Here is a 72,089-nt window from a genome sequence, read left to right as displayed (position 1 = left end):
CAACATCTCCACTTTTGCAAACCCGCAGTTTAGTAAATGTAGGCCCAAGATTCTAACAATTACACATTTAAGAGGATTTTGACAAAGGATTATAGTTAAAATACTTTATTCAAGAGTGCAAGACTATATGATAAAGCTGTATTTTAATGTTACTGTATATTGGCCTTGGGCGCATGTGATATTATATGTAAAGCAGTAGAGCTGCGATACTCATAGGAATTTAAAACCAAATTTGTATGCCTCACTTCGTCTTTTGGAATAATTGTAAATAATTTAGTTTGAAATTCAACTAATTATGGGGCCAAGTTATCAAGCCTTAAACCATGCAGAAACTGCTTTTTCTACATGGTTTAAGACTGAAACTGCTTTTTCTGCATGTTGTAGGCATTTTTAAGTATAGGCACAATTTTACATAAGCCTAACGCAGGAGATATCAGTGATATCTCCTGCGTTAGGCAAAGTACTGCACAATACAGCAGTCTCCATGATATTCAATGGGGACTGAGATGTGGGAAAGTTTATCAAGCTCCGAAAAGCTTAGCCTTTCATAGCTTGACCTTGATGGCTAATGCCATCTGAAGATAGCATTAGCCATTCAATTCTATGGGGAGAGCATCGCAGGACAGGGATCTTTGGATCGCTCTCAGGCAGCTGCCCTGCTCTGCGTTAATTAACGGATATGAGTTTTCATTATTGCAGAGTCATCACCATTACAGCCTTCTATCTGATGCACTGTCCCGCCATGACTTCAATAGTAAATTGCTCCATTAAGTCATCTGTCGTCGCTGCAGTGATAGATGACATTTATTGAGGCAAAAGTGTGAATTATGGCAAATAGGCCCCTTTGAATGTAGCAGTACCTAATTTGCCATTTCATGACCACTTTTGTTTCTTTGACATTTTTACTCACAGTATTAATGACAGTAAGGAATTTACTGTATGTAGTATAGAATTGGGATTCCACTATTATGGGTGTTAAGAGGGAGGTAAAGCAGGTAAAAAGTTTACTACTATCTGCAATTCCTTTCATTGGACATTTATTTGTTTTCAATTAGATGTCCTTGTCATTGACATACACAGCAACAACAGCTGTCGTGGTATGGTCTGAAGCAGTGTTTCCCAACCAGTGTGTGCGCCATGATACCAGGCCGGATATGTCACTTAAATTTATGCGTAACTTGTAAGATAAGCTGAAGATTAGCAATGAAAGAACTGCATATTAATTGTAAATGGAGCCAATACTGTGTACCTCACCCTGATTATAAAGCATACTCATATTTATTCATGATGGTTTTAGTTAGTGACATATTTTAAGACAGGTGTGTCATGAAAATATTAATAATCTGCCTTCTATGTCACAACACCCAAAATGTTGGCAACCACTAGAGACTGATGAGTAATGAGTTTCAAGTCAAATTGAAAATAGTCTGTGCGAAGTTGTCATGGGATCCCTTCTATAGCCCTCCTACCCCACTCTGTAGCTTCCTGCACTGGAACAACCTTATCAATGCTGAGCTTCTGAAATAAAATGAAAATAATGTCAGCATACTTCATACAGTTAGAAATTAATTAAGTGGACAATTTCCCTTTAAGGTTAAATTATATTTCTAACAATTTTTTTATGGGAGATTGCATGGTAACTATGAGTATCCAGAATTATTTTGAATCATGTAGATAGATCAGTTAGATGAACAGACACAAATGACCTGCCTAGGTGATGTCATTTTTGGTATACACTTCATCAGTCTCATTGCACAATGTGCAGCGGGTGCTTTGTGGCTGTCAGCTCCAAGCAACAGAAATCAATTGAATGAACACACATTTTCAAACGGTCTAGTGCATTAAGTTATTTTTAAATATGATTAGGCTTGCAGTCTGAGTGCTGCAAAACTCCTGAGCATTAAATCCCTGATATTACTTACGGTGTTCTGGTGATTTACAGACTTACTGAGAGTGAATGGAACATATTTTTTGCAATGTAATTAATGAAATATCTAATGGCATTCAAATAAAGCTCTGCTATATTATAGTACACTATCCGTCCATTTATCTACAATACATAAAAGGAGGGAGATGTAACAGGTGTTACCATGAAACAGAGCCCCACACGTGAAAGAATTATATGTAATGTGCACAAGTATGTTTGTGCAACTGTTTTTCTGCCTTACTCCAAACATGAATTATTTTAACAACAATATGTTGAAAAATGTGATATACAATTATGATTTTCTCCTTGAAAAATAAGAAATATGTACTCCTTGCCTCTACCGTAAAAAATAGAAAATAAAACACTCTAGTTAAAAAACTGATAATAAAGCATTTTTTCCTGTGGGTATTCCATCTATTGCTATTCGAAGATAGTCCCGCCACTGTCCATGATAAATACACTTCCCTATCGCCGGATGCCCCCAGGAAATGTTAACACCTACAATAGATGTCATCAGCCAGAGAGTTTTGATAAATAAGAAAAATCCATAAATGTGGTTTTTCGCCGGATCTAGGGGTTTTCTCGAATTTATAAATATGCCCTTTTTGGCTTTACCACAAGCAGCTTGGGTATTCTCGCACATGTTAATAAATGAAATCTGCAGAGAAAAAATTTCTTGGGAGAAGAATTTACATCTTAGTGAACATTTCCGGATAAATAAAGATAAAGTAATTCCTGCTTAGAAATAAATTATAATTCCCTTTAAATGAGAGAGATTGCGTCTGCTGCTTTTCAACAAGTTGGTGGATGTAATTTTCCTTTGTACTCTGCACAAATCTACCATAGAGATTGCAGAAATTTGGGCTGCGGAAATGAAAAAGTGTCACAGATAGAAACTGTTTGACTATATGTTAAGGCATTTTGATTCTTGCAAATCTGCATGAAGACTTATCTCAAAAAATTACAATTCCCCAATTAGTGGGATTTTTCTTCAATTGCGGCCCCAGAATGTAAAAGTGGCATACTGCTGATTCCATACACTGCCAGATGGAGGGGCGTATAAGGAGCATGATTACTGCTGCTGTGAACAAAGGGATTCCACCTATCCCTGACAGTAAATAGAAATTAGACTAAGGATTCAGAGAATTTCACAATTTTTGAAGATGTTAGACTTTTGGGTATTGCAAAATAGTTCACATAAGGAAACACTTGAGTTGCCTTACAAAAATCTTTAGTAAAAATGGGACACTGCTATGTTTTTATTTTTTGTTTGCAAGGCTGCCCATTGTTGTTTCAGTTCCAGTTTGTGTTCTATCAAACGTGGAAGTTTGTACAAACTGTGCCAAATAGTTCTAAATACACAGATACTGCACGTCTCACCATAAAGGAAGTGATGTCAAAAACTGTTCTCAACATTACCTGCATTGTCTTAATAGTTCTTACACCAAATACTGTAACAAATAGAATTAATGGGTCTATTAAACTACTTCACCAAACTAAGTTCTGAAGAGTTTTCTCTTCTCTAGAATTAAAGTTGTATAATTATATCTTTTGTGTCTATTAGATTAATGGTTGGGACAGCTTTCATTTCACACACAGCCAATTATCATTTTATCTGCATAGTGTACAGAACCAACATTCTCTGGTGTCTGAAATATTTATGCTGAGGACTGCGGGAGACAGATTAGACTGTACCAGTTTCTGTGCTCTCTGAGTTTGTTTGTATGTGCTTTTTAAGTAGATTTGCATGCTATTATGTCAACTCTAAATGTTAAAATAAAAATATGTTTAATTGTAAAACAAATGTAAATTAGCAATAAGGCTTGTTGGCTGTGCAGCAGAGGTGTTTGGAGTTCGTTTGTTGCCTTTCTTTCTTACAATTCTTTACCATTCTGGATGGTCCAGTGCTTGAACCTGAACACCCCTGGAACTGACATTCCTTTTTCAACATAGCTACATACAGCAATGACTTAATTTCACTCATGCAAGAACGGAAGGCTTTAATCAAGTTATAATGAATAATAAATAAAATCAAAACAGAAAACAGAAAAGGTGTCCAAATGATGCGTGACTTCCGCCAAATCACATGGGTTTGCAGAGTAACAGTTTGTAAGGGTTAAACAGAAATGTGTTTTTTTATGTGGCTATATACCTTGATGCCATGTGTACTGTAAGGTATTGTTTCTACTTGAATGATGAAAGCATGCTGTGCTAAGCGAATCATATATATGTACATTTGTATTATTACCGTATATGGTCATAGTCAAGGGAGCCATCGTTCAAGATAACATCTATATAAGAATGAGATGTCCAGTCTACTTCTCCCTAAAGAAATCAGGTGTCCGAAATAAGACAGCGAGGCACCTTGATTGTGATCAGTGTTGTAGCTAAGTATATACAATATTAATCACTTAATTGCTGTTTGTTTTCATTGCTAGTAGTTTCTTATAGTCACTGAATAAATCATTGGCATTGGTTGAATATACGGCTTACAAGGAATACAGTTTTACACTGACCAATGTATGGAGGGAATTTTGCAGAGCAGTGCAAAAATGAGATTTTGTACAGTGAAATCATTGAAATGAGATAATAGAAAGAAATTAACTGTGCGTCCTTCGTCACAGCAAGGAACAACCATAAAATGTGTTTTCTTCACTCTGACTTCAAGTTTGCATCAGCTCAAATCTGGCATAAAATGTTTCTTGGCCTAAACTTTTAAAAGAACATATTTAGCACCTTTCAGTTGCATTTCGAGAGAGGGCATTTCCAGGCACAATTAACCCTCCGAAAATCAGCTTTAAACATCCCAAAGACCCCAAGTAAAAAAGGCATTCCTGATCTCCCCCCATTCACTTAAGCCATAAATGAGGCTGATGTTAAGTTTTAGACTTTTGTACAGTGTGCATCTACAGATTTTCCCACATATCTGCAAATCTGCGTTCACTTTTATTTTGCTGAGTTACCTCCAGAGAGCAAATAGTAAGCAACTCCAGAGTGCACTGGGCAAAACCTCCAGATGTACTGGTGCAGAACCAAGGCACTTTCTGGTGGGAATCCAGTGTGGTTAGTAAATGAGGTCCGCTGATTGCAACACAGTAGAAATCACAATCATATCACAAAATCAGGGTGCTGGGCATGTTGAAAATTAAGGTTAATCCTGCTTGGCATGCCCTCTCACCTGTAGTTGCTATATGACTTCAGAAAACGCATTTGTATGATATGTGTTTAAATGCTATGGTTAAGTGTTCTTAAAAGTTGTCACGTGCGTACTGAATGCAGCATTAGATTCACTATCATATTCCCGAAGGGACTTACTATCATTGGAGGCCATAGAGACTGTTGGCGCTAGCGGCTGTCCATGTCCCTGAAAAAGTCTACTAAGGGTTGACTTTGGGCTGGGTCTAGAGAATCGCTATCTAAGAACTGCCTTGTTGAAACTACACCACTGTGAGGACCAGACCGGAATCAAAATGGACTTCACTCGTCAGTTTGTTTGCTACTTCAGGGCCGTATTGACGAAAGTTCACGGATCCTGCTGGAATTTGTTAATTGTAGTGTTTTTAGCCTGTATTTGTAGATACTACAATGAAGTTCCTGTTTGCCTAAGCGATTCCAAACTCAGAAGAGTACAGTTTGCCCTCAATTGGCACATAAAGCTGCCTATGGACAAACCAGCTACTCAAAGCAGCAAAAAGCTAAACAGCTAAATGGGGAGCAGCATAGTGGCTCAGTGGTTAGCATCTCTGCCTGGAGTGTGTATGTTTCCCCCGTGTTTGCGTGGGTTTCCTCCTGGTGCTCCGTTTTCCTCCTTCAAAAACATACTAGTATGTTAATTGGCTGCTATCAAATTGACTCTAGTCTGTGTCTGTGTGTGTGTATATTACGAAATTTAGACTGTAAGCTCCAATGGGGCAGGGACTGATGTGAGTGTACAGCGCTGCAGAATTAGTGGTGTTATATAATAGCTGATGATGACATTGATGAACATAAGCCCAGTATCCTGATAGCTCTCATTCAGTAAAATCAAATATTCAGTGAACATATCTGGTAGCTACTTTTCATAGCATTATGGCATTTTATTTAACAAAAAAAATCCTAAATAAATATTTAATAGCTACTTTACTCTGATGTAAAACTGACTTTTTATTTTTTCTATAGATCTATGTTTTTCGTGTGTCAAGGTACTTTGGATCTTTATTTTATAACATTATCAATTTAAATGAAGTACTTATTTATCCTGGTTTATCTTGACAATCAATAGACAAGTGAAGATATCTTGTTAATGTTACTCATGGTAAGTGGATTAAATTCAAAGGTTTAATAGGCAATGTAATGAGTAGTAAGTGTAGCAGTACATGTATAATTCATATGACTGACAGAATCCTCCAGATCAGGCAATTTGTTGTAGAAATGTCTCCCAGTGTTCAGGTAATTAAAATCTTTTTAAAATAAGAAGGTCTATCTGTAGTCTAAGTGGGTTAGTTCATAAAATAAATACATCCAAATAGTTTCTATGACATAATGCTTTGTATTCCATTGTTTATAGATTATTCTATGCAGAAATAAACTGTGACAAAATGTTAAGGGAGATTAATAAATTGACAGCTCATTTATAACGTGTACCTAACTGAGTTCTCACGGGTAAGGGGGGGGAGGGGATCTTAGACAAGTCAAATGCTAATTCAGTTTACAGCTGCAGTTACATGTACCTGTTCCTTAAACACGTTGAGAAAATAACAGCTGTCCCCTGGTAAACACCTTACATTCCTAACCACATAGAAATATGAAGCCACATCTACTGAACACAGCAAATAATTAATGAGAAAGGATTTCAGCGTCTTTAGCAATATGTGATGCCATTTTGTTATTGATATATCACCCTGTCAGCCATGATTAATGCCTCTAATTTTAACAAACAGAATTTGTGACAATGGGTTTTTATACACTTTGCTATATCTAGCACCAAGGGTTTATGGACTGAGCAAAGTGTGTGTTACTGAGGTGCCTCATTTTGCTTGCCCTCATTTAAAGATAAACGTGAAAAGGTGGCACTTATATGTATGTGTGAATCCCTGCGGCATAACATTTCAGCACAGTTATGAAGAACGTTCGCCTCTACAGAAAAAGATGAGAGCTAGAGGGAGGAAATAGGAATAAAACCAAGATAGCTATACACCAGGTGTCACCTGATCCAACCCTAATTGGATATTTCTGACCCAGAAAATTGGGTTGTAAATGTGGTCGGTGCAGAGATTTTCACATCAGAAAACATTTCTGTCTTGAACAGACTCCGGCAGCAATATGTGCCACTAAAACAGTTTAATTTACCAAATCCTCTACATCAAAAATTAATTTACCCAAATCCTCTGTGTCAGTCCTGCTTTCTACCATTTTTAAGTTTATACACAAATGCATTTATCATAGTCAGCCTAGTCATATTGAGATGTTTGAAATATCAATAATGATATGCAGAACAGTTTAATGTAAAAAGATGTCAAAATGTAATAACTGTGTTCATCTACCTGGTCATAATGTCTCCATGCAATTAAAGGGAGGTCTTGTCAGTAATAATATTTAGTTCTGTGCTTGGCTGTTAATATTTTAGCACAGTTTAAACATTCTATTATGGTTTCACAAATCTGGTCATTCGTGAAAACAGAATGTGTAAAGATTCCTGCATTGGACAACAGCTCTCTGTCAAGGAAAGATGTAATTGTCTTGAAAATGTTATATAGAATGATCAGGATTTTACACGTACTGTCATAGGTATTGGAAACACAGAGCCTGCTGTATTACAAACTGGATCAAAGGTCACAAGCTGAAACCTTCCCCCAACATTACCATTTCAGCAACCACTTTATTTGTGTCAGCTGAGCAGAGCATTACAACAAATTAAATGTAATCAGTAGTGTTATGGTTATTGAAGTTGTTCTACAGTGTTTCCTGCCATAATCTTTTATACACTGGGAAACCAAGTTTATCTGATACTTTAATCATACTTGCCTACTCTCCCAGAATTTACGGGAGGCTTCCGAATTTCGGCAAGTCCTCCCAGACTCCCAGAAGAGCAGGTAAACCTCCCGAATTCTGTGAAATTCTGAATAGCGGGGGTGGGGCTTAACCGTGTCATTAAGCCCCGTCCCCCTCTATTCAATGCCGATAATTTTCTGTATGTTATAGTAGAGGTGGGCTATAGTGACGTAACAACGTCGTCACGCCCCCTCCTACCCTCTGTCACATGATCTGTACTCCGATCCCCCGAAGTACAGATTTAAAAAGTAGGCAAGTATGCCTTACTGTACTCCAAATTGAATATTTTTTGGAGCATTTTTCTAATGAATGTAAAAGAGCAAACACGAAACAGACAAAAAGAATTCCCCCTTGGGAAATTATCTACTTATTCACAGCCCCTTCCCCAGGAATGGAGCTTATAGTAAAGGAGATCTAGTTTAATGTATTGATACATTTTTATGTTTCTCCAGGTTAAAATCTAAAGATTGAACATAATATGGGTGTAATTACAATCCAATTCATACAATAAAAGTGCTGCAATTTACACCCTTGAAGAGTCAGAAATTTAAATGAGGCAATGCCAAGTACTGAGCTGTGCTTCCAAACAACTTGTAAATAAAATACATTTATTGTCTCTGAATTTTGAACACATCATGTTTTTGACACTTTCTGTGACTACACAATGTGTCTCAGACTTAGATCTAACAAATATGAGAACAGATGGTTTTCAACCCTAACAATTACAAAGTAAACTAGTACAATATGAAGATTTTAGTCACTGTATTTAAAAGTGGCACAGAAAGGCAATTGATTGTTTTTTTTGTTAAATATTATTATGATCTTCAGTTTTCATGTCATAAACAAAGGAATCGTTTCAAACTCCAGAGCAACTGCTCATAAGGAGTAAGGTGTATGTTCAGTGTCAAACTGGGGCATGAAGGGCCCACTGGGAAAACCAATGACTGGGGCCCACCTAACGCTGCAAAGCGGGTGAATATATGCCTGCATGCAAATTAAATGTGCTTAAGAAATTAAAAACAGAGGAAATATACTTACAAAGAGCAATACTCACAGGTGGGATACACAAAATTTTAGTATTCCTTCCAAAAATATGTAAAATATTTATTACATTTATTAAATCAAATTTTTAAAAATATAGGCAAATATAGGCAACTCTGCATGATAGAACTATGCACATTTCCTATTTAATCTGGGATAGCATTGGTTTGTCTGCAGTGCGCACATAAATTTTTTTGGAGAGTTCTTTTTCAGTGTAAACAGCTGGACACATTTCAGTGGCAGAAATCAATGTGCAATGTCAAACCACACATATTACTAATGTCCAATGTATGTAATGTGAGTGGGACCAGTCACAGATTTTCCTGTTTAAAACCGACCGTCCCAGTCACTATGTAAAATAGTTTTGCCTGTGGCTAGCACCATGCTCTCAAAAAGCACTCAGAAAATAGCGACTGTTCTCTCGGGTATAGGTTCCTATACTTATTATTCTACACAGTGACAGTGCATACTGTTCTCTAACAGTGGTGTCATCTGAGCAGCAGTCATTTTAGCTGACAATTATTAGAAAACAGCAGCAGCTCAGAGACAGTACTGAAAGCAGCAAAACACAATAAGTGACTGCATTCCCACAGCATACTTCCCACATTCATGATCCCCATGTGTTGCTCGCTAAATATAGATGCCATTCTCTTAATTGACAAGAGTTCTTGCTGTCTACACCAAACACCTAATTTCAATTTCACACATTCCTTTTAAGGCAGAGTGTGCAACCAATCAGATACTGAAGATTATTATAGTATACTGAGTGAATGAGGGTTATGATCCTCACCCTATACCTATTCCTTAGTGTTTCTGCAATGCACAGCTAAGGCACAAGCAGCACTAGAGGCTAGAGTCACATACAGGAAACTTAATCTGGGTTGTGGATGTGACTATATGTGACAACATGCAATTTACGGTACTGCATACTTGCCAACTATCCTGGAATATCCGGGAGACTCCCGAAATCTGGGTCAGTCTCCCGGGCTCCCGGGAGAGAGGGCAATTCTCCCGATTCCCGGGCGGCTGTGGAAAGTAAATGGAGGAGGTGGGGCTTATCTGCGTCACGTCATGGCGCAATTCTTCGAGCCCCCACACACCAACCTAACCGCGACCTCCCGGGACTTAACCTGCCTATGTTTGCAACTATGATTTACTGCACTTGATTTATTGCAGTGTTTTTACTTGTTTTTCATTAAATGGGCGCCACAGAATCTAGTAAAACGAGACAAAGATGTAGCAAGCAACAGTCAACTGCCAGGATAACTAGATCCATATGCCTCCATATGTAACAGAACATACCACTTGTCAGTTGAAACGTTGGTAAATACATGCATGTCTGTACCAGTAGCATATATGTGTCCAGTTTACGCCAGACATATGTCACAATACATTTACGCCCATGTTGATAACCATTTGTTTGGTTTGCAAAATACATTTGCTATTAGGCATCAATAAAACTTTAAAAACCTCTCTAATACAGAAGAATCAAATTGTCATCTCTTTTACATGAAAAAATTATGCAAAGAAGAAAGTACCTAGGGGAGCACTCGCAAATAGCCAGTCGCTATTGTTTTGCTATTACTGGCGACTATCACCATCATCATCCACTATTTCCACCTGTCCTTGCCCACCAGCAAATAATAAAATATAAATAATAAAATAATATAATATAAATAATAGGACTATTTATGCAAATAGAAAACAGAAGTTATACTTTGTTTTAGCTAGCAGCAAATATCTGTTCTTCATAGACAAAATAAAAGTATGTGAAAAAAGACTGATATCCTGTCTGTGGCTGTCTAGTATTATATTTTAGGATGAATGCATTTGTAGCATTGCATATTTTCACCCACCCTGCATTGGATAACAGTACTCTGTCAAGAAAAGCTATATATAGAATGAACTGAACATGATTTTACACCTACTGTCATTGGTATTGGAAACACAGAGCCTGCTGTATTACAAACTGGATCAAAGGTCACAAGTTGAACCCTTCCCCCAACATTATCATTTCAACAAGAGGACCACTGTATTTATGTCAGCTGATTTCTTGAGCACAACAATGCAACATAATAAATGTAATCAATAGTGTCATCCTTATTAAAATTGTTCTACAGTGTTTCCTGTCATAATCTTTTATATGTTTGAGTTAGTTTCATTATTTTTAAGTTTTAAATATATATATTTTGTTCATGTTTTTTTTAAATATGTTAATATATTGAGTTTCTATTTTAATGAAAACAAATGTTTACAATCAGACTATTTATTTTACTAACCTTCATATATTGTCCCTAGAGAACTTGTATGATAGCCTCACAGGTCTCAGGTATGATCAGAGCTTTAGGTGAAATTGATGTGCTGTACTTAAGATCAGTCAGTGTCCTTCCTGTGGCCAAATATTGTAGGGTAGCAACCAGTCTCTTTCTGTAGATATGGGTCTCCTTAAACAGGTGTCCTCCTTCTGGATGAGTGGGGTGACAAGCTGGAGCAGCTCCTGGAATGTGGGTTCATTCATCCGCAGAAAATTCCTGAAGGCACCAGGATTGTTGTCCTGTATCTCCTGTAGCAGGTGCATATGTGAAAAGGAGTCTCTCCTCTGGAACCATTACTGGGTACAACAAGTGCGGTTCTTTCCCTTCTGTTTAGTGTTTGGAGCGTTCTTACGTTGCAAGAAGCAAAAAAGTATGAGCTTTTTATTTATTTGAAGTGAATTATATTATAATAAATCGTAACAAGAGTACAGTTATGAACGGATTTGCCAAAATTACACTACCAACAAACCAGAATAAAGCAATGAATGGCGATGATGGCATTTCCTGTTTATGGATGTATGTCTGTGGGTGTTGTGGATGCTGAGGTTCAGCCCTATATTTAAATTAATTTACCATATTGCTGCCGGTACAGCAGATATTTATAGAGTGTGTACTGAGCCACGATAATCTGAGCAGATGGTTATGACATACAAAAATCACAGATCTGACGGAAAATAGTGTAAAACGGCTATAGTGTGTATGCAGGAATGGACATGCTGATCAGGACTTTCAGTCGCTTGTAAAATCGTTAACGATATCACATCGGGAGAAATATTCTGTAGTGTGTATCCAGCTTAACAAATATGAGAATAGATGGCTTTCATGCCATGCAATAACAACTGGTGCAATGTGAAGATTGTATTCACTGTATTTAAAAGTGGCACAGAAAGGCAATTGTTTGTTTTCTTGTCAAATATTATCATGATCTTCCGTTTTCATGTCGTAAACATGGGTATTGATTCACACTCCAGAGCCACTGCTCATAAGGATTGTGGTGTATGTTGTACCTTATAGATTTGGGAACACAGAAAACACACATGGAAAATCGGAGCCCTACACACACTCTAAAGAGGCTTTTCAAAAATATTTCAAATATTTATTACATTTACTAAAAACTATTTTAAAAAATGTAGGCATGCGTGATAGAACTATGTGCACTGTCTAGTTAAACTGGGATAGCATGGCTTTGTCTGCAATGTGCACATGCATTATTTGAGTTATTTATCAGTGTAAACAGCTGGACACATTTCAGTGGCAGAAATCAATGTGCGATGTCAAACCACATATATTATTAATGTCCAATGTATGTAATGTGAGTGGGGGCGAGTCACAGACTTTCCTGTTTAAATCCAACCTTCCCAGTCACAATGTAAAATAACTGGTGTCATCTGAGCAGCAGTCATTTTAGCTGAAAATCAATAGAAATCAGCAGCAGCAGCTGAGACAGAAATTAAAGCAGCAAAACACAATAAGTGACTGCATTCCCTCAGCATATTCCCCACATTCATGATCCCCATGTGTTGCTCACTAAATATAGATGCCATTCTCTTAATTGACAAGAGTTCATGCTGTCTAAACCAAACACCTCATTTCAATTTCACACGTTCCTTTTAAGGCAGAGTGTGCAACCAATCAGATACTGAAGATTATCATAGTATATTATATGATCTTAGTATAGTATATGTCAGTTTGGATTCTGCTTCTCTCTTTACTCTGAGGGACCCACAAAACATTAAAAACTAGACTGATTGTCCTGGAATAGAAAAGTCTCACTACATTTACAGTGGATTCGGCACTGGATTATACTCATATAACATTCATTTCTGCATTGCACAGCTAAGGCACAGGCAGCACTAGAGACTAGGATCACATGCAGCAAATTTCATCTGATTTTTGTATGTGACTGTCACTCACCGGACCGTGAGTGCCTCTTCCCGGACATTTAGGAACCGTGGCCGTCCTCCATCCTGAGGGTCTGCTCATGCGCAGCCCTTTCCTATACTTCAGTGCATGTCCCTTTAACTCAATTGGCAGATCAGGCAACACTCCCTATATTAAGCACCTGTGGTCAACACCACGTTGCCTGATCTTGGAGTCTCATTCCCTATGAGTCTCTGAAGGTGTTCCTGTATTCCTCGTGTTTTCAGCGCTGCTGATTCCTGTGGTTTCCAAACCACTTCTACCTCTGTGGTTTCCAAACCACTTCTACTACTGTGGTTCCCATACCACTTCTACCATCAACTGTATCATCGTGACTGTTTGCTGATTCCTATCCGCTGCCTCCGTGCACTACAGTCTTCCAAACCACTTCAACGCTATTACATATCATTGTGACTGTTTGCTGATTCCTATCCGCTGCCTCCGTGCACTACAGTCCTCTAATCCACATCACGCTATTATATTTCACTGTGACTGTTTGCTGGTTCCTACCCGCTGCCTCTGTGCACTCCAACCTTTACTTTACATCCACTCACCTGTTCCTCATCAAGTCCGTGAGCTGATTCCTATCCGCTGCTTCCGTGCACTACAGCCTCCAGCCTACAACTCGCCTGTGTTCATCATCGTGACTGTTAGCTGATGTCTATCCGCTGCTTCCGTGCACTACAGCCTCCAGCCTACAACTCGCCTGTGTTCATCATCGTGACTATTAGCTGATGTCTATCCGCTGCTTCCGTGCACTACAGCCTCCAGCCTACAACTCGCCTGTGTTCATCATCGTGACAAGTTAGCTGATTCCTATCCGCTGCCCCTGTGCACTGCAGTCTCTCCTCAGCTCTCCTGTGTTTCCTCGAGACTGCTGCTCTCATTGCCATTCGCTACTCTCCGTGATCAACAGCTCCTGGCCTACTCTGCTCTCCCGTGTTCCATCGCTACTGACACCTATTGGTTGCTACTGGTTACCTCCGTGTACCGCAGAGTCCTGCTGCTGCTGACCGCGCTATCACCCATCTACTGCTGACCCGCTCTCCACGCCTTCACGTGTCCCGCTGGTCTACCCTCCTGTCAGAATTGGATTTATATCTCATCTACTACTCCTCTGCTGGATCATCTCCACTCTCCTGGGTCCTCCTTGAGTCCAGTTCCACGTGTTACTGATTCCTGTGGATTCGTGTCCCTGTTGGTCTACTTATCTGTGCGCTGCACCTACTAGACCGCTGCCTCATCTATCCTGGGACTTCTCATCCAGCCGGCCTCCTGCCGCTCAGGTATCGCTCCACTCCTATCTGACTGCCTGCTTCTGAACCACGGTATGCATACTTCTCATTGACTGTGCTGGTGTATTGCATATCTTGCTGGACTGTGTTGGTTCTCCTCTGGAGTCTGCTATCCACTGAGTCTATTGCCATCATTGACTGTGTTAACTTGTGCTGGACTACTTCAAGAGACTTTCTATATTTGCAGACCTGTTCAGTCATTTATATATATTGTGCATGTTACTGTGGATCGTGTATAAGGTGCCTGTGTACATCCTGTGTTGCAGTCTCTCCCCGTGCACCTCCTCACATATATATTCAGTGGTACAACTTGCTAGTAGCAGACCACTGATCCCTGTTTCCGGTATCACCTGTTCCAGTATCCTCTCACATAGCAGTGGTACCACTTGCTATCCGCAGACCGCTGACTCTCATCACCTCCTCGTTTCTGTTGGACATTCCCCCTCACTATAGCAGTGGTACAACTTGCTATCGCAGACCACTGACTACCTTCACGTGTCCTTGTCCTACAGTTCCTCGTGTACTATTACCTCCATATTACCAGTGCTGCTAGTCATAGACTTTCCTGAGCATCCCATCATCTGCTGTTTCCTGTTCCGTGATCACCCAGCTACCAGAGTACCCTATTACCATCTACATTGCTCTGGTAAGCCTACCACCTGGTGATCCCTGGGTAAAGACTCCTAGTGCCCGTGACAGTGACTATATGCAATTTATTGCACTTGATTTGTTGCAGTGTGAGACAAAGATGCAGCAAGCAACAGCAAGGGGAACTAGATCCATATGGCCCCATGTGTAACAGAACACACCATTTGTCAGATGAAACATTGGTAGATTCTAAGATACACATGAACTTTTGGTCCAGAAACCCTTCCAAAGGTCCTTCAAGGCAGTTACCACCTCCCCCACTTTTCCAGAGGGATTAAAATGTAAGAGGCAGGTGCAGAGTTGGCCCACATTACCCCCAAATCGCAGGCACAAATTGCATTTACAAAGAAAGACAATTGCAGACATATGTAAAGTTTACATGTTTGCAATATACATTCATGTCTGCACCATTAGCATATGTGTTCGGTTTACAACAGTTTTTTGCTGCAAACTAACTCTATATCAGGCTAGTGTTACATTACCTGGGTCTATGGGGCCCACCAAAATCGAAATGGCTTTGCATGATTCCCCGCCAGCGGCAAATACTATGTGCTTGGGTGCACTTAATCCGTACATGCGCATTGCACCTTTAGCAGTCAACAGCAGTGCTAGGCTGCTGGTGAACAATATAAACTGTTCACATAGGAGTTGGGGTCTTTCCTGGGGCCTGGTGTGTATTTAATATATATTTTGGCTGCAGATGAAGAAGCAGCTGCACAGATTAAACAATTTTGCTTATACACTGTGAGCTTATGTGCTTTTGATGTCAGTATGTTGTCATTTTGCTGGTGATCAAGGCTTACTGACTAAAGCCAAGTACATACAGAAAATTACTGCAGATGCGATTTCTGCAATGATTTTACCAACAACTGAAAGTCCCAATGAGCATGCAGATGTATGTGTGCACACCTACACAATCTGCCTTCAGATCTGTGCTCTTCGTTTTTCATAGCCATCTGCTGAAAAGATCGTGACTCTGCACACTCTATAGAGCTCTGCCTACACAGCTGGTCGTGACTGCACACCCACTTCCACGTTTGCCTAACATCGTTCCATTGTTGATAGTGACTTTTAGTTTGTTTATAAAATCAAATCAAACGATGCAATGTGCTTTGGTACAATCATGGGAGCATACACACTAATGTGATATTGAACCTAAGAGTCGTTTATTGTGTGATTGGCACGATAATTGATTGAAAAACCTGTAGTGTGTACCCAGCTTTATACATGATCATCTTAACCAAAATGTTGCCTATAATCCAGACAACAATGTACCAACTCCTCCTTGCTATCATTGTACAACTTCTTAACAAAAATAATCAAGTATGCAAATGCCAATAAGCCACTTCATTTATCTGGAAACTTTAGCAGGAAGGTTATGGTATCATGTAATGTGGAATTACTATCTGCACATGATCTTTTTATACGTGGATACATGCTGATTGGTACAGCAGTAGACCTGTTCATATCACTGTAGCATCTCTATATACACATTGCAAACCAAATCACATTTCTGAGTCAGTGTAATACAAGAGAGCTATTTCTTCAGTTGCTCAAATCTGGTAATTTGGTCTTTGGTAAATATACAAAGATCCATTAAATATTTCTATGCCACAACCATTTATTCACATGAATAAACCATAATGGATGCAGTCTTGTATTCTATTTGCATAAATATACAAATTATTCTTTTGGAAATATGCCTATGGATAGTTTCCTGGATCAATGTTCTTCTGAGCACTGAAAATGCTTAGAGCGTCCGTGTTAATGAAAAATGTTTTCTGCAAAACTAAAATGTATCTTAAAGTGCAATTGTGTCAGCTTAATTGAACATTTAATGATTGATATAAATAACCAAAAATGGAAAAAAATCAGTTAGAGGCATTTATTCAGTAATACAAATAAGTAGAACTACAAAACTAGAGAGGCTAAAATAGGTAATATTCGTACTGCATAGGTTTCCATTAGTAATATTTTGGTGCTATTAGTGCCTTTCCTACTACTTCCTTTCCCTATTCCCGATCCCACTCCCCCTTCCCACTCCCCATTAGTGTAACACATAAAAATAAGGAGACATCTTGTATACTCATTCTTTTGCTTAATATGATGTTTGTATCTTTCATGCTGTTTCCTCTTTAAATAAAAAGAGTTAAAAAGAAACTAAAAATTGGTAATATTTTGAATTGTCTTCCACTTCCTCACTTACATGACCTCTCAATGGAGACAAAGCAGTGCAGCAGTACTTTAAATACCTGTAAGAGACAACAGTGTTGGATTTTGGAGCAGCTATGTTAATGTTTTTGTTTTGGTGCAACAAATATATTCCAGACAATGAATCATTGAAGAAATAAAGATTTTAAAAGCAACAAATGTGGCATCTCAAAATGTCATCAAAAGTTTGCAGACTGCAGAGAGAAAAAACGTGTTTAAATATCAATTCACGGTCATCATAATGGCCTTATTAATGCATTAACATTTTGTTGGTTTGTGAGAAAAAAAAAATCATGTGGCATAGGCTAGCCTGCCTCCAATCTTACACTGTCCAGACTAAGGACCACAAGTTATAGCCACACTGCACACAGAGAGCTAAGGTTGGTACATCTCACACTGGGCTGGGGCTTTAATATTTCAAAAGCAGCTGATATGATATAATAGGTTGATACAAATATCTTCTTGTAGAATGAAGTTTCAAAATATTAATGTCAACCAATAGTGTCCAGTATTAAATATTAACTGCACACAATCTTGATGTGGGTCCATATTAGATAACCAGAAATTAAGGCTTCCTCTGAGAACTTATATAAATGATGATAATAAAATAATAATAATAATAATAACTTTAAGGAAATCATATGTAAGAAAATTTCAAGGGACAACATTAGTTTAGACTGTGCACACTGAAGTCTTGATGCCTCTAAATATGTTTTTCATGAATTAAACCCTCTGTTCCAGTTACTGGCTTTTGCATTGCTAAATTCTTTTTAAAAGCACCAACATTTTCAAAAGCTATTAAATAAAATAATGTGTTGGATTTTGCTAAAGATACTATCGCAGCCCTGTTTATCTATAACAAGTTAAAGATAATATGATCCAAATTTCAGTAAAGCTTCTTTTCTCTCTATTAATGTATCTCTAATTTTGGATTTCTTTCCTTATGTTTCTAAAAGCAATTTCTGGAACAGTTCATTGGTTTGTTTTTACCTTCAACAAATTTCTGTGCATAGCTATTATCCTACACTTATAATTATAATTACAATTTTTTATTGAGGGTGTCCCAGATGGGTCTGCTTTTCCTCATTGTGTGCCATATAATAATGACTTCAATATATTCTATGGGGCGTATTTAATTGTGAGCGTTAACGCTGAAAAACGAGCGCTCAAAAAATATTACCGTTTATACTGTAATATTGCGCATGAAAAGCATTAATACGGTAGTTTACTCGCGGAATTTCAGCTGGCAGCTCAGGGAGCAGCCAGCTGAAATTCCGCGAGTAATTACCGTATTAACGCTAAGATTTTTCGAGCGCTCGTTTGTTAGCGTTAACGCTAACAATTGAATACGCCCCTATATGTGTATAATCCACAAACAGCAAGATAAAACAAGGCCTATTTTTTTTATTATATAATACATGTAATAACACTGCTAAATATATAACAAAAGTGTTTTATGTAAATGTTGTCGCTAATTCACAACTTTTATCAAACTTTACATTATAACAAAGCTACAATAAAATGCCAGGTTTATATCTGAACATTTCAAACTTTGGGATTTAGTGGTCCTTGGAAAAGTTGTATGTGGATGATAGTTTGCCTTTAAAAAGGCGACGACAAGTAAATAGTGGGCAGTAGAGTAATATGAAATGGATTGACCTGCATGGACGAAGATGGCACAAAGCTGAAGACGGATAGGGGTCTATTTACCAATGACCGCATAATATGAATGAAACTTTTCAATCCTCATCGCATAGATGCGGATTGAAAAGTTTCTCATATGTATTAAAAAATCAACACAGGAACAGCCGTTCCGAAAAACGGCTGCTCCTGTGAAGATTAACACTTACCTGTCACTGAAGTCTTCTCTTCTCCTCCCTCTGGGGTGCTGCTCCCCCCTCTTTCTATCCCTGTGCGCATACGCCGACCAGTAAACTCGGGCATGCGCACAGAGATCCCTGTCTGACGGAACCTGAGGCAAGTGTGGAGGGATCACATGATCCCTCCACACATGCGCTGTGCAGCCCTGCTCATCAGAGCAGCGCTGTTTTCAGTGAAACTTTTCAATTATGGTAATGTACGCCAGCTTCAGATGGCGTACATTACCATGATTGAAAACTAATTATCAGTCATTGATACATAGCGTTACTGAGCACTTCCCATACACTGTTATGGGGAGTGCTCAGTAAACCGATGAGAGAAGCAAAGCAGCAGATATCCGAGATATCAGTCAGCAGTTTTCGGGGATTTACCTCTAAATTAGAGGGGAGAGATCTTTGATAAATAGGCCCCATAGAAACATATAACAAGGAGAAAATATGTTGGAAAGACAAGCAAATGGCTTGTGCATACGAGTGCTATTGTTAATGCACTATGTTCTCTTTGGGGCACAAACTGAGCTAATCATAGGTTTAATTGACCCCTATGCTAAAATGGGCAGTCTATGCATAATAGATTTGTAGAAAACAGATCCTGGATCATCAATACCATAAACTACTCTCTGGTTTGCCATCCATTTTCTAACAAAAAATGTACATAGACCATCTGTAGAATATGGACTAAAGATTAAAGATTGAATCATCAATGCTTGTGTACATGGACCCTGGGGCAGACGCAGGATTTCTAGAAGAGGACTTCCATGCCACACCACCAGAATGCATGTAAGGGACATGCCTATTGTTTTAGCAAGTGCTAGGCAGTGTAACTCTTCCCATCCCTTTAAAATACACAGGCAACGGTAGTCAACTGTCCTGAATCTGGCGTGGTAGTCCCATTTTGTGTGACTGTCCTGCTCAGTCAGGACTTTGTCTCAACTGCAAAGATAGTTGGGATGTATGTCCTATTTCATACTGTACTGCTTATTAAGGGCGAGCTACTTGCATCTAACTCTAGTGCATGCAGCTTGCCCTTAACAAACAGTCCTGACTGAGTGGAACAGCCACACAAAACTGGGTCTGTCCCATCAGAATCTGGACAGTTGACAGACTATGCTGTTCTCTACTAGCTGATCTTGAGGCTTTCACTACCTGCGGCTGCTGGTGTCTTAATCTCAGCTGATACTTATCTGGATCCTGGAAGGTTTTGGTCCTGTTAGGAAATAAGGGATATGTACATAAAATATGTAAAGTCTAGCAATCAGTGCTCACTCTAGGCCCCCTTGCCCTCAATCAGCCCAACAGTAAATCAATAACACCCATGCTTAATAATTAGGCCTCCCTACCTGAAACCATATTTCCCTGTAGAGCCGATTAATTTAATTGCATTCAGAATTAATAAATATACCTATTTCTCCCAAACAATCCTGGCATTAAATTAATAGTACTCACATTTAATACACTTATTTCCCCCCAAACTGCCCAAACATTAAAAAATTAGTATTCACATTTAATAAATAGCCCTCCTCACCAAAACTCTGCCCAATGTTCAATTTATAGCCCCTAAATCACCCCACCTTAAATTAATTGACACTATCACAACCCACTACTAAACAGTCCCCCCAGATCAAATAAATTGTCTCCACCAATTAATTATTATTTCCCACCCACTATTAAAATGATGTACACTCAACCTCACCATTAAATGAATGCTCAGCCTCCGACTCACACACAGACTTACTTTTTTTCATCCGGCTCTATAGCTTTCAGAGACAGACTCTTTTGTCTGCCTCATTTCATTCATATGCGCTGTCCCTCAGGTGGGAATGTTGGGCAGTTGGGCGTAGTGGATAGGGACGGAATGGACCTCTAGATACTCTTTAACCTTGTGTTTATTACTATTATTCCTTACCTTTCACATAAATTTCAGGTATTCCTATTCAAACATTGCTTTTTACACATTAAAGTACCTCATCAAAGGTATGTTTGTTTCTTTTGTTTTTATAATACACTAATGCAGCTTCACAGTCTTTTATATTATCAGCACATCAGTGGAGGACAATATATCCCATGGATGCCTTGACACAGCTGTTTTGTCAGGTTAAATACAAATGAAAGCACAATATATAGATCACGATTGTTCTGTACAGTCCAGTAACAGCTTATTAAAATCCTATTACTTCTGATCTCTCTGCCAGAATCTTGAAGAGTGGGATGAAGACAGTAGAAAACTAGAACTCATCAGCAAGTTGGCTGCGAGTCAAAGAACAGAGAGTCATTTATTAAAGTCTGCTACATGCAGGGGAATTAAAATGGATATTTCATCTGGGATGCTCCACCAAATTTACAAAGTAAATAAGAAAATTATTTGCACGCTCCAATTGCATAGTCAGCCGTATTAACACATAATGAGGGTAGAACTAAGAAAGCATAATTAGCAAAAACTAGAAAACACTTACAGGTTATTATTAGCACTTGACGAGAATGAGAAAAGTAACTAATGAAAAAATGGAGGGTGGATTTATTTAAAAAATTTTCTGTATCATGCATTATTTGCTTTTCTCTATTATGGAGAGATTCTGTTGCTGGCTGTGCACATTGCCAGTCATTACGTTAGGGATCTCCGCTCGTGCTTCTGCACACCCTCTGGGATGCAAGGAAAAATGACCGGAGATTCCTACCATATCATTGGCGTGCTATGTCTCCGTGGACGTTGACATCAGAAATGTGAAAGCCTTTGATCAAGTGGCAGGAGTGAAGCAACCCTACTATCCTAGTAAAAACTGTATTTTTTTTTTAAATACATTAAGTCAGAATAGCCAATAATGTACCCCCCAGAAAAATAAAATAGCCAAAGCAAGAGGAATACATACGACTTAACTAAAATAATTAAGTTTTGCAAAACAGACTAATACATTTATTTTATATATAAACTTCAGAAAAATGTTGAAAGGGTACGGATATAGCTATTATTTAGCATTAGACTAAGCTGTGTAAACTAGATGTCCCTGCAGTGAATCATATCAGTTAGCGATTACCAGAAAGTAGATACACAGGGCAAAGTCCATCATTTACTATGCAAAAGAAAACAAATGTGTTATTAAGGTTTATAGAAGATCGCTGGATGAAGGTTTACAATTGCCTCACATAGACGCCAGCTGTTCCTAATTTTCTGGGACATTCTTAGGTTTTAATGGACATGTCCCTGGAAATGTCCCTACAGTAATAACTTCATTGCACAGAGCAACTCTTCTTATTTTATTAATCTATTGTTATTCAAATGACTGATCGTGTAATATTTTTCAAGATAAGCATATGTAATACTAAAGCTATCAAAATGGCAATTTCTAGAGAGTCTGCTGATTACATGCTTGATAACACTTGTCCAGCAGCCCCTCCAGTTCCAGTATCACTGAAATCTATTTTAAAATGTTGGCAACTAGGCATACTGTACTTAGCGTATCGCTAATTTATCTTATTGGGATAGCAAATTGTACCGGAGTGACATATTTGATATCCTATATAGATCACAATACACCATCTATACCCATATTTTTAGTACTAATATACCTTAATATCATATTACACATAACAGTGGAAATCAATTAAAATTCAGTTGCTTGTAGATCAATGGTAAATGAAGCAAAAATTCAGCCATAAAATCAGAATTAATTGTAAAGAAAATGCTGCTACAATGTGTTTCATTATGAACTTATGAATAATTTCACATTCAGTGGTGTGATCTGGCGTCAGCCATTCTTTGTTGTTCTTTTATGTAGATTATTATATTCTTTTTAATTTATATATCGCCAACACTTTGCACAGCATTTTAGTCAGTCACATCTGTCCCTGCTCCAGTGGAGCTTGCTATATAAATTCTCTACCACACAAACACAAGTTAGGGTCAATATGGTCAGAAGCCAATTAACCTATCAGTATGTTTTTGAAAAGAAACTGAAGCACTTGGAGGGAACCTACATAAACATGAGAAGATACACGTGCAACACAGATTGTGGACTGGTCTGAATTGAACCCATAGCCACAATGCTACAAGGCAGTATTGCTAAAGCTAACCTAAGGCAGATAATTGGCCCAAAAGGCGTATAAGCGCCCAGCTCATGGTAGAAAATGTAGTTTAGTACCCTGCAAGCGTTAATCTGAAACTAGATTTGTTTTAGTTGTTAGTCAATAAGAAAGGTTTTGAGCATGATAATCATCACCATTATCATTTATTTCTATCGCATCAGCAACTAGAGCTTTACAATTGGGAGTCATAAATGACATATGGGTGGCAGTGGGGCACTCTCCGTCAAAAGGGAGGCTCATCGTTCGTAATGGGCAAGTTATGGGGCACTGTCTGTGCTGGCGCGTCCCAGCTACTGAGCCAAACGAGGGAGAGGGGGCTCCTCAGTCTAGACGTGTCAGAGGACGGTTTTTGGTTGTTATAATTTGATTGAGGAATGACTGGTAGCTGATTGGTCATGCTTTTTTCTTTGCCACCATTTTAATGTATTTCAATAAATATAGTGACCTTTCTCCACCAAACAAGCCTCCTGTGTCTTTATTTCTTAATTAGATAACACTTGTCAAGGGCTAAGCAGCTCTTTACCCAAACAATAATTTCAAAAGCTTCTGTCTGTATCATTAACGGTAAATTAATTTAATTAAAAAGCACAGATTCAGGTTAACACAGAGGCACTTGATCCTATAAAAACATAGTATTGTAGTATTTTACATAGATTTACTATGTAAAATTCAGACACTCTGGGGGGTATTCAATTGTTTCTTTTAACACGCTAAAACCAAAAAAACGAGCGCTCTAAAAAAACTTCATATTATACGGTAATTTTGCGCGCGTAAACAGTTAATACGGTACTTACTCGCTGCCAGCGGGCTGAATTTCAGCTCGCTGCTCAGGGAGCTGCGAGATGAAATTTAGCGAGTAATTACCGTATTAACGGTAATATTTTTAGAGCGCTCGTTTTTTTTTTGTTTTAGCGCGTTAAAAGAAACAATTGAATACCCCCCTCTCAGTGCTGTTAGATAATTGTAGACTCATTGTTTATATTTCACTTTTTATTTAAGACGCATGTAAGAGCACATTTTACCTCCATACTATACAGCTAATTTTCGAAGAACTAAGCTTATTTCAAAATGTACAGAACCAACACAAGAGGCAGAACTAGTGAGCTGTAGGCCCCAGTGCAGGGAAGCGGGGAGGAGGGAACCGGGGCCCAGAGCTTGCTAGTTCCCTGTGCAGCAGGCCCCCATTACCTCCATGGGCCCTGGTGCACCGTACCTGTTGCACCAATAGTAGTTCCACCACTGCCCAGAACCCAGGGGCGGATTGGGAACTTAAAGTGGCCCTAGAAACAATTCTTGAAGCGGCCTCATGTGGGTGGGACCAAATCAACTGTAAGTGGGGCCAAAACAAAAGTAGGCGGAATTTAGACCTTCATGAATTTGGTTGTAGTAACATTTAGGAAAACCTGGATGTGATGACTTAATACACAGTGGGTCACTGCTAAAGCAATGCAGGGAAAAAGCTGACAGTCATGTGTTATAAAAATACATGAATCATTTTGCATGATCTGCAACTGGTTTATGCCTCTGTATTCAAACTTATTTAGTTGCCTACTAATATATCCTTCCAATATTTTCTTCAAAGAAAGATATCTTACTTTGTTTAATAAGTTTAACTATTACGAAACATATTGGCACAATCGTATTTGATCAGTCTGCCAGTGCAGCATATGAGCACCTCAAGCGCGGTTACATCTTTCCATGACATCATTAGATGCAAACTACCAATCAAATTTCTCTCTTAATATAATGTATAATGTACTGTGTGTTTCAAAAAATGCATTAAAAATAATCCTCATAATAAACGGCTATCCAGTGCGATCACCACAAAGGTGAAATACTTCAACCATCTGCAAGAAAACACTTCTTTTGTAACAATTGTGTATGATCCTTAAATTTGCCCTGTGATTGTGCAAGAAGGGTTTGCAGACCATGGTATAAGTGAAGGGGAGAGTTATTGCAAGAATTTGCTGGTGATATACTAAGTGCAAAAGAGTTAAGATTAATTATATTGTCAGTGTAATGGGGGCTGACCATATTTTCAACAAAGTGATGTGAGAATAGGACCAGTGCTAGGTAGAAGGCAGCCGATGGAACCAATGCAAAAAAACAATAACGTGTCACCAGAGCTGGAATAAGTCTCTGGGTGACCCAGGGCACTTAAGATAGGTGGGGTGTTATCATTTTAGACAAATACACAGGCAAAACTGTGTGCACTACTGTAACGTGCACGCAGCTCTGCCATCACGAGCAGTACAGTGTGAAGCGGGACATACCTCCCAAATGTCCTTGACTGTCCAGACTAAGTGAGACAGTCATCCAAATTCAGGACTGCCCCACTAAATTCAGGACAGTTGTCAGAATGTCCTGCTCTCTCCTACCTGTTCTTGTCACTTTCACCACCTGTGGCTGCTGGTGTCTTTAGCTCAGTTGCTGCTTGTCTGAGTCCTGGAATGTTGGAGACCCTATTTTTTTTTTTTTTTTTTTAAAAAGGGTATATATAATTTAGAAAACTCCAACCAGCCCCAGCATTAAATCAATAGCACCCATTCCTTCATATCCACCCCTTTAATAACATTATATAAGCCCCCTCCGCTCGTCTCTTTCCAATCCGCCCCTGCTAACACCTATAGATGGTTTTTACATAAGAAAATGTCTATAGGGGGGCAATAAATTCAAAAACAACAATATAATGATTCCGATGACCAGCATAATCATTATTCACAATCAGTGTGTGTGTTCTAATTTACACTTAGTATAAAGCCATTGGTAATTCTTCAGAGATGGGGTTGGAAATAGCTGTGCCACTGCCTCAAACATGATCATAGACTTTGTAAGCTATAGGGAGATCGTTAAAACTCAAATAAAAAGAACAGAACAAAAACCAAACAGCAATTTAAAAACCATATTAAAGGATATATTTATGTAAGTGATATAAATGAAACATAGAGTTCTGCTTCTAATAAGCAAATAGAATCTCTGGGCATGACCCATTAAGAAATGCTGATATGTGCCATATTTTGCGGCCAAAAATCTCTGAGCATGCCCACAACAGGGCCATACTCCAGTGAACACAGCAATATTCAATTCACCTTCAAGCGTAAAGGACCCTTACTACAGATTACAATATCATGGATGGAACGGGGAGGAAAGGGGCGTATGCACATGGTCAAGTTATAGTAACTGCGCATCAAACTCGAGCGCACAGAGCAACGTCCGATTTAAGCTTGGGAATCTCAAAGGTACGTGCTTTTCTTTCGCATCACTTGTGCCAGCTACAGGTCTGGTTAATAGGTCTGATTACTAGTGACGACTCTGTGTGTGGAAGCTAAGCTAGAACATGTGTTTGCAATCGGCAACTGTAAAAATAAATTTTATGTACAGTAAACATTCATAACAACCATAAAATGTAAAGAAGCTTTTTTAAAGTTTTGTCATTAATAACTATAATATTAACATGCAACATTAATTGGATTTTTTTTTTCCTGTGTGTTCTTTTGGGATTTTTTGGTCTAACAGACAATACACTGCAAGATACGTCTAATACATATGTAGAATATAGAGTGCCTAGGCCCTAGACCCATAGTCAAAGAGACATTTATTCAGATCCACTCATTGCTGACTATGGACATGCGTGTAAAAACCCCCCACAAAAAACAAAACAAAAACAGTGTTACATTGGTTTGTGTGCCTTAAGGAATCAGGTCCTCTATGCTTAAATCACTGGTGGCCAGGGTGAATAGTTCACATTCCACAGAAGTGATGCTTTTACCCAGACTTCTTGCATATATCTACTATTATCTTCAAAATGACTGCAAGAAAACAAAAATGTAATAAATAATTAGAGATGGGCGGGTCCGGTTCTCCGAGAACCGAACCCACCCGAACTTTGGGTATCCGAGTACCGAGCTGAGCAGCTCGGTACTCTCCCGCCCATTCCGAATGCAAATCGAGGCCGAACGTCATTGTGACGTCGTCGGATCTCGGGGCTCGGTTCTCGCGATACTTCAACTTTATAAATACACGCCTCCACAGCAATCCATCGCCATTTGACAGAGGGAGAGAGCAGGGTGTAGTCATAGGCTAATTAGAGCAGGGACAGAGAATACAATATTGTTCTAACCAAAATCGCTAGTGCAGAGAGGAGGATAGAGGTTTATTATTTTTTCTTCATATTTGGCACTCCCCAGCGCTTTTGGGGTGTCCCCCATAATTGTGCATAAATATTTCTGGCTGTCAAAAGTCATATCTGTCAGCAGTATCTACTAAATAATTTTTAGCACTCCTCAGTGCTTTTGGGGTGTCCTCCCTAATTGTGCATTAATATTTCTGGCTGTCAAAAGTCATATCTGTCAGCAGTATCTACTAAATAATTTTTAGCACTCCTCAGTGCTTTTGGGGTGTCCTCCCTAATTGTGCATTAATATTTCTGGCTGTCAAAAGTCATATCTGTCAGCAGTATCTACTAAATAATTTTTAGCACTCCTCAGTGCTTTTGGGGTGTCCTCCCTAATTGTGCATTAATATTTCTGGCTGTCAAAAGTCATATCTGTCAGCAGTATCTACTAAATAATTTTTAGCACTCCTCAGTGCTTTTGGGGTGTCCTCACTAATTGTGCATTAATATTTCTGGCTGTCAAAAGTCATATCTGTCAGCAGTATCTACCAAATAATTTTTAGCACTCCTTAGTGCTTTTGGGGTGTCCTCCCTAATTGTGCATTAATATTTCTGGCTGTCAAAAGTCATATCTGTCAGCAGTATCTACCAAATAATTTTTAGCACTCCTCAGTGCTTTTGGGGTGTCCTCCCTAATTGTGCATTAATATTTCTGGCTGTCAAAAGTCATTTCTGTCAGCAGTATCTACTAAATAATTTTTAGCACTCCCCAGTGGTTTGCGCTCAGAATGGATTCAAAGCAGTCCACATATGATCTGAATGAGCAACCAGGTTCTGTCACCAGTCCTGATGTTAGTGTTCCCAGTACGTCATCTGGCCAAGGCGATGTCAAACAACAGAGTGTTTTCAAATTAGTGCAAAAAACAAAAACCAAAAAAAAATGTACTGTATTGAAGCGAAAAAGAAGTGTAACTGAGCAAAAGTTAAGTGACGATAAAAAAAAAATTGCAAGCATGCCATTCTACACACACAGTGGCAAAGAGAGAATGAGGCCTTCACCTTTGGCTATTAGTGGCAGATCCCAAAAAGTTACCCAGCCTACAATTGGTGCACAACTACTGTTACGCGTCAAAGCCGAGCTGCAAGATAACAGTGAGGCATTACAGGAGAATATTTGCTCTGATTCACAAATGACAACAATCCCTGTGGAGAGTCCATCCAACAGTGGGATGTCTAATCGTGAGCATTCTGCTGATGTGTGCCTTAATAGCCCGAGTATAGCCGGTGATACCCAAATTGAGGATGCCACTTTGGAATTAGAAGAGGATGAGGAGGAGATTTGTGTAGGCGACGAGGGCGCTAATGAGGATGTTGATGAGGATGAGGTTGTTTGTGTAAGTCCTGCACCAGTGGCAGCAGTTCTGGCACGTGACAAGAAAAAGGCCATTGTCATGCCTGGGCATAAAACAAAAAAATCCACTTCTTATGTGTGGAATTATTTCTACCCAAATCCAGACAACAATTGTATAGCCATTTGTAGTGTATGTGAAGCCACAGTCAGTCGAGGGAGGGACCTTAACCATCTTGGAACCTCGTCTATGTTACGCCATTTAACGAGAGTTCATGGCAAAGTGTTGGGAAATGCTGAAAGTTCTTCCCAAAAGAATACAAGCACTCCCTCATCAGCTAAGACCCTCCGCTCACCGACATACCGACGGCTACAAAATACACCCACCACACCATCCTCATCAATATCCTCAGTAGCGCTCGGAGTTAGCCCGGCATCCCACTTAAGGCTGGATGACTCCGGCACTATTATTGATTCCTCTGAAGAAAGCGTTAGTCCTGCTGCTGCTGTTGCTGCTGCTGGGGGTGAATCGTCATCCCAGAGGCAGGTTAATAAAATGAGCAGTCCTACATTTCAGCAATTAACTGTGAAACAATCATTTGCGAGGGGAAGCAAATATGACAGCAGTCACCCAGTCGCCAAGCGAATCACAGACGCCATGGCTGCAATGTTAGTGTTAGATCTGCGTCCAATCTCCACAATAAACGCAGCTGGTTTTTCACAGTTAATTGAGGTTTTGTGTCCGCGTTACAGAATTCCATCGCGACACCATTTCTCCCGTAAAGCTATTCCACAACTATACCAAAAAGTGTGTAAAAATGTAGAGATTGCGCTGAAAAATGCCATTCTGCCCACTGTCCACTTAACCACAGATATGTGGACAAGTGGAAGTGGCCAAACCTAAGACTATATGACTGTGACAGCCCACTGGGTTGGTCATTCACCTTCACCAGCAGGAACAGCAGCAGCATGTACACCACTACGTAACATTTGTCACAGGCAGGCCACTCTTTGTATCACCGGCTTCACTAACAGGCATACGGCTGACAATTTGTTACGCAAACTGAGAGATGTGATTGATGCATGGCTTATACCACTCGGACTCTCCCCAGGGTATGTCATTTCAGATAACGCCAACAATATAGTGCGAGCATTACAGCTGGGTGATTTCCAACATATTCCCTGTTTTGCTCACACCATCAACTTGGTGGTGCAGAGCTTCCTACGAAATAACCGTGAGGTGCAGGAGATGCTTTCGGTGGCCCGTAAAATTTCAGGCCATTTCAGGCATTCAGCCACAGCATGTAGGAGATTACAGCAGCTCCAAGAGCAGTTTAACTTGCCCTGCCACCAACTTAAGCAAGAGGTGGTAACTCGGTGGAATTCCACCCTGTACATGCTTCAGAGGATGGAGGAACAGCGCAAAGCCATCCAAGCATATTGCACAAGTCATGACATTGGGAAAGGAGGGGGGATGTATTTCGCTCTTGCACAGTGGGGAATCCTTTCAGTGCTGTGCAAGGTGCTGAAACCATTTGAAGTTGTGACGTGTGAGGTCAGTGCAGACTCTGCTAGTTTGAGCCAAGTCATTCCTTTAATTAGACTATTGGAAAAGCAGCTTGAGAAAATGAAGGAGGAGCTGAAAGCAAGCAATTCAGCAAAGTATGTTGGCCTTGTCGATCAAGTACTTAATTCGCTTCACAATGATCCTCGAGTTATTAAGATCTTGAACTCGGATCAGTACGTTTTGGCCACTGTGCTTGATCCAAGGTTTAAAACCTACATTGAGTCTTTACTTGTAAATGAGCGAGATGTGAACTTTTGCAAGGAGCTATTGCTCAGCAAGTTGGCCGCTGAACTGGGCCTCGGCTTGACGACGTGTCCTCCTTCACTTTCTCAAGCTGTTGCTCGTAAAAAATTAAATTTCCAAAAAAGAAGCAGGGAAGACACAGGGGGCAGACCAGAACAATTTAACATCTGGGCTGGTTTGAAGGGTTTTTCAAAAAAATGTGTCACTTTGCCCATAACTCCATCCAATATGAGTATAAACATGCAAAGGATAGTGGAGGATTACTTTCAAGAGGTAGTTGATATGGAAATGTCAGACAGTCCCTTTCCTTACTGGGAAGAAAAGCAGGCCATTTGGAAACCCATGTACAAACTTGCTTTGCAATACCTAAGCTGCCCACCCTCCAGTGTGTACTCTGAACGAGTGTTCAGCACAGCAGGGAACTTAGTCAGTTATCGCCGTAGAAGGTTACTTCCCAAAAATGTGGAGAAAATGATGTTTATAAAAATGAACTACATCTTCTACGAGGAAGGCCTTCACCATCCAAGACATCCAAGCACTGACTGTTCTCTAATGGCGGATTCAAGCGGCGATGAATTGATAGTCTGTGATGATGACGTACACACTGATGAGGGTGAGGATTAAGCTGAAGATGATGCCGATAACATCTTTTTAAAACTTTCTATGTAAGTGTAGGGTGCAATCTACCCCCAAAGAGGAAAGGGACTTGTGGCATTTCCATATCACATACCATCTTGAAAGGCTGCTGTTAGGGCAATTTATCCTTAAGGGTAGGGTGTCATAGACAGAGTGACCCTAAACTGGCTTTGTCCATTTTTCATAATATTGTACAGTCTATAATGGCTGAATTTTTGGGTATTTTATACAAGTGGAGGGGGGCCTAGAGAGACAGAAACCAAACTGGCTTTCTCCATGTCAATTAATATTGTACAGTCTATAATGGCTGAATTTTTTGGTATTTTATACAAGTGGAGGGGGGCCTTGAGAGACAGAAACCAAACTGGCTTTTTCCATTTCTTTACATATTTAACTATAAGTGTAGGTGTAATATACATTCAAAGACGATGGCTGCATTGCCAATATGCATAGATGGAGAGGAAGACAATCTGTTTTGTGTGTAGAATAGGCCTACCAACGAAGAATTAAACTGTTTTTTTGGATGATTTATTACCTCAACAATTAGATTACTTGTCTCTAAAACAGTTGGAGCACTAAATTGGGTTAATTTAGGCCCAAAAACATGGATTTTCCAAAAAAATAGCAAAACAAAACCAAACAAAACCAAAACCAAAACACGCAATGGCGGTTTTGCAAAACCAAAACCAAAACACGACGGTAATCCAGATCCAAAACCGAATCCAAAACCAAAACACGGGGGTCAGTGACCATCTCTATAAATAATACAGCCATACTGTGTACGGTTCCTCCTCTGGGACACTGTAGTACACCTTGGATATTGTTGACAATATTTAACCAAGGATGTTTATTTCCTTAAAAGATTGACTCTGTATCTGGATTAACTTGAATAAACGCAGGATAAGATTTCTGTAATTGCTTAACTGAATATAGCACCCAAAAGAAACAATGAGGTGAGTTTTATAAACTAACATAACGTGATATCACTTATAATAATAAACAATAGAAGTACAGGGGAGATGTATTGAACTGCACAATGAATTTACATTGGAAAGTGTGACTCGTTGACTTTTCCTTGAGAAATATGTTGTTTACAAATTCTGCATACATCATACAGAAAGACTGACCCGAATTTCGGGAGTCTCCCGGGCTTCCGGGAGAGCTGGCAAATCTCTCGCATCTCGCTGCAGCCACCGCTAAATGACACGATTTAGCCAGAATCGCGGCATTTTGGCCCTGCCCCCCGCGACAAAACGCCATTTCCTTCCCGCCCTCCAGTCACGCCCATCTCCCGGAAACAGACTACAGAAAGTAGGTAAGTATGGCATACATGATATATAACAAATGTATATACATAGAAAATGATTCTGTAGATCACCTTTTTTGTGTATTATAAAACTTTTAAAGTTGTGACTGTCGCCATGTAGTTCAACATTCTACCAATCCATTCACAGGTGTTTTCGCATAACATATAGCCAGACCTAGCATGCTTTCTAAATATCGGTTTAAATCTGTTAATGTTAAACATTCTTCAAGTGTTTGTTTGCTCGAGTATTCTGATAAGCAGAGTGGTTCAGAGTGGTTTTTGAAAGGTCTTGAATTTTTTTTTCTACTGAAATTCTACTCTTGACATAATGAGCACTAGTGCTCCAAAGATGTCATTCGTAAAATTGTTAAAAAAAAAAAAAAAAAAGGAGGTAGCATCTTCCCCAAAGTGATCTCTAATGTGTGTTACAGTGCAAGCTAGATAGACAGGGTGACCATAGGAATCAATTATCCCTAGATTACTGCGGGAGATATACAGTCAGTGCATTCAAATTGCAACTGGAAGGCAATGGCTAGAATGTTATCTTCGTGATCTGTTCTAATCAAGGTCACCATGACATGGTAGAGATTTTTACATGAATTTATCAAGTTAGTATATAAGACACAAAGCAAAAAGTCTATTTATTTCTTAACTCATTTTAATTTTCTGATGGTCTCCAATAACATTGATTTGTATATTTAAAGTAAAAGTATTGGGTTACATAAAGTTGAATCTAAAAGTAAGCTGAACACAAATTATTTGGTGAAGGGGAAAGGTGGAATTTTTCCTGGAAACGTCCTGTTTGTCCCTGTTGTAGGCATGTGCTGGTTTTCTGTTGGAAAAAATTGGAGGCATGACCTAGGTGCCCCTTCATAATGTATCGTAGATGGATGAAGTCCTTGCAACAAGTTGTAGTTAAGCAGATTCCAATAAGTGACCTGTAGTCTACGCTAATTAATCGGATCTGCAAAGTAACTGAGAATTAGTGACTAACCTAAGGGCTTGCTAGTTTAATCAAATACTTAATTTTTTTTTTTTCATCAATATTTTTATTGAACATTTTTAAAGATATATGGGGTACAGAAAAAAAAAAAGAGCGGAAGAGAAGAATACAAACAAAGGGGAGCACATAGGGGGTCTCATGCAGGGGGAAAGGAATCACTCGATTAACATAAGGCACACTATATAAACAATGTACATTTAAGATTTAGTGTTAAAAGAAAAAAAAACTGATACAGCAAAACATATCAACCTACATTTAGACCTCCTCAAGATGTTTCTACCATGGAAGGGGTATCGGGGGGTTGGAGCTGCTCGACAGGCTGGGGGGATTCTATGAGGGCCGCTGGAGAGTGAGCTGCTGGGAAGTCGGGAATCTCTTGAGGAGCCCCAGGGCCATCTGTGATGTATTCATGCCACCTAAACCATCTCATGATGGGAGCTGATGCAGATGAGGAATAGGGCGTATCTATTGTTTCCATCTCAAAACTATATTGTATCTTAGAGATGATTCGGGTAGTGGTTGGGGGGCCTGAGACTTCCAGTTTTGTGCTATTGCTGCTCTAGCAGCTATCAATATAGGGCCCAAGAGGTAGCGATCGTGCTTCGGAATGGAAGTCGGGTAGACATGGAGAAGAGCCAGGGCTGGGTCTAGGGCAACCGGAGTCTTTAAGACAGTTGAGATCAGAGCAAATACCTCACCCCACAGCGGCTGAATCACTGGGCAAGCCCAGAAAACATGGAAAATATCAGCTATTTGGGTACATTGGCACCAGCAAAATTTTGATTGACTTGGCCAGAACCTGTGTAACCGCTCCGGGGTAAGGTACAGCTGGTTGAGAAGTTTGACCTGCATCTCTGTATGGTTAATGCATTTGGACATACGGTAGGAAGTTACATAAATTCTTTCCCATTGTTGTTCAGTGAGCCTTAGATTCACATCCGATTCCCACTGGGTTTGTGCAGGTGTTTTAGCAGGGGGAATCAGAGAGTACATGTAGTGATACCAAAATGTTATTCCACCTCTACCACTACCCTTTGTCAGTCTGTTTATGACAGACGATGGGAGCGAAATAAGAGAGTAGGGGGTCCTAGAGACAGTTCTAGACCAATGTCGGATTTGCAAGTATCTCTATGTTTCTGAGGATGGCAAGTTGTAGCGATCTTGGAGCTGAGAAAAGGAAAGAAAAAGGCCTTGGGCAAACAAATCTGATACTGAAGAAATCCCTCTGGCTTTCCAAACAGCAAGGTTTAGATCTGAGATGAGTTGACCCACTGCCTGGAGAGATTATGAGATGGGAGTACAAAGTTGGCATGCAACCCAATGATTCTATCCCATACCTGCATGGCATCCGAGATGGACCATAACCTGTATACAACAGATGGGCGAGCCGGCCTAGGTGTCCAGAGAAGATCCAACAGCGGGTAGCTAGGGCACAAGGCTCTCTCCAAATCCACCCATGGTTTAGAGGTAGGAGGGAGTACCCAATCCCGCAGTTAGCTCAATATACAGGCCTCTTGGTAGTGAGTTAAGTTAGAAAGCATCAGACCCCCGCGTTGTTTAGAAAGGGCCATAAGTTTATGGGAGAGAAGGGGGCGTTTCTGCCGCCACACATATGACATCATTAGCGTATGAAATCGAGCCATCAATCTTTTAGGTACAGTATAAGGAATAGTGCGAAAAATATACATCAGTTTAGGTAGCAACATCATTTTAAAAACAGCTATGCGACCCAGCCAAGAGACCTCAAAGTTAAGCCAATTCTTAGTTAGGGAAGAAAGCTGCAAAAAGATTGGAGTGAAATTAGTTTCAAATATAGTGGACAAGGTAGGGGTAAGAATCCTTTACCCAGACAAATGGAAATTTCTTTTGCAAAAACGATAGTGAGGATTGCGGTATATTAATAGGTAAGGCCTCAGATTTAGTGATATTTAATTTATATAGCGAGGCCGCGCTATAGTCATCTAGGATGCATTTCAAGGCTAGCAGTGAGGACTCCGGGCTGGTAACAAATAGAATTTCATCATCCGCAAATAAACATAGTTTGTGTGTATAGGAATGAAAATACTTAATTTATTAATTATAATGGGACAGAGTAGAAAGCAAACCACAGAAAATTCTCAAAGGTGCCTGGAAACACTGTATACTGGTCTTAAAATGTCCCACTTTATATTCTAACACTTACAACCTACTTTCAGTGAATATAGCAGAGAATGTGACTTCAGACTGCATTTTTCACTACCAATAAAAAGGCGTAATTTGAGTGACTTTCTTGTTAAAGATGACAGGCCATGGCAAATTCTAGCTGTACTGGCCATACATGGCATATTCAGACTACAAGCCATTTCCCCCTGATCTAATTGTTCTATCAGGTGTATACCTAGATTGTGATTATGCCAATCACATTATAAACTACTGTTCAGTCCAATATTGCATTAGTGTATACGCTCTCATGATCATGTTTAATCGTACCAAAGCACATTGTATCATTTCATTTGATTTTATAACCAGGCTAAATATCTCTATAAATGATGTAACGATGTCGGGCAAATTCTGAAGTGTGTATACACTCACGACCAGCAGTGTAGGCAGATCACCACACAGTTTACAGGGTCACGATCTTTTCAACAGAAGGTTATGACAGATGAAGAGCACAGATCTGAAAGTAAATTGTGTAAAATCGTGTGTGTATGCATGAATTGGCATGCTGATCGGGCCTTTCAGTCGTTGATAAGATTGTTAAAGATACTGCATCGGGAGAAATTTTCTGTAGCGTGTACATACCTTAACTTGTAGATTTGTCAAACATGAAATTAACTTCTCACCCTATTGTTATCATCTAGAAATACAACTGTCCAAGCCTATTTTAACAATTTAGAAAAACATACAAAATGTAAGGTCCAGCTGATTACATGGTGCAGTTATACTCCGAGTCTATAAAATGACACAAAATACAATAGTTCAAAAGACAAAGTTTAAAGAGCCTGAAAATCTGTAGCAGACACTCTGGGGAAAAAAGCAAGACTGTGCAAATTAGTTTATTCCCTATTGAATACATAAAATATATCTGTCCAAGTACTCCATAGACTTTCTCAGCCTTAAAGGCAGTAGTACTCAGCTAGCTTTAGTAAAGGTCCACTTACTTAGGCTTGCAATCTGGTAATGGACCAAGTTTGATGTGGAAATACAACTCCCAGCTTGCACTGGAGGGGGGATTCGGCGATTGCCCAGGAGACCGATCATATGGTCTCAGGCTATTTTCAATAGACCCTGGTGATTGAGTATAGGGACTGCCTAAATTGAAAAAGGATATCTTCAGGAGTGCAAAAATAAATGTGGCTACACAGTATGGGAGACTCTCAAATTTTGGGGAGTCCTCCCGGAAGAGTAGGTTATCCTCCTGATCTTCTTGCAAAGTAGGCAGGGCTGTGTCTGTACATTGTCTCAAACCACAGCACAGCAGGGAGCAGAGCAAGAATGACATGATTTGCATAATCATATTCCTGCAAATACCCTTGACTATAAAAGTAGGCAAGTATGTCCCACCGGTACTTTGTGAGGGTACCAGCATTGATGTGTAACATTGTGCGTTGCTGGCTTAGTCAGCACTTGAATGCACTGGAGGAACTGGTGGAGAGACATAAACAGGAGGCATTCTATGAGTATAGTGACTTCATGGCACTCTTCATGCTGTTTACTAATATTACTATTAGGTTGTATATGGGTCTGTTATTCGGAATTTTATGTGGTGGGCACAGGAATTGCATACACTTTATTTCCTTTTCTGCCACCAGGTGTGGCATGCTATACCTGGCACAATAAGTATATTTCTATTTTTATTTTTTTTTGGGGGATAGTCATTGGTAGGTTGGTATGTTGTGCAGTGCATGTATGCTACTTTCTACTTAAGTTAGACATTACAGAAACACAGCCCAAATTACATAAACTTACATACTTCAAACTGCACGTTTATGGCAAAAATCCAGAAAAAGTGTGCATTGCTTGATCTCTCTACATTTAGCTCATCATTGGTATGGGGACTTTATTAGTGACAATTAACCATCAGCACCAGTTATTCGTGTTGAAAAAAGAAAAAACCTCCTATTTATGTTTTGTCTGTTTTTTTATCAGTCTATACTGCTAAATATTAGCGAACCTAAAAGTTGAATTACAATAGGCTTTTGAGTAGGCTGTACAGTAGCACGTTTTACCAACTAGAGGAGATAACTTATTCACTCATTACTGCAAACACCACATGTCATTATTATTAGCTCACCCACTTGATTTATTGATTCCAAAACCAAGACGGCAAGAGAGAAGCAGGAGGTCAGAGAGAGTTTGAAGGACAGCTGGGATAATCTGACAAAAAATAGTTACTCCAACCAGATACAGTACTATATTGCCACTGCCACAATTAATAGTGATGTCCTAGTAACGGTGCTAAAAACGAGAGTAAACACAGTGCCCCTGACTTGGATCAAAGTAATGTAATTCCGTGAAGCTCTACTCTACTTCCTCTATATTCAACTTTTTTTTTTTTTTTTTTTTTATACTGCATACCCACAAATAATGTCTGTTAAAAAAAAAGTATCCTCAACAGCGTTTAACCTCACTTTAACCTTTTTTTTTACAAAACAGTAAAAATATTTTGGATAGCTGTATGATTACTGTCCTTGTAGCTTCTCTTTTGTAAAAAGTGGCGAACATGTTAGAAAAGTAATATGGGTCCCAGAACACCAGTAAAAAAATAAATTAAACACATGATCACATTAATTAAAAGAGCCACTGAATAGGACCATTGGCTCAAAGGTTGCTCAGCTCTACTAGAAACTAATGTCACATATTCTCTATACTTAGGGTTATAAGGCACTGAGGTGGAGAACTGAATTCAAGATGGTTATTTTGTGTCTGCTATTTGCGACTAGCACTTAGTCCGCAACTCTTACATTAAACTTTCTAACTAAAGAATTGCCTACTTTGCAGCTCTAGACACTGCCCGTATAAATAGCTACTCTCATCTCTTATTCCTCTATTACAGTAACTGGGTTATAGCACTGTCTCTCTTTAAAAACCCAGTACTCTAAAATTGTTTTGTAACATACTTGTAAAGCAGGAAAATAAGATGGAACCTCAAGGTTTCGTTTAAAAATATCTCTGAAGGAAAAGCCACATAATGACCATATAGCAGACATCTTTATTACAGACCTAACTGTCTGTATTGTCCTTGTAATATGTATGTAGCTGGAATAACATTTATATAACTTTTAATCAAGTCTATTATTCTTGCCCTGGGATATGCTACAGTTGCATCCAGTGCAGAAAGCACAGCAGGACTATAGCTCACTGCCACAAAAATAACATATTTGACTAATGATATAAATATATGGCTAAGAAGTAGAGAATGAAGCAGTAATGTATTTAGTGAAAGTTGCGGTACAGCATGTACAAGACAATTAAATACCTCTAAAATACTAGACAATCACTCCTTATAGTCACATACAGTAAGAGTTACACTACTTCTACAAGACACATGGGTCCAAACTATCGCCGCTGTATAGGGAGTGTCCCAGGACCTGGCCTGCTCTGGATCTGCACAGAAGAGGTCTCTCAATCTATCTCATAAGAGCAGAGAAAACCCAAGGAGGGTAGAATGACATCACCAGGCCTTCTCCCAAAATTTGGGGACCAGAGATGCCATTTCCCGCCCCCTGGATGTAGCTTCTTTTGTCTTACAATGCTTTACTGATACTATTACTATTTACAGTACTACAATTTATTACAATTAATTAGGGGGAAATAACACAAACATCAGCAAAGGTCAAGATTTGTACATTAGAACTACAAGTTACAACACAAGATCATGTCATCACCAACATAAACCTCTGCTAGAAATCAGGTAAAGCTAAATTACCTCCAAAAGGAAAAAGAATGTCCATAGTGGCAAAAATTAAATAGCAAATGTTTACTTGTGCTCCATCACACAATACCTACTAAAGATGGTAATCTTCTGTTATGTAATATGGCTTTACCTATTAAATTAGTGTGAAAGATTATTTTCTTTGATTCTAATTATGTAACCACATGACAAACACCTTCAGGCTACTTTACAAAAGGAGATGCGTTTGGTCACTTTTATGAAGTGAAGGGCCTGGCGTATAATGCAAGGACAGAATTCTTTAGAATGATAGTAAAAAGGGACTGGGGGATGGCTAACTTAATAGAATCACCAGTGCAATAGGACATGTTTACCACGACAGCAGCTGTTCAGTTTGTACATTCAGGAAATGATTGGATGTGACAGGCAGAAACCAAAGACAATGCAGCTGAAGCTTGCTCAGGAATAAGGCAATCATACTGTAATGAACCATCCGGAAACACTGTACAGCTTTATATATCTCATGGATAGACTAAAAGACCATATAATGCATGTTAATATGTTTTTTTTTATAACTTTTCAACTGAGCAGGTTTTAAAATAGTCCTACCGACCATATTAATTTCAGAATTTAGATTGATAATTTGCTTTTTACATGTGTATTTTGTTGCAACTGCAAAAATAAATAACAGTCCTCCACTTTTTATATAAAATGCAAAAAAAAATTAATTATATAGTTTGGTTTAAACAAGTTTTTCTATATATATATTTTTATTTTAAGGTAAATGTAGTAGCACAATGTCTTAGCAAAGGTTGCTTCTTTTTAATTTTTAAGAATGATCAATATAGCAAATGTGTAGTGTAACCTTTCTTAATTATCCTTTGCTCTCTTGTAGAACATTACACAAGTAAAATGTGGTTTAACTAATTCTAACAATACCTATTATACTCACTTCCCATATTAAGCAAACCATTACTCATATACCAGTGGCTACAAAACATATTTTACACAATTGTTGAATACTGAATCTACATAGGAGACTAAAATCCCTAATTTAAGACTGTTTCTACTTCACATTCAAAATTCACCTTTATACTGTATATCTTCAAAGCCTTACTTTAAGGGTCAGTGGTGCTCCCACGTCCACGGCTCCCTCTCTAGGCACCATACAGATGGCCACAGTTGGAGTTCTGTGTGCTCTTTTTTAATGGACAAGCACAGAATACTACATCGTTTTGGGGAGACTCCAACAGTGCCCCAAAAATCACCCCACTTTCAAAATTACTGAAGTCTCCTCTTGCAGCCGTATTGGTCATAATTATAGGGGCAGTCCAGCATTTTTATACATTTTAATGACCTTAATGACCATGCTGTGATGTTATTTGCATAATTGCCACATTAACACCACTTGTGTAGAAGCCCTTGTTTTTAATATGCTTGGTGTTCATCACTTACACAATAGTTATAATGTTGTCTACTTACTGTAACTCTACACTTTTGTATAATATGAGAATCCATTTTATTGAGGGTGGGTAAATTAAAAACTCCAAATTGTGTGCTTAAAACAAAAAAGTATACATAAAAATCTAACTATGTTGAGTAGTTGCCTGAAAAACATTGCTCAGGTTAAACTTAAGATTGTGTTTATATACAATGAAATAATGACAGCAAATATGAAAGTACAGGACACTGCCTTGGCAACATCTCCAACCATCCCAATGCATATTAGGAATTGTACTTTGACATGACATGATTGCGGAAGAACTAGATTCTATCAAATTGCTTTTTGTTATACTACTCTGAGATTACTTTGTGCCATTAATTGCTTGAAATTAATCTCTCTGCAATCACATTATACACATAAAAGTAGCATTTCCTGCTTTGAACCACTCCCTCAAAAAAGAAATAAAACAGCATGAATGAAAAAAGTTCATCTGATAATCAATGACCCCGAACGAGAAAATAAAAATCACTTGTGTAAACATTATTGGGCAGCATGGTGGCGAAGTGGTTAGCACTTCTGCCTTACAGCGCTGGGGTTATGAGTTCAATTCCCGACCATGGTCTTATCTGTGTGGAGTTTGTATGTTCTCCTCGTGTTTGAGTGGGTTTCCTCCGGGTGCTCCAGTTTCTTCCCACACTCCAAAAATATATTAGTAGGTTAACTGGCTGCTATCAAAATTGACCCTAGTCTCTTTGTCTGTCTGTATGTTAGGGAATTTAGACTGTAAGCTCCAATGGGGCAGGGACTGATGTGAATGAATTCTCTGTACAGCGCTGCGGAATCAGTGGCGCTATATAAATTAATGATGATTATTGTTGTTTTTCCTATCAATATAGTGTCTACTCCCTCTGCCCAATGAGTACATGCTTTTTAAAAGAGCAACCACTAGATTGTAAGGTCTCTCAAAAGCGAGGACCTCCCTACCCTTGTTTTCCATGTCTGCAGTGATTTAGTCTACCTTGTATTTTCCTGCTGTATGCATGCTTGATTTTCACCACTGCCGAGTCTTACCAATTATACATTTTACTACTTTAGTGATAGAGCAGGTCCCTGTGTGTTTGTGCGTTTCCCCATTATGTGTGTATGTATATAGTACATAGGAGAGGTGGGGGTCTAAGAGTAGATATGTTTGTAATACCTTCTAGTAAAATACAAAGATATAGTATCTAAAATTAAGGCTAAACTTAATTTAATTCTATTGAATTTCCTACAGCTTGAGAGGCTAGGTGGTCCGAGCCATTCAGTTACGTTTTCTAAAGGAGTATGATCTGTATGTGTAATAGACCTTAAAGTGCACATCCATAAGACACCACTTGCTATGTGTACTGTGTTTTAAAACAAAGTGTGGAGATATGTTTCATGGGGGGACGTTTGCTTACATGCTAGACGTAGAGCTCCAGGAATTTTCTGTAGACCTCTGGCGCTCTGATAATTCCCATGGCCTTTATTGCATATTAAAATACATAAAATCTAAACTATGCATCCCACCTCAGATGTACTTGGCAAGGTATGGATTCAGATTTAAGGTGCAAGATTAATTTCTTGATCCATATTTCTCATTGTATCTTTGTATAGAGTTACTATTTGTAACATTATAAAATGAGTTTGCTCTAAGGCACTCTGTACTTTTACATTTGAAGGGAACATACGGACAGAGAGATAGATCAGGTCAGCACAATAGATATGTTCAGCAAGACACACCAGAAATAACCGATCGGATTTGAGCAGCAAACACCAATAAACCTGTTTTTCATTTTTAGCCATGAGACAATAGTTTATTACTACATAAGTCAACCCCTGTTAGAGATAGATGCAAACCATCATCGATCTGCTCAATATAGGATTTTCCCAGCGGTTCTTTAGGACATTACAAATAAATAAAGGCATAAAAGAGACATACATTTTTTTATTCTGAAATGATCTCTGGCCACGACAATAAAATTTTACAAATATTCACTAGAAATTTGTACTTCTGTCATTTGCTGTACAATACATACAGTATTATAAAACTGGCCACTGATTCTAGTCCACTAGAACATAGCCAATGTAATGTGGAGACAGCAGCATCTCACAGAAAATGTACACAAAATATACACAAGTCCACATTCAATCCAAGTATTTCACATATTATCAGTACACACAATTGCAGCATATTACAGTTACGTCTAAGATGTTGCTCAAGAAGCGAAGAGACAGGCTAAACCTGTGGTTCTTAATCATGAGCTTGAGCTCCATTCCCAAAGGAGTATGTTTCCCAGACATCCTATCAAAAGCATGAGTGTATTATTTAGTATCGGACTCATTCTAAGAGAGTCATGTGACTTTTATTTCACCCGATTCAGAAAACACACACCGTTTGGGATGCAGGAGGACAGGATTAAGAAGCCTGGTCAAGACAACTGCAGCGGTTTTGTGAGCATTCACATATAAATATTTCAGAACCAAAATGTCTGCCTAGACGTAAAAAGCTTCAAGATGAGAAGGACTCACATTATCATCTTTATGATAAAATATGTAATTGGGCTATGCTGCAATCTATTGAGAAGTATTGTTTTGCTGGAGCCCTTATTAAAAAACAAAAACACAAAAAGGTAATAGATTGGTTACATGTCTTCTACTTCTCTCTTTTGGTTACCGTATAGCCCAATTATAAGAATATATGCACTCCAAAATCATACATGAAATGAGGCTCAAAATGCCTTGCACCTAGTAAATGTTCCTGGCTGTTTTCACCAAGCCAAGCTATTATAAAAGGAATGCACTTTGGCTTTTACCAAATGCCCTGGGATTGAACGCACTACAAAAATTAAAACAGTTTCAGGTAATTAATACAAAATGAGTTTCCACTAAGCATAACAAAACATTGTACAAAAAAAAAAGTATTGGTGTACAAATGCAGGTAGCCAGGAAATCATGTAGTACCTGTTGTTTAACCCCCATAGCTCCCTTAAACCTTCAAATTCATGGAAGTATTTTCCAGCAGTGTGATTGGTCAGCAATAAAACAATACCACTGTTATAGTTGCTTGTAAGGCCTCTAAGCAAGGTAGATATTTTAAGACAAGTAGCGTTAATCTGTAATATAAATGCCTTCATCGCTTCCCATTTAGAGTGAAACATGAAGCCAAAACATGGCGTTAACAAAAAGGCACATTGTTCACAAAGGGCACAATTTATTCCTGTAATGTTAATATTTAGGACTGTGGTTGTTAAACAGTTGAACAGCAATACACTTATGTGTTAGGCAAGCCCCGATGGGTGCATGAAACCAAGCCAAATGAGACTGCAACCAAAGAAACAGCAACATATTGTGCCACCAGTACTGCTGTAAATAGGCAAGATGTCCCTTGACAAAGGAACCTGTGAGACACAATATTGTTTCCAGGACAACACACAGCAGCTCAGCCACCAGAGCCCTTAAAGTAATAAAGTTACACTCAACATTACAAAACGACTCAGTGAAAAGAGTAACTGCAAAGTCAGAAAATACAAGTATGTGTTTGAGGATTTCCATATCAATTCACTGTAATCTAACAGCAAACTGAGAAAATGTAATTCAAGAAAACATTAGGGTGTGTTCACGTTGTAGTTAACCCTTACTAGGTTAAAGGTTTCCGGCACAAACTACAGAGATTTATTAAAAAAAATAAAAATAGATGACAAAGTGCATTCAATGCCCCGTGAGCATAGGAAGCATACAACATATTAATAGGCTCATCATTAACTTATATTTTAAAATATATAGTTGTAATGCTGTCCAAATCAATGTTGGTCAGCAACTTAATTTTCCACCAAACACAATGTAAAAAGTTACCAGTGTGGATATTTTAGAATGTTAAATATGTAAGAATTGCCTGCTATAATAAATACATTTCTATATTTAGAGGATAGACATTCTTCATACTTTAGTTCTTAGCTCTAGAACAATGTATAAACACTTTTCTGTGAAAAGATTATTACAACCACTGTAACACGTGTGTTGAAATACATTTGACTGTGCCAGTTTTTAGAAGAAAAATTGGAAAAACAGCAGGATGTTTTAGCTGCATTAGGGGACCATGCTTTAAGTGTCGCTAGAAACTATAAATGTTAAAATGTCTGTAAGTGTTTACAGTGTTATTAGAAATTGTTAACAGTCCAACACTGCTCTTGGTAGCATTAAAATATTAAAAATTCTGACACTCCTTAGAAATTATATTAAAAATTACTATTTTCAATAATCCTTCATCTAGGCATTTTTAATATGTTTTGCTTAGAGTACCCAGGGCCACAACTTGGTGATTTCAGTTATCAATTTTTTTTTTACATCTCAAATATACATATTTTGTACTCTCACTGTTTAAGTGTGCTAAATAAAGTAATATTTAGCTTTTTCTGGTGTTAAATGACGCAGCTTAACACCAGAATTTCACTACTTAGGTGTGTAATTGTACCCGCTACCTGTCCACTTTTGTAGATACTCCCAAGTTATTAACATGCTCAAAATAGGTTTGGCATACTGTAAAGAATGCCAAATAAATGATGCATGAATACTAAGTGTGTGCAAAGATGCAGTCACAACGTGCAACTCTTCAGTGTGCAGTAAACAAAAACAAACTTTGGAGCCAGTTTTCCATAGCACATAAATCATTACTTTTTAAAAGTAATTAATGGTGGCTAAAATGTCTGTCACCAATAACTTATGTTTAACAGTCAAGCAATAGTCAGTGGCCAGCCACTGATGTTGACACTTTATAAGCAAAGCCAATTATAAATGATAAAATATATAAAAAATAAAAACCTTAAAGCATCGTCCCCATTGTTTAAATACAAAATTTCATTCTTACTAAAAAGAAGAAAAACAAAGCACAATTGCTGCACAGATAAAATTGTTGTTATAAACAGAAAAATTAAAAATATTCTGAATTTCAGCTGTATGCATAAGGCTCAGCAAGGTGTTGAAAGAAAAATGTTCATAAAATCAGCTAACCAACTTTGGCAACACTGTTCTTTGCTGAATATTTCCATTGGCGTCAGTCATTTGGGACAAATTGGTTCTTAGTTTTACAGCTGAGCCTGATGTGGGAGGTAACTTAGAAATGGATGTTATAGCACCAGAGCTTTTGGATGAAGTCTTTTCCCCAGTCGGAGGCTTTGGCAAACGTCTACGTAGCCAAGGATGTCGTAAAGCTTGGCTGGGTGTCATGCGCAGAGTAGGATCCCATTCTAAACATTGTGTCAGAAAATCAAGAAACAGGGGATCATCACAGCCTTTCAAAGCAGTTACCCAGTCCCTACTCCCAGGGGGACCTCGTAATTTTCCTCTTCTAGAACGACCACCATTCAGTACCACAGATCCATCCGACAGGGTTGTAACAGTGCAATAACGAGGATAGCCTTTAGAGCTGATAAAATTCTTGCCTCGTTTTGAAGAATCAAGTAGCTTTTGGGATGGCATCCCCAATAACTCAATCATACATGCTAATTGATCACCTTCATCTTCTCCAGGTAAGAGTGGATAGCCAGTCAATAGTTCTGCTAGAATACAACCCAAGCTCCACATGTCAATCGGCATACCATAGCGAACACCAAGAATTACCTCTGGAGCTCGATAAAAGCGTGACTGTATATACGTGTAAACACGCTGATGCTCATAACAGCTGGAACCAAAATCAATGACTTTTATGCCACTTCTACCCTGTTGCTTTAATAAAATATTCTCCGGCTTGAGGTCACAGTGGATTATTCTGTTTTTGTGCAAAGCATCCAAGCACTGTAAAATTGAGTGCGCAAATTTGCGGACTAAAGGCAGGCTGAAGCCCTGAAACTTGTTCTTCTTTATCAGTTCATAGAGGTTCATGCTCAGCAACTCAAACGTCATGCAGATATGATTGCGGAATGTAAAGTTCTCCAACATGTGGATGACATTCATGGTGTTATCTTTGTCCTGCTTTTTTAGGTGCTCTAGAATTCGTATTTCTTCTGCAGCTTGTCGATGAAAACGTTTTTCATTTCTAACCATTTTTAAAGCCACATGCTGATGGAGCTTGTGGTCATAGGCCTTCACGACTTGGCCAAAACTTCCTTTCCCAATAACCTTGAGAACTTCATAACGGTATGCAATGTGATCATGCGGAACTTGCACATATGAGCCCTGGTCATCATCGTAGCCACCATTATTTGAGCCACCGATCACACCTTGGCGTTTCTTTGCATTGGGACCCAAAAAAAATATTTCAGGATAATTGAAAATTTCATGGTGCTCAAAACCAGTCAGTTTTTGCATGTATTGCTTCATTGCTTGTTCTGGGGATAGCGAAGATGACTTTGATTTAGTTGTCCCATCTGCAGATTTCAAAGAGCTAGAACTTCCTTGTCTCCGGTGTGTGCTTTCTAGCTGTCTGTCCGAAACAACGGGTAATCCAGTTTTACCAACAGTGGTCAGCCCGTTTGGCTGTGTGGTCAGGACAGTTCTTTTGTTGCTGTTCTCCTCATACAGCTGCTGCACCTGAATCTGACCATGGCTGCCAATGAGCACATGTTCATTCATAGTGTGCTTATTGCACCCAATCTGAAAGAGAGAGATGTAAAATAAGATGAACAAAAATTAAGAACATTGAACGGTATTAAGATGTTTCGAAACCATCCAATATATGAATAAGAGATAAACAGAAATGGGAAAGCACCTCTATGTTGTTTACATTTAAGCCAGCACTTTGGGTTAATGGTGTTCTTCGTTTTTTGTTACAACAAAAAAAACACTCTTCCGAAGTAACAAATGGTGAAGACGTGTTGACAAGTAACAAGGTGAACAATAAAATATAACTGAATACAAAGGAAGCCATTAAAAATCTAAAACTTAGCTCTGCCTTTAGAAATGGGAAACTGCAAGAGGCGGTAGGAAAAACTCCCCACAACAAAAGGGTAATTGCATGACTTATGAAAAACGTAAGTAACTAAAAAAATTCTCATTAGCACAAAGACTAATACAAATATAGCATTAGAGACAGGTATCAACATTGTTCTCTACAAGAACATATCTGGAAATATTACAATATTGAGTAGCTGTCAGCCACCTGCCCTTTCAATACACCATGCATTCAGCAGCTGTTATACACTAAAAACTAGAAACAAGCTGTTTGTGTAGAGCAGCCATAACATAGACTGCACCTAAACTAGCACAGGAATAACTAAACTCTCCTTTCTCTCATGAGCAAAACAGGAGAAATTGTACGTATAAAAGAACATTTGGTATTAATGTGTCTGGTTTTAAAAAGGGTTCATGCAAGATTACACAGTTCTATACATAACTGCATTGGAGAGACTGTGCTTCTTCTGTAACGAAAACATTCTGGTATGTATTACTTAACAGGTGTCGAGAGCTGCATATACATGAATCAACTATGTAAAGAAAATAACAAATATGCATGTATAAGAGTAGAATAGAAATAATATGTTAGTAATGTGGTTATTACATTAGCATTGAAAGTTAAATGCAATAACATGCTCTCTAATGCAGACAGATTCTCACAATATAAACATGTTAAAACAGGAGAACATACCTGACAAATAAACATTTATATTAATATTTATTTTTTTTCCTAAGAAAATGACAAACAAAATGATTAACCATACGAAAACAACCCTGTTAGCCTTCCCCAGCACTGCTCCACTGATATGAAATAGAGACTAAAATGGTGCTTGGCTGTCACCCTGACTGTACCTTGCACATTTATTTCTATTAATACCAATCACTTGGCTAAATTTGGAAGACAAGGAGACTGTTAAGACACAAATGTTTGGGGAATGTGACAGAAAACAAACACATTCATAATTTTACCGTGTGCCCTGGGTTGCTGGTTCTGAGGGGTGGCAACGATACAGGTGATGGTGGTCCTGTCCCGGCTGTAGATCCTGGTAACGCCGGAGATGGCTGCAATTGACTAGTACCTTCACTCCCTCTGCCTAAAGCACAAGAGACATAAACCATATTTCAATAATAATTGAATATGTGTCTTGGACACACACTATCCACAATCTAATCAATCTGCTTCATTCTGTAACACTGGCTTTTGTAGTGAAAGCAGTAAGTATACAGGGTTCAAGAGAATAGACACATTAGCCATAGATGGTCATGGTAGTCCAGTCAGAGAGCTCAGACTAAACAATCTGCAATGTAAAAGATGCCATTATCAGGATAAACCCATGATCCAAGATTAGCCAACCACTAAATGCCAATGGAAGATTAAGCAAACAGGATTTCCAAGTCAGACAGCATTTTATTTGCAAGTATGCTGTCTCGGTCTGCCTCATCCACTGAACCCCCCACCCCTGACAGGCTTTCAATGATTCATTTCCCTCAATTACAGGGATTGTGAGTGTCCAGTCTAGTACACCCATACACAGGCTGCCAGCAGTCTTTCAGGGACAGTTAGAGAAATGACAGAACAAAGATGGGGGACGGAACTTAACCCTGGTAATGTGTGGGAGGCCTGGAGCACGTTACCAACATGTCAGAGGCTGTATGTACCAGCAGCAGAGGAAGACACAAGTCAGGAGCCCCACGGACATCTGGCTCCTGCAACTGGGAACAACGTGTCTCCGAGGAGGACAAATAGATCCCTCACACACATGGCAGTGATATCACCACCGTGCACCCTCCTCTCCGGGCTCTGCTCTTACCGGCCGGGTGTACCGTGCCAGCCGCACAGGGTTTCCTCGTTAACATGGCGGCTGAGCAGGGAGAGGCCAGCGGGGAGTAGTGACCTGATCTCCGGATTCGGGCTGTAGATCCCCCACCGTCTCCACTACCTCTGCTCCCCGATCAGAGCGGCAGCGCCCCGGCATCCCCAGGCTCGTCACTCTCACACAGCAGGCATACCCGCTGCCTCCTCCGCTCCCAGGCGAACTCCCAAGGGGTCGTTGTCGGGGGAAGCAGGCTGGGACACAGACCCCACCCACCGTACTGTGAGCCCACCCACTGGTCTCACCGACACACAGACCGTGTACCGGGCAGGACCGGAGGGAATGATGACAAGCCCGGGCTAGCCTGTCTGATGCTGCGCCGGGCGGCGGTCACCCGGTCTGGTGGGAAGGAGGAGGAGCCGCGTCTCCAGGTGACCAACAGCTCGCAAGCGGCTGGGGCGTTGCTAAGCAGCGAACTGACACTCTATTCACTTCCATAAACACACAGAGAAGACGTGTGGGAGGGTGTTTCTTTAAAAAAAAAAACAAAAAAAAAACCGATGTACAGGTTAAACAGATCTTACCATCCAGAGGAAGAGACGTAACGAATAAAGTCTTGGTATAGAAGTTTCCATATAGACAAGGGCGGGCACGACAAACGTGAATTAACAAGCTGTTGTCGGTTTTGTGGCCGCTTGGTGACAGGAGTCTGGCGCTGTGATTGGTGCTCGATGTGGAAGTCATGCACGAAACGTGGAGTAGAGAGAGGGGTCCAGGGCAGTGGGAGCAGTTTTTTTCTACACAATTTGTATTAATACTCCACATAAAACAGGTATTATTCCTCAGAAATCATCAGTTAATCCAAAGTACCTTAGTAACAAGTGTGTGAAAAATATACTCTGCATGGGTGAGATGTTTTTGAATATATAACATTTTTTAATTTTGCTATAATTATTTTTTTTCTGGCATGTCAGCTAGCACGCTGGAGCCGTCATTTGTTTTAGTATGTGGAAGCTTATTCTACTCACCTCTATCAGTCATTGGATTGCAGAAGTTGCTGGTAATTACTATTGTTTCAGATTAATAAAACTGAACAAAACTTGCATCAATGACTAGTGGTCACAGGGCGATATTCATCTACTGGAAAAATACAGTGTATAAACTGAGGGATTAGTGTGTGTGAAAATGGCCTACGGCAGTCTGCTGAGGTTATATTTGTCAATAGTATATTTAGTACTACCATAATTTTGAAACCGAAAACCAGGGAATTTGCGTGACTTGACAATAGATCACTTCAATTAAGCCACATAATGCATCCTTTTAGACACCAGATAAGTAAAACAGTCATAGGAACCTGTTGCTTCTGTGAATGTAATACATCAAAGTTTGTTATACATGGAATATATATCACCACTATATTACCAGTTTGTAGGATATATATTTATCCCTCATGGTAGCCCATACAAACTGGACACACACATTGTGATTTGACTGGCCAATTTTACCATATTTGCTGACATTGTACAGTGTATTGGCCAGCTCAATGTACTCTCAGTGAATGTTCAGTCATCTGACTTAGGCCCCTATTTATCAATGTGCAGCGATAAAATTCTGTTTATCGCAGCAATAGAAGACCTATTATCGTCACATTTTACCATTAAAATTTCAGTTGCTTAGTAATACACAGTTGCTTAATGATACCCAACTGACCGGCAATAGTGGCTGACAGTGGTGAAGCTGAACTTAACACTTCACTAGGCCAGCGTGGTAGAATATGCGCTTCCGTAACATGCACTTTGGAAATGGAAGCCTGGACTTGGGCTACCAGTTCCACTTTCACAAAAACAAGTTAAGTATTGCGACACTGCCACATTTCAGGTGATGCACACATGGACACCTTCTTTCTTTTACTTTGCTTTTTATTGTCAGGATGGCAAAGTAATTCATAACATAAAGTTTACACACACTTTCCTTGTGACCCTAACGCTAGAATAACCAAGACCAGCTCCCTAGACACCGGCCACTGTCTAGTGTCGGTCTCCCGTACAATAACTCAAAGAAGCTAAACCCTGTTATGGCTTGAGGTACTTCACAGATGGCAAACATTAAATATGACATAAGAGTGGTCCAATCTTTTTTTCCTGCGCCATGGCTTTAATGAGCGGTTAACGCGCTGCACTAAGCCGTCCATTTGTCGATGGTACACAGAAGTGTGAAAAGCCATCAACCCTAACAACTAGCATGTGTCCTTCACCAGCTTGGACATGAACAGGGTGTCCTGGTCAGTGGGAATTACCTCGAGAATTCCCAAACATGTGAACATCAATAGAAGTTCCATAGTTATGGTACTGAATGCTATGTTCCATAGGGGAACTGTCTCTGAATTTCGGGTCGCATAGTCAAGCACTTCTAATATATATTGGTGCCCACGAGCAGGTATCTTGCATTTTATGGACAGCACGGTGGCTTAATGGCTAGCACCTTTGCCTCACAGCACTGGGGTCATGAGTTCAATTCCCGACCATGGCTTTATCTCTGTGAAGTTTGTATGTTCTCCCCATGTTTGCATGGATTTCCTCCGAATACTCCAGTTTCCTTCCACACTCCAAAAAACATAATGGTAGGTTAATTGGCTAATATTAAACTGACCTTAATGTGTGTGTGTGTGTGTGTGTGTGTGTATGTGTATGTGTGTATGTTAGCGAATTTAGACTGTAAGCTCCAATGGGGCAGGCAGGGCCTGATGTGAGCTAGTTCTCTGTACAGCACTGCGGAATTAGTGTCACTATTTAAGTAGCTGATGATGATGATATCTCCAGTGACACCACAAGAACCATAGCCATCCATTCAAAGGGGACTTGTATTATCGGTATTGGTATGGGTTTGGGACAGGTTCTCTGACAAATGGGACATGAATGACAATATCTTTTCACTACCATGTGTAAACAGGGCAAGCAAAATCTGAGCAGAACTCGTTCCCGTGTTTTATCCTCCCCCAGTGTCCCCCACAGACATGTGTATGTGCTGCTTTTAACACCAGAGGTACATTAACCTGAGGAACCATGAACTGTTCTACCTTTTAGCCCTGTACAATACCAACTTTATACAGAAAGGGGCATATTCAATTCCGATCCCGATTCGCGGGATCGCGCCGGAACGGCCGCGAACCTAATCCGCGGTACCGCAATAACGTGGATTTTCGTTCGCAGCCCATAGGGCTGCCAGACCTATTATTTGTATTTCAGCAATGACAATTAGCAATGGAGCTCTCCTCTTTGTGTTTTACTTATATAACACAGTACAATGTGACTGCAGATTTAGAAGACCAAGCCTGCCAGACCTATTATTTGTATTTCAGCAATGACAATTAGCAATGGAGCTCTCCTCTTTGTGTTTTACTTATATAACACAGTACAATGTGACTGCAGATTTAGAAGACCAAGCCTGCCAGACCTATTATTTGTATTTCATCAATGACAATTAGCAATGGAGCTCTCCTCTTAGTGTTTTACTTATATAACACAGCACAATGTGACTGCAGATTTAGAAGACCAAGCCTGCCAGACCTGTTATGTTTATTTCAGCTATGACAATAAGCAGTGGAGCAATGGAGCTTTCCTGAATGTCGCTGGAGACTTTGAAGAACACTGCTACCCCTCCTCTTTCTGTTCTACCTATGACGCTGTCCAACTGCACTAGAGACTGCCAAGAACTGTGTTACCCCTTGTGTGTCCCTCTGTGAAATGGCGCTGGATCGCCGTGAAATACAAATAATAGGTCTGGCAGGCTTGGTTTTCTAAATCTGCAGTCACATTGTACTGTGTTATATAGGTAACATACAAAGAGGAGAGCTCCATTGCTACTTGTCATTGCTGAAATACAAATAATAGGTCTGGCAGGCTTGGTCTTCTAAATCTGCAATCACATTGTACTGTGTTATATAAGTAAAACACAAAGAGGAGAGCTCCATTGCTAATTGTAACATAGTAACATAGTTGATGAGGTTGACAAAAGACACCAGTCCATCAAGTTGTCATTGCTGAAATAGAAATAATAGGGCTGGCAGGCCCGGTCTTCTAAATCTGCAGTCACATTGTGCTCTGTTATATAGATAAAACACAAAGAGGAGAGCTCCATTGCTAATTGTCATTGCTGAAATAGAAATAATAGGGTTGGTAGTGTTGTTCTAAATCTGCAGTCACATTGTACTGTGTTATCAAAATGGATTCACAGCAGTACATAGAAGACCAGGAGCACCAAGCAGCTGCTGGCACCAGTCATGATGATAGTAATCCCTCTACATCATCTGCTAAAGCCTATGTTAAAGTTCATAGTGTTTTTAAGTCAGGGAAACAAAAATGTAAAAAAACACCTTTTACCTTGGTCAAGAAAAAAAGACCTGTAATCCAGGCAAAGTTATCTACAGAAAAAAATAAAATTGCCAACATGACATTCTACACACGCAGTGGCAAGGAAAGAATGAAGCCTTCGCCTTTCTCTATGAGTACTAGTTCTGCAACTGTCACTGAGGCACTGTCACTTCTTGTAAGGTCAGTCATGACCAAGCAAGACCTTGTCATTCAGACTCCAAAAGTGGTGTTCAAATACTTTTACGTGTAAAAGCCGAGCTGGAAGAAAACAGGCATTAGAGGAAAATGTATGTTCAAATTCAGAAATGACACAAATCCCTGAGGAGAGTCTATCCACGTGTGCTATGTCTAAGCCTGACCTGTCTGATAGTGTACCCATAAAGAAGGCCCCTTTCAGCATTTCTGCAGATGTGTGCATGAACAGCCCAAGTGTAGCCGGTGATACACAAATTGAGGATGCCACTTTGGAATTGCAACAGGATGAGGGGGATATTTGTGTAGCTGACGTGGGCGCTAATGAGGATGTTGATGAGGATGATGTTGTTTGTGTAAGTCCTGCCCCAGTGGAAGTAGTTCTTGCATGTGATAAGAAGAAGGCCATTGTCATGCCTGGGCATAAAACCAAAAAATCCACCTCTTATGTGTGGAATTATTTTTACCCAAAACCTGACAACAGTTGTCTAGCCATTTGTAGTATTTGTAAAGGCACAGTAATGTAAGCAAGAATGTCTAAATAGACGTGTATATGTATTACCTTCCACTTTGCTGCTGTTTCATCAGTATTGCACAAAGTGTTTGTAATCTGCACTTTACGTCATAGGTACCTAACTATATTATAATTTTTGGGGAATTGGGGCTGATTCAAAGCTCAGTGATGAACTTGCTTTTTGCTGTGAATTACAATGGCTCTTTTTAGTGCATTGTCTGGCACCCTGGATTGGTCTGGGTCTGATAAAAGCACGCATCCCGGGGGGAGGGTCAGCGCTCGTCGCCATGTATTAGCTGTAGAATTACCACAGTTATCCAAGGAATGGGTGGAGCAATCAAATGAACCATAACTGATTTCATGATCCAAGGACAATTCCATCTTGCACCACTTTTCTTTTCTGCCACTGCTGTGTGGCAATGTTTCCTAGATGTGCTATGAACTGCCGTGTGTTTGAGTAATTGCTCTGTCGCTTAGCATCCAGCCAGGTTGCTGCAGTCTTTGTTTGAAAGTGTATGAAAATAATATTGTGACCTGTGAGATGGTCAAAATTGACTGCAAATTACTTGAAATTAGTGTTATTGAGGTTAATAATAGTGTAGGGGGAAAAAAGCAAAATTACGTGATTTTAGGGATTTTAGAAAAAAATAGGGATCCAAACCCAAAACCAAAACACGCAGGGGCAATTTTGCCAAAATCAAAACACGAAGTTAATCCACATCCAAAACCAAATGCAAAACCAAAACACGGGGGTCAGTGAACATCTCTATTTAGAAGTGGCGGTATGGAGATTTAGAATTGACTGTAGGGATATTTAGAAGTGGCTGTATGGACATTTAGAAGTGGCGGTATGGACATTTAGAAGTGACTGTATGGACAATTAGAAGTGGCGGTATGGACATTTAGAAGTGGCTGAATGGACATTTAGAAGTGGCTGTATGGACATTTAGTTGTGGCGGTATGGACATTTAGAAGTGGCGGTATGGACATTTAGAAGTGGCGGTATGGACAATTAGAAGTGGCGGTATGGACATTTAGAAGTGGCTGAATGGACATTTAGAAGTGGCTGTATGGACATTTAGATGTGGCGGTATGGATATTTAGAAGTGGCGGTATGGACATTTAGAAGTGGCTGTATGGAAAATTAGAAGTGGCGGTATGGACATTTAGAAGTGGCTGTATGGACATTTAGAAGTGGCTGTATGGACATTTAGAAGTGGCTGTATGGACAATTAGAAGTGGCGGTATGGACATTTAGAAGTGGCTGTATGGACATTTAGAAGTGGCTGAATGGACATTTAGAAGTGGCTGTATGGACATTTAGAAGTGGCTGTATGGACATTTTGAAGTGGCTGTATGGACATTTAGAAGTGGCTGTATGAACATTTAGATGTGGCGGTATGGACATTTAGAAGTGGCAGTATGGACATTTAGAGCTGGCTGTATGGACAATTAGAAGTGGCGGTATGGACATTTAGAAGTGGCTGTATGGACATTTAGATGTGGCTGTATGGACATTTAGATGTGGCGGTATGGACATTTAGAAGTGGCTGAATGGACATTTAGAAGTGGCTGTATGGACATTTAGTTGTGGCGGTATGGACAATTAGAAGTGGTGGTATGGACATTTAGAAGTGGCTGAATGGACATTTAGAAGTGGCTGTATGGACATTTAGATGTGGCGGTATGGATATTTAGAAGTGGCGGTATGGACATTTAGAAGTGGCTGTATGGACAATTAGAAGTGGCGGTATGGACATTTAGAAGTGGCTGTATGGACAATTAGAAGTGGCGGTATGGACATTTAGATGTGGTGGTATGGACATTTAGAAGTGGCGGAATGGACATTTAGAAGTGGCTGTATGGAGATTTAGAAGTGGCTGTATGGACATTTAGAAGTGGCTGTATGGAGATTTAGAAGTGGCTGTATGGACATTTTGAAGTGGCTGTATGGACATTTAGAAGTGGCTGTATGAACATTTAGATGTGGCGGTATGGACATTTAGAACTGGCGGTATGGACATTTAGAACTGGCGGCATAGAAAATGTAAGTAAATGGAATTTGATAGTTCTGCAGTGAAAGAATTGGTGGTATGGCATACCACTTTATACACCCTCACTTCGAATACTGATTACATAAAAAGTTAAGATGCCCCTGCCCAAATGAGCCACATATCTCAAAATATATGTTACAAGTACAACGTTGCGAAATAGATTTTTAGTATCGTAAACAATGTGTATGAATATGGATTGCTACCAATTTAAGTGATGCTCATTATTAAGGATTAGAGGGAATCTGGAGGATCATTTGAAACAATATTTATTGTTTGATCCATTGTGAAATTTACAGAATTGTGTTATGTTATGTTAAATTAATTCTAAAAATGATACTTGAGCCCATAACAAATTAGGCAATTTTAAGTGAGTAGGTATACTTTTTGTTGTCTTCAAATAGGGTCATAGCACCTACTGTATTCATTCTTCTTCTGCTCACATGTGTGTACCCTGTGGTGAAGTGGGAAGAGTTAGAGCAACCTTTAGTCAATCAAATCAACATTTTTTTTAATTATGTCTTTTAATTAAAACATTTTATACATAGCAAAAACAAGGGGGGGGGAGAACCCCCAAAAGGAACAATCACAAGATACAATAAGATGCAATCAGATTATACATAACCTTTAACAATTAAACTGGCTATACATGCTTGAGAACAGGCTATGATGTATAGATTGGCTTTATATTAAACATCTAGGAATAAGATTATTCAGATTTATGACAGGAATAGTAAACAGTTTGGATTATACTCATGGCTGCCAATTCTCTTTTTCGTGAAGAAATAAAGGAAGCTATGAAATCTGCACCTTGTGGTCTATACAAGGTTCTCTGTGGGGTTAGTGAATAATTAAGATGGCTAACAAGTCAAGTGCATGGTACACCCATGGACAAGTGTCACTTGATATGTACAGCAATATACTGATACACCAAAACAAGTTGTCAGAGTGTTCTTCAAGTTAATCAGTCATCATTAAACCACATTGAATATATATGCGCTTTACAGTGGATAACAGGCAATTACTAGGCACCCCATGAGATCCTCACCCATCTACTTCCTCCGTGGACTGCAGAACCACAGTGTCATTAACCAAGGCCACCCATTTACTAAAGTAAATACTATCTTGCCATCCATGTCCTTGCAGTGATAACCTTAGATACTGTAAGCAAATGAAATACATAATGAAAAACAAACTTGCCAAGACTATTTTTTAGAATAAATTCAAATATGTATATTCTTTTGCTTTTCTGGGGTGTGCCCACACCTCTTCTGCATATACAGACACCCAGAATGTCTGTATTTCAGGGCATTCCCATAGCAGGTGCCAAAATTATTCTATTTCATCCCCACATTTTGGACGATAACTATAACCATTTTATGCAGTGTGTGGGTTGTACAGTCTGTGAAGATACAAATACATTTTTATGGAATTTAACAGCTAATATGGCATCTTTGGTATGCCCCAGCATAAAATGACACTCCTCTTCTGATACTAGACCAAGGTCATCTTCCCATTTGCTTGTTAAGTTTGTCAGACCTTCAAATGCTATATGAGGCAATACAGAGGAGTATAGAGTTGAAAGTGCCTTTCATGAGCCCATGAAATAATAATAGTTTTAAATGGATTGTTACAGAGTAGGGGTCCATTGCTGCCATAGTGGACTCCTAGAGCATGGTGCAGCTGTAGGTAACTATAGAATAGTCAGGTATTTTGAATTCAGTCCTCAGTTACTCAAATGTTGTGTAATCTCCAGTTGAGGTAATTAAAACCCCATTCACACTGCCTCAAAAACCCGGGTTATAGTAACCAGTAATCACTGCTTTACTTGTTTCATGTTCTCAATCAAAAACCTTTTAAGTAAAATAAAATATTGCCGGGGAAGCCCAGACAACCCAGGTGGAGGCTCAGTGTGAGCGGGTCCAGGTCTAATTCTCAGGTCGGATGACCCGAGAATTAGACCCGGGTCTTTTGGAGGGTTATTCCCGGGTCCGACCCGGTTAGCCTCCAGTGTTTTTGAACCCGGTTCTCACCGAAAGCTATTGTAAAATTAAAAAACAATAAACAAAAAAAAACATCACAAGAGGAGCCAATCAAAGCTTCTTTTGTGATGTTGCCAGGGAGACCCGGGCAGACCCATGTTCAGTGTGAACACGGTCTACCCGAGTATTTGCCGGGGTCCTGCACTGTCACCTGGCAATATCCTGGTTCCTAAAACCAGGATATTGCCAGGGCGGCAGTATGAAAGTGGTATAATATGGAGTAAGAGAGTAATGAAGCAGTAGGTATAATTATAACAAAGTTTATGACAAGCATGAAATATAGAGTTATGTTTGACACTTTCTGGTATGGATTAGGCATGTTGTAAAAGGAGTGAAATCTATTTCTACCTTCCTTTGACCTCGCTTGTCAACAAAAATAAGGACACTTTATTATGTAGCTATTAAACCACTCGTGCTATAATGGGAGAATTATATTTGTTGTTTAGTTTAGCAATGCCAAAAGAGGGATGTTGCATAAGAAACAAAAATCATAGTAATCTAAACCCCAAATACGTGACTGGAAAAATGAAATCAGAACAAAATAATAGCATTAACCCTGCATGTATTTTAGCTTAGAATTGTTTAGAAACTAAGCAAGAATGTTTCCATTTGATCTACAGGCACGGGATGTGTTTGGGACTTAAGGTTTTCTAAAGGATGGTTTCTTCAATAATTTGGAGGATCAGACCTAAAATATACTAAACAAAGATTAAAATGTCCCTATTTTCCCACACATCCCATGGCTTTCCCCTCCTCATTGAATTGTGTAGCAGAGCTTTTCATAGTAAGTGTAGCAAGAGAAAACTTGGTTATCACCTCTGTATATGTCAATAATTCAGCAATAATTAACTTTTTTTACTTCATCTTTCAACCAGGTCTGCATAATGGGTTATCTGATAACTGTTTCATACCTATATTACTCATATTCACATTTATCTTTAGAAGACTGATTACGAAATAAACATTCTAATGCTACGAAGTATTTTACATAAGCTTACATCTCCCATTTCATTTTAGTCCTTTATGTACAATAATTCATTATACACACTTGTTTTGTAGCTAAAGGATACTTTCATGTTATGACAGATGGTGGTGGTTTGATATGCCAGAGTAATGACCTTGGCACCAGTGTACACACCATCTGATTAATGAATGTGCCAAAGGCTGTCTGTTTCTCACCAGTGCATTTACTAACCAGTAGGTACTCTGGCAAATGAGAAATCCACTGAGAAAATGTAAATTGAATGTACTACACTATTATGTGTTGGGATGGGATTCCATGCAAAGCAGGAACTTGTTGCATGGAAATTATGATGGTAAGTGCTAGTCAATAGCTGATGTTTGTTATAGGGAAAATAATTTTGCAACATTCTCAAATATACATTTATATTTTCCGTATGTTCAGTTATATTAACAATAACATTGTAACAATGCTAGATCGGTTTCCCTTAGCTACTAAAGCTATGTGTAGTGCTCCTTTGTATATAGCACTTTGTTTTCTCAATTGCTATTATTTCTTGAGCCAGATCTACTATGACGGTGGCACGCTACTAGTAATTAGTCTTTACACAAAAGGCATCTAATGAATTGCAGCTGTCACACAGTCACTTGTGTTGCAGCAGTGGCACAGTTGCCTGTCATTTCACATTGTCTATTTGTGCTCATGCAGCGCTCGGAAACTAATCTATGTACATATTTTTGTTCACTGCAGTATGTGCCAGGACACAAGCCAACATATGTGCAATGATGTGATTGAGCTTCGGCGTTCCTGCAACCCTCTATTTTTCCTGAGCCTGATTATAGCGTACCTCCCAATATTGTAAAAAGCAAAATCAAGACAAAGTGAGCTCAATTCATCCAAATAATTACCAGCTCTCCAAAACCACACCCACATTTGTGTGAAGCCATGCCCACTTTCAAAAACGCCACACCTCATTGATGGTCTGAGATAGTAACAGAATCATTATCTAGAATTGTAGTAAAGTCAAAAGCAAACATCATAAAAAATTGGGTTGTGAGATACAAAATCAGAATCCAAAAGTCCAAAGCAAGGGTCAGGGAGGACTGCAAACAGACAGAGTCAATACACAGAAATCAATTCAGGAAGGTGCACTCAGGTGTTAGCTGTAAAAAACAGTATTAGAACTACAGGCCTGGTCTCAAATAGGTACAATTACATCTGTCTCAATAGATTTTCACTCAGTGGTCAATGTTATGGCAGAGAGACATTGACCACAATTACAAATCACATGCAGTATGCCCACAATGCACATAGAGACCATCCCAGCATTTTGCTTTCTATGGCTTCTGAATAATGTATGTTGGGCCAGAATGGCATTATTGTTATGCAGTATGTATTTTTTATATTGTACTGTATTTTGTGGGTGTATATAATGGTTCCAATACAGGATTAAAATGAATGTGAGCTATAACTTGAACGTACCTGTATTATATTTTGCATTTGTAATTTCTCATTATTGCGAACACAGCCCATCACTCGCCAGATTCTGGATTCAGTGCTGCCAATTACCCATGACCAGCCATGCAGATGCTCCAGCTGCCAATCTGGGTACAGGTGCTATATGCCTTTATAAGTCCAGGACACATATAATGTCCATGATAGGTTCTATGAGGTTCTTGGGTGCTCTGTTAGTCATGATTCTTATGGTGTTTTGACCCTGTCTGAATTTTGGTCTTGCCTAACTGGCAGCCCTGACGTTGACTTTGGATGTGGACTATTCGCATTGATACTGTTTTGTTGCTGTATCTGCCAGACTTTTGCTGAACCTGGTCTGATATTGACCTCACCTTCTGTGTATCTGAATTTAGGTCCAGTTTAATTCCTGCAGGGTACCAGACCTGTATTTCTTGGGAATAAACACCTCTGACTTGTGCATAATCGGGCATTCCTTGCTGAATGCATGAGCTGCTTAAATGAGCTTCAATGGGTGGAGAGAGCACATTTAGTGGGGAATTTCTGGATTTATAGGGGGAACATAGATTTTGTCTGCTTTTGTCCAGCAAATTTACTTGATATTTAAAGTTGCTTGAAGTTGTTGGGGATTGTAGCTGACCTATCCCTTTAATGGACCTTTTGCATCAAATAAGCACACTTTATATGGGAATGAAAATATTTGGGGGACATTTTACCAATGTAATAAATCATTCAAATATATGATAGTTAACACATGTAATAAAAACAGTTATGATATCCTCTCATTTTCATGAATTAAGACATAAGTAAGACTCAATTCAGTGGTATTTTAGAAGACAAATGTGAAAGTTGAATTGAATGTATAAAATATTGTCCCAAATGGAAATGCACTATACTGCTAGTGATTGGTGCTTGCTAAATCTGAGGGTGGATTGCAATTGGAACCCACTTCAATTCACTGCCGACCCCTGCAAACAATTGATGAGCTTCACTGTAGGGAACCCATAGATCGCAGCCCTCAGAACTAGGCTTATTATGCAACCAATCTTCAGACTTTTCAGCATCTCCACACACACGTAGATTCACATCTAGTTTGCAGAGTCATCTGTTGTGGGAAGAAAGTAAGTGTGCAGCTTTATGTGCGCTGGACAGACCATGTTGATTCCTAAATGAGGTCAACCGGAGGCTAAATACATACAGTAGGGAGTTGGCTGGGGGCAGGTCGGCATCTGCCCCCCAGGCCAGTCCCATAGTGGGCTACCTTAGGCTGGGTCACTCGGCCACCTGCATTTTTTTCCTTTAAAAAATTAATAATAGATTGCTGAGTCGAATGTGTTGCCCTTCGGGCTAAAAGTTGCCAGCCCTCCCCTGCATACAGTATATTTGTAGATCATCTTATGCATAGAGACCTGGGGGTAAATGTATCAAGCTGAGAGTTTTCTTGCGGGTTTGAAAAGTGGAGATGTTGCCTATAGCAACCAATCAGATTCTAGCTGTCATTTTGTAAAATGTACTAAATAAATGATAGATAAAATCTGATTGGTTTTTCAAACCTGCCGAAAAACTCTCAGCTTGATACATTTACCCCCTGGAATCATACTTCTGTATTTGGCATATATAATAAATAGCAAGGAACGTAGCTTTCATGAATAAGGCAAAATTCATGTTACATGGGTGACACAATTTTCTTTCAAAATAATGGTAAATGTACATTTTAGAAAGCTATAGAAATACTCCATGAACTGAAACTTGCCCCCAAGTCAAAGGTGCAGAAAGTAGTATAACCATAATAAACAGTGGGGAAATAAGTAATTTGATTTTCAAATATGCATTTATTCCGAAAAATAACACAAATGAATGTGTTCTTAGGCAAGATTGCCTTTAAAATTGAAATAAAGTAATTACAAAATAGACTGAACCTTACTTATTGTGCCACAATCAAATCAAATGTAATGAATTGATCACATGTTATCTTGTTCATTAAAAAGGTATATGCATTTTACAACAATGGAATTTCCAATATAACTTACAAGAGATACATCTTCAAACCATAGCAGATGACAATATTTCTTCTACAGACAATGGAGTATATGAAAAAAATACTAGCCACTTGCATATAATGACATGCTAATATTAAATCTTACTGCACCTTCTAATCGCATTTTAAATTACCCCTTGTGTTTTTTCACATCATAGCATTTCAGCACAAATTAGAATGCACCCTTTTCCATTTGATACACTACATAGCACTATATTATTATATAACATGATTTCTCTGTTGCAAAAGCTTTGAAATACTAAAGCGATATTCAAAATATTAGTACACAGTATAATATATACTAAAATTAGACAGGTTATATTAGAAAGTCTTCTCACGCTATAATTGAAGGGAAGGTTGTACTTACCCATAATTATTGCTGCTTATTTGCTGTGCTGTTTGTTAGGAAAAATATCTTCAAGAGAGTATCACTCAGGGTTGAAAACATAGTACAAACGTGGTGGTTCTATTTAAAGTCTTGTTCTTGCTCTCCTGTTGCTGTATTGTAATTAACAGGAACACTGCTGCTCGCTGACAAGTTTAGCAGAAGTAAACAAGGAACAAATAGTCAGGTTCCTGTTGCTTCTGCATGGGAGTAGATAAGTATTTGTACCTATAGTTTACTGTGAGACAGATGGAGTGTTTCATGGAGGAATGGAGATGTCACAGTAGCTGTCTTCTGAGAGAGAGAACACAAGGAGTGGGAGTTCATCAGTATGTTGAGGGTAGAAGTAGGATATTTTTCCATACTCCACAGCACAGACAGGAATCAAATGTCTTGCATAGTCAACATTTACTTTCTATGGGAAACATGCCAGGATTAAATTCCAGGACTAGATGTGCAGTAGTATTTCATTTTAATTCTTAAGAAAATGGAATGAATGAAAAGACATGGGTAGAATATCATCCTTTTAGATGCTTAAATGTTTGACTAACTCTTACATTAAATTTACTATTTTCCAATCATCTTAAACAAGACTGATAGCAGTGATTGGTTAAAAAGTTTGGTTAATGGTAATCTTAAATGTATATTATCTGTACCCTTTGAATTCTCATATATTATTGATGTCACTCATCCTATCTGATTAATCTGTCTAGCAAAGCATATCTCAGCTGTAAACTTGTTGTTGTTTGGCTCAACACCCAGTTCTGTAGGCAATTTCCACCCATATTAAGGCTCAAGTTGCAGATATAGTCATTCAGGTGCTGGGCCAAATGCCCAGACTGCACAGCCAAAACAGTACAGTCTAACATACAGTCATGGCCAAAAGTTTTGAGAATGACACATATATTGTTTTTCACAAAGCTTGCTGCTTCAGTGTTTTTAGACCTTTGTGTCATATGTTGCTATGGTATACTGAAGTAAAATTACAAGCATTTCATAAGTGTCAAAAGCTTTTATTGACAATTGCATTAAGTTTATGCAAAGAGTCAATAGTTGCAGTGTTGACTCTTTTTTTTGAAGACCTCTGCAATTTCGCCCTGGCATGCTGTCAATGAACTTCTGGGCCACATACTGACTGATGGACGCGCATTCTTGCCTAATCAATGCTTGGAGTTTGTCAGAATTTGTGGGTTTTTGTTTGTCCAACAGCCCCTTGAGGATTGACCACAAGTTCTCAATGGGATTATGGTCTGGGGAGTTTCCTGGCCATGGACCCAAAATGTTGATGTTTTGATCCCGAGCCACTTAGTTATCACTTTGCCTTATGGCAAGGCGCTCCATCATGCTGAAAAAGGCATTGCTCATCACCAAACTGTTCTTGGATAGTTGAGAGAAGTTGCTTTATTCATGGTTGTGATCTTAGGCAAAATTGTGAGTGACCCCAATCCCTTGGCTGAGAAGCAACCCCACACATGAATGGTCTCAGAATTTTTTACTGTTGGCATGACACAGGACTGATGGTAGCGCTCACCTTTCCTTCTCCGGACAAGAATTTTTCCAGATGCCCCAAACAATCTGAAAGGGGATTCATTATAGAAATTGACTTAACCCAGTCCTTAGCAGTATAGTTCCTGTACCTTTTGCAGAATATCAGTCTGTCCCTGATGTTTTTCCTGGAGAGAAGTGGCTTCTTTGCTGACCTTCTTGACACCAGGCCATCCTCCAAAAGCCTTTGCTTCACTATGCATGCAGATGCACACACACCTACCTGCCTGCTGCCATTCCTGAGCAAGCTTTGCACTGGTGGTGCCTTGATCCCGCAGCTGAATTAACTTTAGGAGACGGTCCTGGCACTTTCTGGACGTTCTTGGTTGCCCTGAAGCCTTCTTCACAACTATTGAACGAGATTCCTTGAAGTTCTTCAATACATGGTTGATTTAGGTGCAATCTTACTAGTCCTTGTCTGTGAAGCCCGTTTTGTGCAAAGCATTGATGACTGCACGTGTTTCCTTACAGATAATCATGGTTAACAGAGAAAGAACAATGATTACAAGCACCACCCTCATTTTAAAGCTTCCAGTCTGTTATTCTAACTCAATCAGCACGGCAGATTGATCTCCAGCCTTGTCCTCGTCAACACTCTCACCTGTGTTAACGAGATAATCACTGACCTGATGTCAGCTGATCCTTTTGTGGCAGGGCTGAAATGCAGTGGAAATGTTGTTTTTGGGATAAAGTTCACTGTCATGGCAATGAGTGACTTTGAAATTAATTGCAATTCATCTGATTACTCTTCATGACATTCTGGAGTATATGCAAATTGCCATCATAAAAACTGAGGCAGCAGACTTTGTGAAAAATAATATTTGTGTAATTCTCAAAACTTTTGGCCATGAATGTACATTGTAAACTTTTATGCTGGTTGAAGAAACCTAGCCAAAGAAGTGCAAAAAAATCACATGTATAAACCCAAATAGTCTGCCATAAAGATAAAAACTCTGCCACAGTAAGGATAAGATTATGTAATACATATGAAATTACAATACATCTAAGAACAGGATAATGCGATAAAGGTAAAACCACAGTTTGAATGGTGTTCTTTCTCGCTTAGCCACATAGTAAAATATTTTCTATATGCCATAAAATAGCTTTAAAGGACAACACTAAAAAGAAGTTGCATTAATCCAGAACACGAATGTCCCTTCTATTCATGTAGAATGTCCCATAAGTTGTTTAATGGTATAATAACTTTCATAGACCATTACTAAAATTAATAAATATTTCCGGAACCAGAATTATATGTAACATCCAACATAGGCTTTTTGGATAGTTATCCAAAATAAACCAGAAACCAATGGATGAAATATAAATGTAGTCAGAGGCATGCCAAAGGCCGTGATGGGCAGCACAGGTTTAATGTCAGGAAACAAGCCAATGTGAAGGTAAGATGTACATGAGAGGCCAAGATTCCTCTTCTAGACCGCAGTCCTTCCAGTTCACCTGTAAATCTTGGAATACAAAATTTGCTTTACTCAAACTCCTGTTGTTCAGGAAGCTGAATATTATTATGTAGTTACCAACAGTCCCAATTATTTTGATTGTTTAGGGAAATACCTAAACAATCAAGGCGTGGCCCGGTGGAAAAGTTGGATTGCCTCACTGGAAATGGGCATGATATTTAACCCATAATAATACACAGATAGATATTTAACTTTCTGTGAGAACAGTGTAAGAATGCTGGTTCCAGAGACTGAAAGTTAGCAGTTTGGAGCTCTCATGCCACTTCCTATTTCCAATAAACCATGGTCATCCATTTCTATAGACTCCATAGTAGAGATGATTCACTTCACCATATGAGTGGTTGTGGACGACTTCAGCAAGATTGCCTATGTATCTCTACCTGGTCTGCCCTCAGCTAAGGAGCTGGCCTCCTTATTTATCCAATACATCTTCAGATTACATGGAATTACCACCAACATTATATCTGACCATGAGTCACAATTCATAGCAAGGTTCTGGAGATCATTGAGCTCAACCCTTGGTGTGGAATTTAATTTTTTATCTGCCTATCACCCTCAGAACAATGGACAGACCTAGAGAGTCAATCAAGTTGAGGGATAAGTTATGGCTTTCTACAAAAATTCTTTGACTTCAGCAGCCTTCTAATAAATATTGGGCCCAAATTCATTGGTCCATTCAAATATTCTGTTTAAATATGTCTGCGATGTTATTTTGTGGAACTTTAGTTTGTCTAAAAGTGTATGGTATGAAAAATAGAGAAAATTGAGAAAAGATTTTCATGAATTGCAGTTGGTATGCCACTTGTAATTCAATATTTTTATTTTATTCATTTTTTAAAGAGCAAGCCCACTGCAATCTTTGTGTACATGACCTCTGAACTGGGCATTGTCTGGTGAGGCTGTATACAAACATAATAGTTATATGAAATGTTTAACAAACCGTATAGAGTTTGCTCATTTTTAAGTAGGAGACAGGTTACTTTTGTTTTCGTTTAGCCTTTGTTATTACACTAACTGTGGGTAATAACAAACCTGTTTTAAATAAGAGAATACTCTGAACTTGCAAGAATAACAGTTAAAAGAGGTGATACACTTTTGGGCTATCTCAGGGCCGTCTTTCCCATTGGGCACAATGGGCAAATGCCCGGGGGGCCCTGCAGCCCAGGGGGGCCCGTCGGAGGAAGCAAAAAAAAAAAAAACCTGAAAAAAAAAGAAGAAAATACTTACCGTGCTGTCAGCTGGCGATCTGGCTCCCTCCCTGGTCTCCTCCTCCGTCGCGCTCGCAGTGCATGTCGGGCGTGACGTCATCATGCCCGCCCGACATCCATTGCGACATCATTTGTCCATATCTCTAATATCACTGTAACATACCCCTTATAAATATTATCCGGCTTTACTAAATATGAGGGCCTAATAGGAGTATAATCTTGATGAGACATACATATTCTGCTATGTGTCTGAGTATATCTAGGAGTACTTAGTCATTATATCTAATTTACATTTAATATATTTAATATATGTAATGTCTCATCTTTGACTTAATATATACTTTTCGGCCGATACGTTCCAAGGTCTAACTACACTTTAATGTCTCTTCTCTATACTTTTCATCACTTTATGTTTTTTAATATTTCACCTAAATGTGATTTGTTTAATAAAGGCTTATTCTGCCCAATAATAGAATCCTTAATTGTCACTTAGTTGGTAACATTTTATATTAACAAATTTTCTTGAACTGGAGTGCCTTCTATTTATATACTAAGACCATACTTTGGCCTTCTCTGTAAGTGTTTGACTTTATATTGGAAGGGCACCCCCTTTTGGCATTTTTCCAAATATATGGTGTCAAAATGAGAATGGTTCTAGTCCTAGTTCTCTCTCCTCTGGAGGGGAGAGCAGTAAGATGCACTGAGGGATCCGAAGATTCCTCTACTGCAATCCTCTCCCCACACAGCAGAGCTGAAAATTTACACATATGGTAATGTACGCCAGCCTGAGCTGTATGTGCCTGAGCTGGTGTACATTACCGTATGGGTAAATTACTTTTGCACGGTACATTGATTTGTGTTTTCGGGGAAAATGAGGATTAATTATTAGGCCCCTTAAGATTTTCTATTCCAAAGTTGCCATGCTAAAGATATCTCTATTTAGAACAGCACAGTGATTAATGTTAAGCTAAATTGATAGCGTGCAGTATCAGTTTAGCTTAAATAACTTTTATCAGCATGCTTATCAGTTTGCAAAGTAAAATGAGTATATTAGCTAGTTGGTGTACTGTATGTTCCAATCTATGAACAATTAGTTTTATTTCTGTTTGACATTAGTGAAGTACTTCCAGTACATTTCACACAGGAAATCTGAACCAGTTTCACTGGTTACTAGATTAGGGCAGTCTCATACTTACTACAGCTGTATAGTGGGAGGAGTGTCAAAAGCTAATAATATGACCTACTGCAGTTTTTTTTTATTGTAGATTATTATTTATATTTTCTTATACTGTTTATATTTTATATCAGGCAAATTGTGTCTCTGACAAACAGTCTTAAGAAAATGGGGTCATGAGGACGCCAGAATAGCCAAAAGGCAAACGTTTCTTGTTGAATACATCTCAGTGTTATTGGAGCCTGGCCAGGAAAAATGTGTTTGTATTTCGCGTATTTGTATTATTTTCATTGCTGTTTCTAGTAATTATGTATTCGTGCAAACTGTAAATTCTCCCACTCTGAGAGCTATTTACAGTAAAAAAGAGTTATATAATAATCCAACTGGTTTAATGCTACTTCTGTCTTTTTATAAAGTAGCCCTTAAGTACATTTTTGAAGACTGAAATATATTTACATTGTCCTTCATTTTAGATAAAAAAAAAAGTTATGGAGATATATTTTACCTTTTTAGAAAAATGTGAGTGTATCTGTTACTCTGCATTAATGCCAAATGTAACTCTGAAAAATGTCGGGAAGTACGACCATAAAGTTAATGCAGCAATTTTGCATTGGACTAGTAATAAGAGCCGGTGCCAGAGCATTTTGTTTGTGAATCTCATTCAAAACTGTATTTTACATGTAAGCTCTTAGATGTAAGTTCCTAGGGCAGCTCTTTTTCTGATACAAAACTCTGGATAAATGGATTTGATGCTGGGCCAATAATGAAATGGGACTGTGACAATATATGTATATTGATATGCTGTAGTTTATTTACTGTACTTTATTTGTACATGAGATGTATGTTTTTTTATATTTGATTTGTATTGCATGTTGTGCCGACTTTTTAGGAGGTAGTTTTTGGGAGCAAATTAAGTCATAATTGCCTACTTTTTGGAAACTCCCCTCCAGGATCTTCAATGGGCAAATGAGGGGGTGTGACAATACGATTCACGTCACCACAGCCCCGCCCCCTGCTGCACAATGACATCAAGGTCTTTTAGGATACTCTTGGACGTTCCAGAAGAGTAGACAAGGGTGAGTTAAGTGTCACAATTGTAGGTGGAGTGGTAGAGTGAGTGGTGCAGCGGCTCATTTTATTCATATTAATGTAATAGCTGTACTATTTGTGTGCCAACACAAATTCCTAAGTAGCCGCTTATACAGATATGACCTTAGCCCAATTGGATTTACTACCAAGATTAGTAGAACTTGTTTTAAATGTGGTTCTTTAGTATCACTTGTCCTTTGAAAACAACTCATATGAACATGCTTGGGGCTCCTAGACCTGTGCTACATACAATACTAATGTACTTAATGCAAAGGGTAACATCGCAGCAGGAATGACCATGTCAACTGTGGGAATAACAACCATGACAATTCAGAGCCTTATCTAGTAATAGGACTAGATTGTGCAATCCAGCCATAACAAAACAACATCTGCTGAAACTTTATGTGAATGGATGTCCTGCCCAGGGGTTCGTAGATACTGAGGCTTTTATTACTTTAGCTGAACCCCATGTAATTTCTTCTGAGGCTGTGTTACCAGGGAAACCAATATAGGTAGTTATAATTTTGTCTGGAGGAGCTTGGAAGAACATACCTGTCATATGCCACCTTGGAGCTCTATAGTTCACATGGTCAGACAACGCTGCCTACAGGCTATTGGACAATGATATGGCTAAATTTTATTGCCATTTTACTTGGGTCAGTCATGATGCTGATTTCTTTGTTTTCAAACTTGTAACCTTGATCTGATGGATCCAAGATACGGAAGTGGGACCAAGGACACTACAACACATTGCACCAAGATAAACCAAAATTCATTATAATTATGTCACTACTATTATTTTCATGAATTCATTTTTTTCACATAATAATGATTGATCACATTTTATATTCTAAATTGTTATATAACAAATAGCATGTATAAATATGTCATTTGACTTTTACATGATTATTTTTGAAGCTATAGCTAGTAAATTTTCTGTACATATGTCTGTAGGATCACAGCTATCAATACATAAAACATCAAAATACTATAATATTGCCACAGGAATGGTTATGTGTTTAAAATTCCCTAACATTCCAGAGATCTAAGATACTGTTATAATTAGTCATACTGCATATTTTATCTGAAAGCATTTTCATTCTCTATATAAGACAAACTCTCAGTATAAAGTGTAGCAGGCACTAAATCTCTCCAATGAAGCAATAGAAGCAAGCGAACAGCAGTAGATTTAGGATTTGCAATATGTTGCATCCTATAATTGTGGAATTTGGATAACAAAAAAATTGTAAATGGCATAAAGGTTCCCATTACAAAGAAAATGATTCTTCCATTTCTCTCCAAAAAATCGATTATGTTTGGGCAGTACCTGAAGATATTAGTTCAGAACCTAAAGATATTAAATTAAAAGTGTGAATATCAGTAAAAACTTTTGTGGTAATAAATTCAATTTAAAGCAAGCTTTGCATACCAGAAATCTACCATCTGCACCCTAGGGACAGATCCAAACTTACCACAGAAGAGACAGATTCCCACTACATACCTAAGGGAATATATTACATACCCAAGAGAATATATTAGTAACAGATACTGTACACTGGATTATTCCACACTACATACATAATATATGTTACATGCAAATAATAACATCAGCAAAACCCCACGGATTGGTTCACAGGACTAGTCTCTATTAGGCTAATAGTATTTCCGTTGAATATATTTACACATTTTTATTAATGGTTCAAAGAAATAAAGTAGTTTAAAAAAGATGTTTAATGGATAAAACGAAGGTACATTTGTTGACTTTGTTGCTGTTTTTTTTTTACTTTTTTAAAAAAAAAAAAATATTTCAGAGTGACCATTTTTCAGAATACACAGAAAACTGATATGTGCCTAAATCTATACAAGTAATGAAAGCATTTCCTAGGAAATGTAAAACACAGTATTGTTAAGGCTTTCTCTTTCACAGATCGTTTCAGTTCACTACACAACAGCTGTTTCTGTTGTGATT

At 38.9% G+C, this 72,089-nt stretch overlaps 1 protein-coding gene across 2 annotated transcripts; it reads right to left on the bottom strand.

Moving 5' to 3' along the window:
* Positions 1 to 42,826: 42,826 nt before the first annotated feature.
* DYRK2 (dual specificity tyrosine phosphorylation regulated kinase 2) lies at positions 42,827 to 63,924 on the bottom strand. Of its 2 annotated transcripts, none has more exons than XM_075209488.1 (3): positions 63,612 to 63,924; positions 48,759 to 48,883; positions 42,827 to 47,489 (listed from the first exon to the last, which is right to left on the bottom strand). In XM_075209488.1, exons 1-3 carry the CDS (start codon positions 63,613 to 63,615, stop codon positions 45,900 to 45,902), a joined length of 1,719 nt encoding a protein of 572 aa, XP_075065589.1. In that variant the 5' UTR covers positions 63,616 to 63,924; the 3' UTR covers positions 42,827 to 45,899. The 2 variants fall into 2 exon arrangements, with proteins under 2 accessions (XP_075065589.1, XP_075065588.1); XM_075209487.1 differs by lacking the exon at positions 63,612 to 63,924 and adding an exon at positions 49,601 to 50,093.
* Positions 63,925 to 72,089: the final 8,165 nt, after the last annotated feature.

This window comes from Mixophyes fleayi, chromosome 4 (assembly GCF_038048845.1).
Source record: "Mixophyes fleayi isolate aMixFle1 chromosome 4, aMixFle1.hap1, whole genome shotgun sequence".
Taxonomy (NCBI): domain Eukaryota; kingdom Metazoa; phylum Chordata; class Amphibia; order Anura; family Limnodynastidae; genus Mixophyes; species Mixophyes fleayi.
Note: the sequence above shows the minus strand (reverse complement) of the source record. Positions and strands in the feature narration are given on the sequence as shown.

Coding starts and splice junctions, on each gene's coding strand:
- DYRK2 (XM_075209487.1), bottom strand. CDS start 49,646: ATGTTAACGAGGAAACCCTGTGCGGCTGGCACGGTACACCCGGCCG. Junction 48,884..49,600: donor TGGCACGGTACACCCGGCCG/GTAAGAGCAGAG, acceptor CTTGTGCTTTAG/GCAGAGGGAGTGAAGGTACT. Junction 47,490..48,758: donor CCAGCAACCCAGGGCACACG/GTAAAATTATGA, acceptor TCTCTCTTTCAG/ATTGGGTGCAATAAGCACAC.